We start from the raw sequence: 72,089 nt of genomic DNA, 5'->3' as shown, positions 1-72,089 counted from the left end.
AGAATTGTGCAATCCTTTCTCCCAACCTAGACCTAACTACGTATTGTGCAATCACAAGCCACAAGATCATTCCTTGAGGCTCTAAACTACACATTTGTGCAATATCCTAGCCTCCCTTGTCTCCCAAAATTGTGCAATGTGTTCATCTCATGCCCATCCCCTCAACCTATCTCATTGGCTTCCAGAACTACGCAGTTTTCTCCCTCAATCTTGCATGAACTATGCACTGCGCAATATCAAGGCTCAAGCCTCAACCCTAATCTCTTGAACTACACAATTTTGCATTCACCTGGGCTCATCTCTCCTCCAGAATTGCGCAATAGGCCAATCCAGTGCCTATCACCCTGAGCTCCCACACTGCGCAATTTTCTTCCTCATACCAACTTGAACTGCACACTACGTAGTCTCAAGGCTCAAGATTCACCCCTTGACTGTCTGGGCTACACAATTGCACAGTTACTAAGCCTCTTTCCGACTTGTCACCCAATTTTGGATCAGTCAGTGGATTAATGTGCACCATCTTAGATTAGGGGTTTATCGAACTGATGTCTTGTCATGAATGAATTGTATATGCAAGAACTTTATCATGTTGTGGCAAGATGATGGAGAAGGAGAACATGCTAGAAGACACATATGGAGCTAAAGAGATAAGATGATCAAGAGGAGAGATGACAAAGGAACATCAAACTCTAACAAAATATCAAGATCAAGATCACATGGAAGACTCCTCATCTTCAAGTCACAAGGAGGAGGAAGAAGAATAACATGTACTATATGTTCAAGAAGACACAAAGAAAGAAGCAACAAGAAGGATAGCTTGGCACTGCAACATCATCATGTAGTCCATGTCATCAGTATCAATTCATGTCGTGTCATAAGTCATCATATGCCACATCATTATTGTGGATTATGTAATTACCTATTCAAAATGTGTTTTTAAGTGGAAGTCCAAAGGACACATTCAGAATATGAAGAGTCATGTAAGGTCAAAAATTCATAGAAGTCAAACAGTCATGAGGGTAGTCAAGGAGTCACAAGGAAGGTGAAGCATCACCTCCTTATTATATATACACCCTCGTTGTATTAGCAAATGGCTTTTCACCTTGGCTCCTCCTGCAAGGCATCAAAGAGATAAGCTAGTTCTCTTGAGGAGTAAGGAGTGGCTCCAACGCTTCATTATTGGAGCTAGTGGTGTTCATTGTATACATGTGTCTTGGAAATTTTACTTAATATGAGAATACCTATGGGCCAACACATTCTTCGTGCATGGATTATGGATATTTGTAAGACTATTCTATGAATGTTTGTAATTAATGTTTGCTTTCATTTGTGCTAAAGTAGTTGAATTATTTCGGTTATTTTGGTAATTATCATATTGAGAATGTGTTTTAATTGCTATTATCATTGTCGCATCCTTGTGGACTATTCCGTTGGATATTAGACAGATTCTTCCTCATTATATTGGTTTCAATGATCGTCGCATCTTTGTAGACTATTCCGCTTGATGTTGTACGAACCCTTGTTGTTCATATGTGTCTCTACTAGGGTGGTACTACTACCTCTCTCTTAGAGGCTCATGTTTCCTCCCCTCCGAAGTGAAGAAATTTGACACACACATGATTGAACACTCACTAGGCACACCCCGCTTGCTTTTTGAAGGCACCATGCATTTTGCTTTCTTGCTGACAGTCCAATGCAAATCTATAAGAATACATGGAAACCATGTTGATATTCTGGATGGGGATCCTACTCTAAATGGTGTGAGGTCTAATTGGTACTTCACATCGTGGATACCCCTTGGTTGACGGATTTCTAGCACCGTCAACAGACCTCTTGGAATGAAACACATGTTTTTAACCATATTTTTTTGTTCACCACTATTATTATGATGTCCTTCACTTGTAGAATGGTATCTGTGTACGAGGGCATGTTTTATATTTAACAAACTGATTGTAAATATTATAAAACATCATAACATTGAATCATTACTTAAATAAAATCCTTTAAAGAAAGTCAATTCCATCCCTTTGATTTTTTTACCCTTGCAAATAAAATCTTTAAGAAAGGGAAACCATTTCGACGCATTTATTATCTAACGTTCACAAGAGTTAGAGTGTATTTGATTCATATCACTATTTTCACTCAAAGATTGATTTGAGTGACTATCACACACACACATACACACACATAAAATAAAGTTAGGCAACCACTTTATATTAATTTACAAAAAAGTGATACATAATTGATGCCCAAAAGCTATTAGTTTTCCACATGGGAAACAAGACCAATATCAGTCTCAAATATCTACATTACATATTGCCAAAGCTACAAGCCTATCCTTTAAAGTAAAACTATAACTAACAAAAATGGATTTCCAAATATTAACAGTCAAAATTTCAATAGAGTACTATAGAAAATTGTAACAAAAATGCAGGCTTGCCTAATCATGCCATCCTGAGGGAGATTCCACCTAGATTGGTGGTTGTGAGTCATTGTCTTCATCCTATGGGGATAAAGGTGATGCCTGCCATTTTCTTAGGCAAAAAAGGTACTTTGCTATCAAATTTCTCCAATTTTTCCAAAAACTTTGCAATGCATACCCCTGCCTCTTTTCTGAGTATCAGATCTCTCAATGAGAACTCTTCCCATAATCAATTTTATATGCCAATAAATATTGACTTCTTGCATGTATGTAGTTTGTTGAAATTGAGTAGAAGTGCCAATATCAGGAATCAAGATCCTAGTATCGTTGACAACCTAGTGAACATGAATGAATTTGTGTCCATATCGAGCTTCCTCTTCCACCTTAGATATGGGCAATCTAACCATCTCAGGAATCATATCTATATAACGATCCCTTGAGCGATGACCTACATTCTAGGTGCAGAGATGAGGAATATGGATGAGGGGCATCTGTACTTTTAGAAGGAGTAGCTCTACTCCCTCTCCCTCTTATACCCTTTGAGGAAATTATGTGTCAAGCCATAGGAAAGGGAGTGTGAAAACTAGAAGTTGTGGAATCTAGAGGGGTGGGGTCAAATTGAAATAAAGGGTAAATAGAAAAAAGTATTGGGGGAAGAGTTATTGCAAGGAAAAGAAAGACCCGGGACAATAAAGAGGAGACATACAGACTTCTAAGAGTTCACAAACCCTTGGAGATGCTTTCATTTAAAGACCACGAAGGACAAGTAGGAACATGGAAAACCAAGAGTAGAGTTAGGAGTAAGAGTGTTAGAGTAGAACAATTCCCAGTATTATAAAATGACCAAAGAACTTACAGTAAAACCAACAATGTTATGCAACCACCTCACAAAATAGAATAAAATATAGATCAACGACTTAAAAATTATCCTCTTCAAGGGGGAAACCTCCTTTACATTACATAAATGAACAATTCTTGGATGATACAAATGATAGACCTCCTTGGTATATATAGGGGTATAAGGGGTCACAATATAATCAGAGTCTAGATATCAATAATAATGTAAGGGCATGACAATAACAATAGTGGGCTTTTATGGGGCACGATAATAACAACATGGGGGATACATGGGCACAACAATAACAATAGGGGGATACACTAAAAATAACAATAAGGGTAATATATTAGTATTATAGGGACCTAACATGCCCCTCTCCTTCAAAAAAGTGTTGTCCTCAACACTTGAGTAGTTTTGGATGCTTTTGTATAAAATTCTCATTCTCCCATGTGGAATCTTCAGCAAGTAAGTTCTTCCACTTAATGAGATACTCTAAAAATAATCAATTTTGTAGTTGTCAGGTTCTTGTTTCCGTGATTAATTCAGGCTCAAATATGATTTTTCCTTCTTCGTCAAGTTTTGGAAACACTGTTTGAACTAGGAGCTTGTCACCGATAACCTTCTTTAAGCATGAAACATGGAAAATTGGGTGTATTCGGGAAGATGCAGGTAACTCCAATTTGTATGCCATAGTACCAATATTTTTCAACACCTTGTAAGGACCATAGTACTTGGGTGATAATTTATTATCCTTCTTAGCTTGCTTGAAGGACATTTGTTTGTATGGTTGTAGCCATAAAAATACCCAGTCGACTACATCAAAAATTCTTTCATTGTGATGTTGTTCTGCATGTTGTTTCATTCGATTTTTCACTGCATTGAGGTTATCCTTTAAGAGTTGTAGAACTTGTTGTTTATGCTCAATCTGATCTTCCACGACTTGAACCTTAGAATTTTCTCTTAAAGATGATGTGATGGATGGTGGATGATATCCATAAAGTACCATAAATGGGGTCATTTTTGCTGCATTATGGAAGGAAGTGTTATACCACCATTCAACTAGAGGTAACCACCTGACCCATTGTGTTTGTTTATCAAATACAAAGCAACGAAGATATCCTTCCAAATATTTGTTCACTATATCAATTTTCCTGTCAGATTGAGGATGATAAGATGAGCTATGAGCTAATTGAGTACCAAGGAAAGAAAATAATTTTGTCCAAAAAAATCTAGTGAAACTAGGATCTCTGTCACTTACAATAATCTTTGGGCTTCCATGTAGATTTTGAATTGTTTCCACAAATGCAATAGCAACTGTACTAGATTTAAAAGGATGAGATAATGCACAAAAATGTGCATACTTGGTAAGTCTATCAACTACCACCATAATGACACTCTTTCCTTTAAACTTGGGTAAACGTGTGATAAAATCCATTGAGACCTCCTCCCAATATTGACTTGGAATGGCTAAAGGTTGTAATAGATCTAGGGTCTTAATTGTCTCAACTTTATTTTGTGTGCAAACCAAACATTTTGCCACAAACTTTTGAATATCATATTTAAGGCCATCCCGAAAGAAATTCCTTCTTGACCCTGTGATAAGTTTTTAAAAATCCTAAGTGCCCTCCTATGAGGTAGGTGTGCAATTCCAAAAGAATATTTTGCTTGAGTTAGGAATTCTTACTGAGATATAAGTGATATTTATACCATATGAATCATTATTCCAGCTAATGTATCAGATGTACTGGGATCTTTCTACAACTTTTTAATTGTGTCCACACCTCTTCGTTATTCTTCCATTCATCCCTTGCTTTCGTTATACAATCGGGTTGGATAATAGAAATGTCACAAAGCAATGCTTCCACAACCTCATCCTTTCTTGAGAGTGCATCTGCAACAAAATTTTGCTTCCCTTTTTTGTAGATGATTTCAAAGTCATACCCCAACATCTTTATTACACATTTTTGTTGCTCTTATGAAGATAATCTTTGTTCCAAAAAGTATTTAAGACTATCATGATCTGTTTTTACCTTCAAGTGTCTTCCCATTAGGTAAGGTCTCCATTGCTTTAGTACATGCAATATTTCTAGCATTTCCTTCTCATAAATAGGTTTGTGTAAATACTTTCCTTTGATTGGACAAATTTCAAAAGCAATGGGTCTTCCTTCTTGCATTAAACCAACACCAATTCCATTTCCTGAGGCATCACATTCCATAATAAATGTTTTTGTGAAGTCTGGCGTAGCTAAGACCGGTGCTTGGCACATTGCCTCTTTAAGATGTTCAAATGCCTTTGTTGCTTCTGGAGTCCAATAAAATGCATCTTTCTTCAGCAATGTTGTTAGAGGTGTTGCTATTCTCCCATAGTTCTTAACAAACTTGCAATAATACCTTGTCAACCCGAGAATCCTCAAAGATGCTTTATGGTTGTGGGGATTTTCCATTCCTTAATGGATTTAATTTTGTTAGGGTCTACCTTAACACCATCATGAGATACAATATGACCCAAATGTTCCACCTCCTATACTCTAAAAAAACATCTAAGGTTTTTCATATAATTTTTTCTCCTCCAATAGTTTGAGCACCCTGTCAACATGTTGAACATTATCCTTCCAAGACTTGCTATAGATTAGTTTATCATCAAAAAATACTAACACAAATTTTCTAAGGAAGGGTTTGAAAATGGAATTCATCAAACCTTGAAATGTGGAAGGTGCATTAGTAACTCCAAAAGGCATGACCAAAAATTCATAATTACCCTCATGAGTATTGAATGTTTTTTTCGAAATGTGTTCAATCTTCATTCTAATTTGATGATATCCTAGATGAAGATCCAGCTTGGCAAAGTAAATTGTTCCATGTAATTCATCCAACAATTCATCAATGACAGGAATGGAAAATGTATCTTTAATAGATATTTGTAAGATCTGATGTTTGGAGGAACACTTCCTGGAAGAAAATGAATAGCATGATCATGATCCTGAATAAGTGGGAGGCCTTTGGGAGTCTAAAATACCTTGGAATGATTTTCCAAGGATATTTGGAGATATGGAGAAATAAATGATTTCGATGTTTGAACCTCTAGTGAGCATAATTGTGCAATGATGCCCTGTTGGTCTTTCTTTAGAAGCTTTGTCATGCCATTAGAGCTAATTATATTACCCGGTTTCCCTGCGATACCCCTTAATTCAACCTCCTTTCCTTCCCAAAAAAAATTCAAGAAAAGTTCTTGAAAATTTAAAGCTGTCGTCCCCAAAGATTGTAACCATTGGACTCCTAATACAACATCAACACCACCCATTGGAATGGAAATCATTGGACTATTCAATACATATTCCCCCATGGTTAGCTTGATATTATGGCACTTTCCAGAGTAATTTATAGTTCCTCCATTTGCAACCATCACATGACAGTCTGGTGATGGATATAGGAAGCAATTCAATTCCTTGGCTATCTTACAGTGAATAAAATTATGGGTACTACCCGAATCAATTAGAACTATTACATTTTTATTCTTGATATATCCTTCTATCTTGACAGTTTAAGGACTAGTAATTCTTACCAATTCATTACAAGATATGGTCAGATTCATTTCTTCCTTCTCTGGGGTTGGTTCCTGGTGTATATCATCCTCTTTTGATGTTTCTTATTCCTTTTCTTCCTCTTCACAATCTCTGTAAAATAATTTATTCTCAACACATTTATGGCCTTTAGTGTATTTTCTATCACAACTGTAACAAATTCCTTTTGCTCTTTTTTCCTCGAATTGTTGTGGTATCAACCTTGTAGGTTGTGGAAGACTAGGAGAAAAAACACTTCCATCTTTATAGTTGTGAGTGGTAGACTTCCTTGGTGCCATAATTTTGCTTTCAACTTTTCTTGCCACCCTGAATGCCTTCTCCAATGAATTAGGTTCCCAAAGTCAAACCTCATGTTGGATGTTACCTTTTAAAGTCCCTGTGAATACATCAATCCTATGCTCCTCTGGAATATCGGTTACCCTAATATTCAATTTTTGAAAGTATTCAATGCGCTCCGCCATTAAACCTTTTTGTTTGAGATTTATCAGTTGGCTAAAGAAGGTGCTGCTCTTTGTATCTTCACAATGTGCTATAATTTCCTCCATAAAAATTGACCAGGTGACAAGTGTTTTACAATAAAAAATCCATCTATACCATACAAACTAATTGGGTTCTAAATATAAAGATGCAATACATATCTTTTGTGAGGGTTGCACATCCTGTAGATCAAAATATTGCTCCATTTGTAGTATCCATGTTACCGAATCCTTGCCATTAAAATTCCTCATATCTATATTTGGAATGTAGTGGTTTTTAAACCCCACATTGGAGTCTCTAAAATCATAATTCATATTCCTTTTGTCCTCATCATGTTTTTCATGGATTACCTTGTCACCACCGGGAAGCCTTTCCTTTAACAACTTTGTCAACCCTTACAATTTGACATTCATCACATCCATGTCTACTTTAAAAACCTCCATGTTGCCTTTTATACCATCCATGTCCCCTTTTAATCCATCCTTGCCATCTTTGGTTGCTCTTTGTGAGAGAAAAATTCGTTCCACTTGGTCCTGTAACTTTTATATATCATGTTGAAATTCTTCCTCTTCATGCGTCATAGTAGAGATTTCTGAGGGCTTAATGGGTGTAGAATTCTTTTGTTTGGGAGGAATTTTAGAAATAAATGCTTATATCTATGCTTAAATATTTCCTTTGAATCACTTCAAACTACTTTTTCAAACAAAAGTTATGCAAAATTAAAAATTACACACCTTTCTCTTGCTTTTCAGTAGCTCGACATTGAAACTATTGTATCTCTGTAATTTTGAATCTCCAAGGTCTGAACTTTCGTCCTATGGTATCTCTCTAAGTCTTCTTTCCAACCCAACAAGTCAAACCAATACTGGATTCCTCAATAAAGAGTTATGCTAAATATCCCACAATGGCCTTATTATTGACTGGTTCAATAGATCGAATTTATACAGAGTGTCACGTGTCACTATTTTTAAACTTCAGCTCTGAAAATGATAAATGAATAGCTACAGCCTATGCACTTTCAGCCTCCTTTTACGAAATTCAAATTTTATGCTCAGAGAGAAATTTATGATGATTTTTCGTAGGTCACCTGATTGAGATTAAATTCTAGAGCCTGCAAAAATCTTAACTTCCGCAGATCATATCTCCGAAAATGTAGTGAATCAAGATCTAAAATTCGTACACAACGTTCACCAATATTTCAACTCTACTTGGTTGCAATTTCATCTTCTTAAGCCTTGTATAAAAAAATATATATATAGTGAAAAATCCAAGATGGCCCGTTTGAAGAAGCGAAACCCTAGAATCCAAAGCTCTGAAACCAAATGTTATGCAACCAACTTACAAAATAGAAGAGAAGATAGATCAACGACTTAAAAATTATCCTCTTCGAGGAAGAAACCTCCTTTACATTACATAAATGAATAATTCTTGGATGATACAAATGATAATACCTCCTTGGTATATATAGGGGTCTAAGGGGTCACAATATAATCAAAGTCTGCATATCAATAATAATATAAGGGCACAACAATAACAATAGTGGGCTTCTATGGAACAAAATAATAACAACATGGGGGATACATGGGCAAAAATAACAATAGGGGGCTACACTAACAATAACAATAACAATAAGGGGAGTATACTAGTATTATAGGGACCTAACAAACAACCAACGAAGTGAACCCTGAATAGAGAAACCAGTGTTGAAAAGCAAAGGAAGAATGAACTAGAAGATACAGAGATTAGTAGGAATCCAAAGTGTAAATGCAATTGAAGCCCAAGCCTAGAGTTAATGACCTCACACCCACAAATTTTCAACTTTATATTGAACGCCACAATTAAGCCTACATGTAGGGACATTCCTTTGAGTAAACATATGTCAAGCTAACCACAAATAATTAAGGAGATTCCCAAGCTTAATTGGAAGGAAACCAAGAAAATCTCCCTAAACCCAAGGGAGGAAATGATTTTAGGAGGTTGCAATAGAAATGAACTCACTACCTAGTAGCTATGAAATTTCTCCCAACAAAAATCTAACCAATTTAAACAAACAACCCAATAGCTCACATTCCCCATCCTTTTCAAGTAATGATTCTCGAGCCTCTCAATAATTAAACTGGTAATTAAGTTGCATGTGGCTAGTAGTTTGTATTGTCCTTCTTGGTCCTCTTACACACTAATCTCTGTGATGAACCATAATTCCCATGCCTTCACCTCCATTTTCACCATCTACATTCGATTAGTATTGCATGTGAGTGGCCAACTAGGGGGCATACAACTGCCTACACTTAGATTTGGCTTACTCATATTAACTTAGGGGCACATATCCCATGCTTAGGCGCCCACTGTGGGGGAAGTTCCTCTCCACAAATTACGTGTGTGTGTACATGTCGATAAGGTCCTTTATCGGCTTGCCTTGCATTCTTGAAAATTGTAATTGGAGAGCTCGTAGTTTGAGCTAAGAGGACCAAGATTGCATAGCAACCTAATCACTTAGAGGATTGAAATATAATAAGTCAATATGTGTGACAAATGTGTATATGTAAATTTGGATGCTAGAATAAGTGGGGACAACATGAGGCAAGATTGGGTTCGACCTGTGTAAAATATTAATAATTTGGATGTGAATCAAGTTGTCCTTTCTTTGATAAAATGCAGTAAATATGTTGCTTAAATGGGACCCCTTAGGGATTGATTAAAGTTGAGTGTTTGTCCACTTAGTAACATAACATGAGAATTTGGGGTATGAATTTCACCCTTGGTAATGAAGCAAACACTTAGAGGAATAATTGGAGTTTGGATGTGACTTGGAAAATTCCATTCTTGGACGATAATATGGCGTTGATAATGTATTGCAAAATCTTTTTGCACTCACCTTGTAGATCATGTGGTGGGCTTGTGTGTTGACATTGGATAATGGTTATGCCTTTGAAGAGCTTTATTGTAATTCAATTGGGTAGTTTTGAAGTCACCTTGCAGATGAAGTATTACCACTTGGGGCCTGTGCACCCACATTTGGGGTAGTTTACAAGAGTTTGATGGATGTTTTGGAGACTTGTAGAAGAAGAGTATGTTTGCATTGAAGGGCCTTTGGAGGTTGGACACTTCTCCAAAAAACCTTCATTTGTGAAGAAGGGTCATATTTTGAGGGCTTGAACCCTTGTTTTTTGTATATGTGGCATCAGACCCATTTAACACTAATTTAGACTAATGAATTTGAAGAGAGGGTGTTTTCTATGGATTTTAGCTTAGAAAACTATTAATTTATTAATATGATAAATCATTTAAATATTTTTTTGTTATTTTAAATTAAAAAAAATTATATGTAAAAGAATTGCATCTCACATAATTTGATTCCATTATGTTTTGAATATATATATTTCATTTATTTTACATTTATATTGAATAATTTTAAGAATATGTAAATTATTAATAAGTAATAATAATATTCTCATTTTAAGTTCACTGCCAAGAAATTCACCCAATTGGTGTATAAGACCTCATTGTTTGTGGTGGAAAAAGGACTTTGCATAATGATTTGACTACTCAAGTCCATAGAGGTGTGCATACTCTACGCCCCTCAAACTCCACCTCCCTCTAGATTTCAACCTATGACCTCTTAGGAGGAAACACATGTTCTTAACCATATTTTATTGTTCACCACTATTATCATGATTTTCTTCAATGGTACAACTGTATTTGTGTACAATGGCATGTGTCTTATTTAACAAAGTGATTTGTTGTAGCGGCTACAACAACCCTCCAAAATTTTGGCTCGCATACAAATTTTGGAAACTACCTTGGATCCTGTGATCGATCATTCCTTGGTCACAGGTTGGTAAGGTGATGATATCAAGCCTCCTCCTTGATCTTAAGAGTTGTTCACGTTCTCATCTTTATGCAGTATGTGTCATTTTTGGGCATAGGGATTGTTGTTTTTCACGCAAAGGGAATGTTGTTTTTCTTCAAGGGAAATCTTGTGTGTATGATTTATTTTCATTACATAGACATGTTTCACACTCTTGTCACGAAGGTTTGTACCTCAAGAAAAGTATGTTTTATACATTATGGGTGGTCTACGTTGTATCATTAAGTGTTCCTGTGTGATCATAGCCGAGTCATATCATTGTTTACATTTGTTTCATTGATATCACACTTAGCCAATTTCCCAAGAAACCTAGCCTCATCTAGCTTCCCAGAACTGTGCACTTGCTTCTACAACCCTTAAGCTCTTTCCTCGCATGTTGGAATTGCACAGTGCGTAAAGACCCTAGCCTCCCTTGGCGTCCAAAACTGTGCAGTGGTTTCCTCCAGTGTCCTTCCCAAGCCAGAAGCCACTGTCTTCAGAAACTGCGAACTGTTGTCCCTCAGCTGCCCAACCAGCACCGCTCTCCAGAAACGCATATAGTAGTCAGGAAATTAGCATTGCTCTCTAGAAATGTGCAGAGTAGTCAGGAAGCCAACACTTCTCTCCAGAAATGTGCGGAGCAGTCCGGCTGCTCTGCATTAAGAAACTTAGCAGAGGTGTCCTCCCAAGACCCCATCCCGCAGTAGTGCCCTATCATTAGAAAATGCACAGTATTGTCCCTCAGTTGCTCAAGATAAATTACACTCAGAAATTGCGCAGAGAAGCCCAGACTTGCTCCGGAAAACTATGCAGAGCAGGCCAGCAGCCTTGCTCTCAAAAATTGCGTAGAGCAGGCAGCGCATCCTTGCTCTGGAAACTGAGCAGATCATCCCGGCAGCAGTCACTATCCGCTGAAATTGCGCAAATATATCTCTCAGTGACTACAGGAAAAGGTGACATGCTACATCACTCTCAAGGAGTAGCGGAGAAGGAACAAGAAACCAGGTTATGATCGGGACCTCACGCAAACTTCGTCGGATGCATGATCATCTCGAGGGTAAGTAGGGTAAGTAAAGAATATCTTTTGAAATACATCTCTTAGTGAATCTTGAAGGACTACTTGTCATTTTCATATCATTATGTCTTCGATAACATGCATGTTTGCAAGCACAAAATCATTTCATGTGTTTCCTCTACGTGTCTTGCTTCCTTTTCGCTTGTTTAACCAACTGTCTTCTTTGGCATGTTGATTTCTATTTCATTCTTGCAAGTTTGTTCTGGCAATTTTGAAGGTTTGTCCTTGTGTATATGAGTGTTTTTCGCTCTGTCGACATCGGTTGCACTCACACACAAAGTTGTAAACATTGTCACTCAAGTGTCGTCATGGTTGTTCAAAGACATATTTCAACTGTCACACTTGTCGCTCTTAACCTTCAAGTCAGTCTCACTAAGCACATGTTGTCTTATTTGTTGGAGGTGGCTTGTCATTGATTTGTGCTAAATGTGTGATCACATTGTCATGTATGCACGAGTACACTTGCTTTCACACTTAGTCAATTTTCCTGAAAATCTATCGACCGGACAACCCTCCGTCAACCGGACCCGATCTCAGTGACCTTGCATTGCTGCCCAAAACTGCGCAAAGCTTGAGGCTTGTTAATCAAGGTTGTCATTGATGTCAATATGGAGTTATTGAATATGTTTAACCCTTAATTGTTTGGAAGCCTTAGCCTAGATTAGCAAACCTTAACCCCAGCATTATTAATGATATCAAAACCTAACCATGTGCTCTAATCTTTTGATAAAACCCTAAACTTTAATCCTAAGAAACCCTTTGCCCTAAAATTTTGATGACATCCTAACCCTAGTCCTTTAAAAACCTAAATCTTGACACTAAAGCCTATAACAAATTTATCAATTTAATAAAACCTTACATTTTAGTATAAAGTTAATATTAAAATTTTAACTTTATATTATACTAAAGTTAAAAACTTTATTTTAATATAAAGTTAAAATTAACTTTATGTTAAAATTTACATGCCACATTTTTGGACAGCTACACTAATTTGCAAGTCGACTGCATTATAAATTATATTTACAAAAGACAAGCCCCTTCAATTTCATGTCGTCTCATCTAAACGATGATTAAAGTTATAAATAAGCCACGTTCCCTCTCATTAGAGTATCTTCTGAAGCTCGGATCTTGGATACAACAATATAAACGGAGCTCAGACCAGAGAACAAGATGCAGAGAGGACCAGAGAACAACTGCAAAGGAGAAATAGATTGGCAAGAAAAAGCGAGGATCACTTTACCGTAGTTCACATCTCATGAACCCTTGAAGGATACGAAAATACATTTGAAACCACTTTACAATCTTTGTGAAAATATGTGTGAACCTGTGGTGGATATCGTGACCCCTTTTTATGGTGTGGAATCTGCGTCCCTGTAGAAGCTTCAATTACAAACTTCTTATTTACCATTTGCGGATTAGAATTAACATTGCAGTCTAGAACCAGGCGTATAGCTACAGGATTTTGACATAATTTTCTCTGATAAACATCTCTTAAAATCTCGAATCATTCAATACTTTGATACCTCGGACCTGTGCGTAGAAGGACCAGAGCTTACAAGTTTGAAACAACACTCAGATCTCAGATTGAAGGCTCGGACTACAGTTTTGTAGCTGCTTCTCTCATCTTCGGACCTGTGGAAACCAGATTAGTAAACAACCGTTATCTCCTCAACTCATATTTGATTGCAGTGGGCAGAGATCAGTTCTTTGAAGGCTCGGACAACTTGAAGACAACATTGTAAAGCTCGGTCAGACCTTTTTGTCTTTGCAGCAAGACACCTACAGGACCGCGTTGTATTCTTTGGTGATGAATTTCTAAACTGTGGTGACAAAAGCAGTTCAGACCCTCTTCTATGATGCAACAGTGAATAATACACTTTGGATCCTTAACTACAGTGAGCTCAAATAGGACACTCTTGTGGTTTGACACACCAAATCTGTGAAGGCTCAGTGAAATCTTGCATTTCTGTGAAAGCAGCAACAATCAAGGCTTGAAGCCTTGAATAGTTGAACATACACATATTTGGAAACATTACAGTTAGTTGAACAATTACACTTCAAGGAGTTGGACAATCACATATTTGGGAGCATTTGGAACCTTGAACAAAGGAGTATTTGGAGTTTGGGCTTGAAGCTTTGAAGACTGTTTATTGTACATTCTTGTAGCAACTTATTTTTTTTTTCTCGGTAAAAACTAATTCTATTAAGAGAAAATATGGTACAAAATGACATTACAGCCAAGAGAAGCAAGAGAACGGGCAGCCGGAAAGGAATGACGATCCACCTCGGCCCCTGAGAGAAACTGGGAAGAGAACATTGCTAAACAAGAAGTAACAAGAGGAACAGAGAAACAGGCGCAGAAACACAGGATTCTACCCAACGTGGGTAGGATCAACTATTCGGCATTTTTTCCCTTTCTTTTTACCAACTTTGACCCAATCAAGATGACTCTGCTGAACTGGCATGATTTGCAAACTAAGCTGGGCTGACGGAGAGGACTCCTTGTCTGAATCCGAGGGAGAGGACTCATGAGTTCTTTTCTGTGAGTTTGGAGGGACCAAAGAATCCTCACAATCAGTCGAAGGCAGATCCTGTGCCTGCTTTGTTTCCATTCCTTCTGCATCCCCTGCCTCTTCATCTGAGCTGGAATCCAAATCATCCATAGGAGGAGGATCATGAGGCTTCCAACTTTTGGATTTCGGCTTAGGATTGGCTTTCTTCTTCTGGGCAGGCCGCGAGGGACAAGAGTTCTGAAGGTGCCCTGTGTTATGGCAATTTCGGCAGCGAAAGGTTGTGTTCTCATAGTCTAGGGACTGGGTCCAATGGAAGTCTCCAATTTTGAGATTAATCTGATCCGGAAGACCTTTGCTCATGTCTATTTCTGCACAAATTCTGGCGAAGGTGTATATGCCTTTTTCCCCCCTAGAGGTGTCTGTTGTTAGAAAGCGGCCTAGAGAGTCGCCGATTCCTTGGAATACAGCAAAGTGCCATAGATGCGCCGGGAGGTTAGGAAGTCTGACCCAGATGGGGAGCTTTGTGATGATCGCTGAAGAAGGATCGAAATCTGGGAACCAAGGGGTGAGGAATAGTCCTGCTGAGCCCCAAAACCATGGGCCTTCAGTTAATGCTTTTTGGTAATCTTCGTTGAAAGCAAAAACTACAATGAAGAAACCCTTTGAGCAAAGAAGAACCTTGCAGTTGTTGGTCCAATGTGAGTGGATCCATTGGTAGAGATCCGCTGTGCGAGGCCATAGTCCATTGAACCTGCAAATAATGCCATGCTCTGCATATTTTTGGATTTGATCATCCAGCGAAGGATGCGTTATTTCAATGGAGGGGGTTTCCTCCAGCTTGTCCACCAAGAACGGTTTAGGAGCCTGAGCTGGTGGAGCAGCTTTCTTGGGCTTCTGAGCATGGACTGCATCCTTGTAAGAAAAAGCCGCAGCTGAAGATGACTGTCCCACAGCTCCCCCTCTCAAACGGAGGGTAAGAATGATGGAGGCATTTCTTCTAATGCTGTAAAAAGAAAGGGGATACAGATCCTCAAGATGTTTACCTTCGTAGAGGAGTCGTTGAGAAGCGGAGGGAATCCCCAGCCTAAATTCCAGAGATTGCTTGAGGTTCTGCACTAGATCTGAAGCGCTTACCCATTGTAGCAGAGTTTTTCCAGAAAGGAGCCTGATCTGGATCTGGAACGAGGCTGAGAGATCCGGCTGCTGCTTTCCATCGCTTATCTTCTCCATAGAAAAGCGGGTTGTCTCGATTTCTTGCTCCGGAGCTGCTGAGTTGGCATAGGCCGGGAGCATACTGGGGTATGTCTTCGTGACTGGCTTCCTTCCAGCTGCCTGCATTTGGATAAAGATCTTCATTGCCTCCGCAGCTTGCCCAGTCTGTGCAGATCCTGAAATCACTGCCTCCTCGCCATGCCCATTCTGCATGAACCCCGAAATCATTGCGTTCCACGAAGCCATTTTCTTGACATCTCGTTCAGGCATTTCGTCAAGCAGTTCGCATGCAATCTTAACCCTTCCACATTTTATGTACAAATCCAGAAGGGCATTCGCCACAGCCTCAATGCGACCTTTGGGGAAGGAAGCGAGGAGACGGGGTCCGTGGCCAAGCCTGGAAATGAAATCAAACGCCCGAATCTCATATTCCGGATCGAAAACCACATTCGCGCTTTCTTCTTCGTGGATTCGAACGAGTACCTTCCTGGGCTTCTCGTCCTCTCTGTTCTTCCAACTGTACCGGAAAATCTCATTCTTCATGCCCCCGCTGAGAGGCGCGGTTTCCATCTCGTTTGCGCCGAGGGATTGCAGAGCCATGTATCGCCTTTGAACTCGGGTCCTTGTAGCAACTTATTGAATACTCTTGAAGAGTGTATTAGGGTAGACTATTGAAGACTGTTTGGGCTTTGCACACATCACCAAAGCATTATTTAAAGATCCTTGAAGTCTTATGAGCATTGATGACTTAAGAATGTTGGAGCATCTCTAGTATTGTTGGAGGTCTCTTAAAATCCAGTGTATAGATTTTGGGAAGACTTTTTGATAGATGCAAACTTGAGCAAACTATTGAAGACATTTCTTGGGACAACTAATTGAAGACATCTTAAGGCATCACTAAGCATTAATTATAGCCTTGTAGATACCTTTGGAGATCATGATCCATTGAATCCATCATGAAGTGACTTGAAGAAATTGCTTGGGTACCATGAAGGACAGTGGAGACACCTTCATGTGAAGAGAAAGGTTGTCATTGATGACGTGACGAGAAGACGCTCGTTGAAGAAGACATTGGAATCTGTGAAGAATAACCAAATACATCTTGACTAAGTAAAGTTGAGGGTTGGAGCCTCAAAAAAGGCAAGGTTAGTGCCTTGGAGGATAGGGTTGGAGCCCTAGAGGATTGGAGTCCTCAAGAAACTAGGTCGGAGCCTATACTAGAGATAGTATTGGAGCCCAAGAGGTTGGTGCCTTGGAAAGTCCAAGTTGGTGCTTGTCCAATATAGGTTGGAGCCTGGGAGATTGAAGATAGATGTTTTCATCTAGGGTTGGAGCCCTACATATATTGTACTTGATTTATTGAAGAAATTATTAAAAGCATTTATTCCTATTGTTCATTTTGTGTTCTAAATATAAGTGATCTAATTGGTAAAAGTAACAATTGAAAAGAAATATTGATTCACCACCCCACCCCTCTTAGTATTCCTAACAATTGGTATCATAGCCAATACCTTCACTCAAAGCCTAACATCTTGAAGGTTGATCCTTAGAACACAAATGGCAAAGTTGAGGAAGAAAGTCTCCAATACTCCTAAAGATGTCTCTTCCTCAACCATGAAAACTGAAGACAATCAAATTGAGAAAGTTGTAGTGTTCAATGGAAACTTTGATGTATGGAAGGTAAGAATAAGAAATTTCTTAATGACTCAAGGCGTTGGAGTATGGGAATCAGTGATTACTGATAATATGATGAACATAGAATCAAAGGAGTACAATGCAAAAGAGATGAAGGCAATCTTGAATGGGCTACCGGATTCTATAAAGGCTAATTTGGAAAAATGTTCGTCAGCAAAGGGTATATGGGACAAACTTCATGACCTTCACTCAAAAGGAGCATTGACCATGACTACTATTCAAGAAGATGATGGAAAGCAAGAAGGAAATCCAGAACACATCAAGGAAGTTGAAAATAAGAATGATGACATCAAGGCCAAAGAAGACCCAGAAGAAGAAGAAAGAAAAGAATACTTTGAAGAAGATCTCCTGACTAAACTTATAACTACCATGGAAGAGATTAACAGTTTGAAAAAGGAAAATGAGGAACTTAAGAAGAAAGTGCAAGTTGGTGACCAAGACAAAACAAGGAAGGAAGTTGACATTTTCAAGCTTCAAGTACAAGAAAGAGATGAGGAGCTCAACAAACTTAAGGAGTAATTTCATCAAAACAAAAGAAAGCATCATGGAGAAGTCATATCCTTGACAAATCAATTAGATATGGAAAATAAAGGGAAGAAACTTTGTAAAGCCACCTTGAACAAACACTCAAGATTTTAAACAAACTTGAAGCAGAGATTGGTCAATACAAGGAAGAGGTCTCCTCCCTTAGATCTCAACCAGAAAAATCAATTAAACAAGCACAAGGAGCTAAGAAGGTGAGGGAAGCTTTGGCATTCATAGAAGGACAAACACCATGACATGCCAACTATAAGAAAAAGATGATGACATCACCAAGTTAAGATTATAAATCACTTCTTTTAAGGCCCAATCATGTGAAGCAACCAAGATGAAGGAACAAGTGGAGATCATACTATCAATGAAGGATGAAGAATGCAAGAAAATGAATGAATAAATTGTCTTTCTTAAAAGGGAAGTTGACTTGCTGAATAAGAACTTGAAAAGTTCTCAAACCCTAGATGGCATCCTAAGTCATCAAAGGTCTCCCCTTGATAAATCAGGTCATGGCTATGCAAGTGAATCCTTAAGAAAGAATGATGCAAACCTTAATGCATCAGACAAAAAGGATGTGAGGAAGCCTGTAAGAAATGTTGATGCTCTCAGTTCTAGCAAAGGTAAGGAGAAGAGTTAAGACAACTATGGAAGAAATCCTACTCCAATGAGACTTGCAAATGGTGTCAAGAATACAAAAGGCAATGGATATCATCAAAGAATCCCAAGGAAAAAAAAGTTCAGAAGTACATCAAGGAAATCTTCATCTCCCAGGTACCAAAGTATATTTCTTGGTTATTGTTATTCTTGTACAAAATTTGGGAATATGGCAAAATATTGTAGGGCATATCACAAAGACAAATATAATGGTCCCCGTCAATCTCCTAGAAGAAATTTTGCAAGAAAAAATCATGATTACTCATTAAGAAATAAGATGGAGTGCTTCAATTGCCATAACATTGGACATGTGGCGCGTTATTGTAACTTGACTTGGGTCCTTACAAAAGCTAGAAACATGACAACCAAGCCAGAAAAGAAAGTCACTCAAGTATGGAGAAGGAAGAAAATTGAATCTGAAAGTTTCTTGAACAGTCAAGCCAACAACGCGTGTTGTTAATTTGATAAAAACATATTTGGCAGATATGATATTCAAAAATTTGATAATGAAATTTTGCCAAAAAGGATACCATGCATACTGTTAGGGGGAGCTTAGGGTTCATAACAATTCTTGCAGAAGCTATCCAAGAAGAGCCCTATAAAACCCTTGATGAGTCACACATGGACAATTTTGATAGATCATCTCTTGGAAGCAACTCCATAGAATAACGTGATTCCTTACTCATCCGATGGACTATTGTTGATGATTTCTTCCTTTTGATCACTAAGCAAGTAATATTTCTTGAGGTAGACGTGTTCATGTAGACAGCGAAGTTTGTTCATCACAAGAAGAAATGTAGACACATCTATAATGGACCACATTGCCAGAAGGAAGAGCACCATGATAGGGGGAGTAACATACCCATGAAGAAATATTATTCATGAAGAAAAGAATCAGCTTGACAGGGGGAGTACTTGGGCACCCCATTTACCATTGATGTCAAAGGGGGAGAGAATGTTGGAAGGGCAAGAATATTGCCATCAATAACAAAAGGGAGATTGTTAATCAAGGTTTTCATTGATGTTAATATGGAATTATTAAAGATGGTTAACCCCTAATTGTTTGGAAGTCTTACCCTAGACTGGAAAACCTTAACCCCAACATTATTAATGATGTCAAAACCTAACCCTTTGCTCTAATATTTTGATGAAACCCTAAACTCTAATCCTAAGAAATACGTTACCCTAATATTTTGATGAAACATTAACCCTAATCCTTTAATGACTTAAATCCTAACACGGAAGCCTTTAAAAAAAAATTATAAATTTAATAAAACCTTACTTTTTAATATAAAGTTAATATTAAAATTTTAACTTTATATTATACTAAAGTTAAAAACTTTAATTTTAATATAAAGTTAAAATTTACATGCCACATTTTTGGACGGCTACACTAGTTTTCAAGTTGGCTACATTATAAATTATATTTATAAAAAGACATGCCCCTTCAATTTCGTGTCGGCTCGTTTAAATGGTGACTAAAGCTATAAATAAGCCACGTCCCCTCTCATTTGAGTATCTTTTGAAGCTCAGATCTTGGATGTAGCAATATAAATGGAGCAGACCAGAGAACAACCGCAGAGGGGAAATAGATTGACAAGAAAAAAACGCGTATCACTTTTTCGTAGTTCACATCTCGTGAACCCTTGAAGGATACGAAAATACGTTTGAAACTACTATACAATCTTTGTAAAAATACGTGTGAACCTGTGGTGGATATCATGGGTATTTGGAGTTTGGGCTTGAATCTTTGAAGACTATTTATTGTACATTATTGTAGCAGCTTATTGAATACTCTTGAAGAGTGTATTGGGTAGACTATTGAAGGTTGTTTGGGCTTTGCACACATTACCAAAGCATTATTTAAAGATACTCGGAGCCTTAGGAGAATTGATGATTTAATAATGTTGGAGGTCTCTTGAAATCCAATGTATAGATTTTGGGAAGACTTTTTGATAGATGCAAACTGAGCAAACTATTGAAGACATCTTAAGGCATCACTAAGCATTAATTGTGGTCTTGGAGACACCTTTGGAGATCATGATGCATTGAAGCCATCATGAAGTGACTTGCAGAAATTGATTGGGTACCATGAAGGATAGCGAAGACACCTTCATGTGAAGAGAAAGGTTGTCATCGATGACATGACGAGAAGACTAAGTAAAGCTGATAACCAAATATATCTTGACTATGTAAAGTTGAGGGTTGGAGCGCAAGAGGTTGGTGTCTAAAAAGGACAAGGTTGGTGCCTTGGAGGATAGGGTTGGAGCCCTAGAGGATTGGGGTCCTCAAAAAACCAGGTCGGAGCTTGTACAAGAGATAGGGTTGGATCCCTAGAGGTTGGTGCCTCAAATGGACAAGGTTGGTGCCTTGGAAATTCCAAGTTGTTGCTTGGAAAATATAGGTTGGAGCCTGGAAGATTGAAGATCAGTGTCTTCATCTAGGGTTGGAGCCCTACATATATTGTACTTGATTTATTGAAGAAATTAATAAAAGCATTTATTCTTATTATTCATTTTGTGTTCTAAATATAAGTGATCTAACTGGGAAAAATAACAATTGAAAAGAAATATTGATTCACCCCCCCCCCCCTCTAAGTATTTCCAACAAGGTTGTCCTCCCAGGCAACTTGCACTGCGCAACTATGGAAATGTTCTAGTTGATTGTCTCATAGAACTGCGCAGAAGATGTCTAAGAATCCATTCCAGTCTGTGCTTCCCACAAGACCACCCACCAAGCCTCCCTCTGGTCAACGGGAAGATCTAACTTGAGTTGTGACCGAAGGCTGCACTCATCCCCAAAATTGTGCAATAGTTGTCCATCCTACCTGCCTATAATGCCTGCAGAAATTGCGCAGACATGAGGGACAGGCTTCTACTGCCTATCACTACATTGTCCTAGGAAATTGCGTAGTTTTGCTAGGCAGTCCCCCTACTGGCTTGCTCTACTCTCATGTTGAAAACTTCACAGTTTTCACTAACAGTCCTCATGTTGCCCGTCACTCCACTCAGCCTAGAAACTGCGCAGTCCTGTCCTTCCTTGACTGTCTCCCAAAACTGCGCAGTTCTGACCAACAGCTCCTGAAACTTGATCCCAACCTCCTCTGGAAAACTAAGTAGTTTTCACTACCAGTGCTTCCTGTTGCCCACACTGCCTCCCTGGAAAAACTATGCAATTATGCCTCCTAGTTGAGCCCTCTCCCGAGGGTGTCACTGTTGTCCCTAACTACTCAAATCAGCCTCCTAGTGACCTCTGCATAGTTTTTCCTGATAGTGCCCCAGAGTCCCATATCTCGGCCTGAGTTGTGCTCTACGCAGTCTCAGTACCTTGTCCTCCCTCCTAGTCACCCAGACTCATCACAAAAAACAATGCATCATGGTAGATTAGGATATTTTTGGATTCGTCATGAGTGATTGCAGAAGTAGGTACATGAATGGAACATGACGCGACTGTAGAAAATCTATGATAGGTTAACCCGATAATGCAATATAAATCAAAGCATAATACTATAACTTACTTCTACTATCAATTTACGGAAGCTTAAAGATCGAGCTGAACAATATAACTAGAGGAAGAAGAACCAATGGCACAATACACATGAAAATACTTTGGGGAAAGCCTTAGCTAAAAACCCCACACTATTGTATTATCATACATGATGGAAATACATAAGAACTATACAAAGCCTTAGCTCCCACAGGTAGCCAGCTCTCAGTACAATCCTCACAAATGCTCACAGGAAATCTTGGCTTCTCTCCAGCCTTCCTCTCTGCCCTCCAAGCTCCTATTTCCTTGCATTGTTCCTTGTGGATGATTTTCCTATTACCAAGTGAAAACCCAAGCCTTCAAAACTGCGCAATCCTCAAGGATGAATCCTTGACTGCATGCATGAGTTTTCTCCATGAGAAAACACATGAAACTGATAGTACATTGTCCTTGAACATTAATCTCAATTGGGTCTTTCTCAGAATAGACATGCATGAGTTTCTGATGAGGGAATCTTCAGTTAACTGGAGTAGCACTAGTTGAGTGCATTAATGCATCAACTGACTATTAACTCACTATTAGTTCCTCAAATAGTTTGGAACTAATTTAACTGGACTTAACTCAGTAAACTGAGTTAACTAATTACAACTCAAATATAACTCAATCTTATCTCCTTAATTTAAGGGATAACTCTTGCATGACTTCAGAAAGACTTCTAACTTGAATTTCTCCAACTAATTAATTTAAAATAAATTAATTAATTATTTCCAAGTAACTGTTAAGACTAAATTCGATTTTAATTCACAATTTAATTCAAGGACAAATTAAATTGGAATATTCTTGTTGCCATATTTCAACACTCCCTCTCAACAAGAAAGGGATTATCTGCCACCCCGATCCTATCTCTATAGAACTCGAATTTACACTTTGACAATGCTTTTGTCAAAATGTCAGCATCTTGATCCTCTGTCGAAATCTACTACAACGACATGATCCTCCTCGCTACCTGTGAAAAGCCACGGGAAACAAATATTGCCTTATGCTTCTCCACACTACGATTAGTAGCTTGCTTTACCTTGTAAAGCCAACGGCAACTCACAACTAGCTTGTTCTCCGGTCTCAGAACCACGTCCCAAACATTGTTATGAACTATGGAGTCATAGTCCTCCACCATAGCATCAACCCAAATCGTCTGCTGCACTGCTTCCTCAAAGGAAGATGGCTCGGTCTCAACACATTCCCCAGCAAGGGCCATGTATCCAGTGTACCTCTCAGGTGACCTCCTCTGTCTGCGCTGAGAAGATGGTGCTCCCACATTTTCTCTCGCATCCTCCAACAATCTGTCAGCTTCTCTTGTGCGCTTTCGTCCATCTCTAGAAGACTCTACTTGAGTGGATGTCTCCACTCCTAACCTCTACATGCAGCTACTTAACGTCAGTCTGAGGTTCCTCTTCCTTAGGAACCAATAGTTCTTCCACAGCCTATAGTTGGAGCTCCCTCTCAAGGGAAACTTGCATGGCCTTCTACTCATCAAACTTGAGATCTCTGTGAACCATTGTCCTCCGACTGGTAGGCAAGTACACCCGATAGTTGTGAGGTGTATCAGTGTACCCCACAAATATCCCCAACTCTGTTGTCGGCTCAAGCTTCTTCTATGCACCATTTGTCACATGGCAATATACCGATGAGCCAAAGATCCTGAAGTGACCCACATCCGGTCTCTTACCGGAGAAAGCTTCCTCTAGTGTCTTCATCCCAAATATGCGATCCAAGCTTCTATTCTGCAAATAGATTGCTATGTTGCATGCCTCAGCCCACAAGTGAAGTGGTATGCCTTGGTCATGCAGCATTGCCCGTGTTGCCCCTACAATAGTTATGTTCTTCCTCTCGGCCACCCCATTCTGCTATGGGTTATGAGGTGCCGTCAGCTCTCATTTAATTCTTTCCGCTGCACAAAAGTCCTTAAACTCTTGAGAGACATATTCTCCACCGTTGTCGCTTCTCAAGGCCTTGATCTTCTTCCTTGACTCTTTCTCGACCAAAGCTTTGAACTCACAAAAATTTGTGAAGGTTTGGTCCTTCTTTTGCATGAAATAAATCCAACATTTATGAGAATAGTCATCAATGAAAATCACATAATACCTTTGCTTCACTGTGGATGCTGTCAAGAATGGTCCACACAAATCAGTATGAACTCACTCTAAGCTAGCCTTTGCTCGATTGTCTCGATCATGAAAGGAAGACTTGGTGTACTTTCCCAAGGTACAACCTTTCCATGTGTCAACTTGCTCAAGTTTACCTTTGGAAAGTCCTGTAGATATCTGCTACATTATCTTCAAAGCCCCATGATGCAAATGACCCAACTGCTTGTGCCACAACTCGCCAATGTCTTGGCTTTGAACCAATTCTGCTTTCGAACTCAATGTTGCAAAATCATCTACCTCTAGTTTATAGAGATTCTTCACCCAAATCCCTATCCTCTTGGTCTGACCCGTGGCTATGTGTCTTAGGAATGCCTTTCCTTTATTGAAGACAACATCGTAGCCTTTATCCTCCAGCATCATGACTAATACCAAGTTCTTCTTCAATCCAAGCAGATACATCACATCTGTTAAGGTGAGAGGAGCTCCATGCTCCCTCTGAAAAGCAACCGTTCCCACTCCTGAAACATTATACCTTCCGTTGTCACCCATCTCTATGCGCATCTTGAGGTCTTTCTCCTCCAAGGCACTGAATAAATTTTTATCACCGGTCATGTGGAATGAGGCTCCACTGTCAAGATACCAGACACAACCCATCATCGATGACACCATGCATGCGATGAGGATAAATTCCATTTTGAACTAAGAGGCTAATGCCTCACCTTCTGATCCTTCCGAGGATCCCTTCTTGGACTTCTTCGATGGGAAATTAGTCGCATAATGTCCCATCTTGTGACAATTAAAGCATCTTACTTTAGACATGTCACCCTTCTTCCCTCCATGAGAAGAATTCGATTTGAAATGGGAAGCCTTCCCCTTCCCTTTCCTTGTCTTACTTGCTAAGGCCAGATTTTCTTCATCATCATTCTTGGATGAAGAACCATCTCGTGTGCTCCTCCTGATCTCCTCCTGCATAAGATCTGACCACAGTCATTCCCAATCCGACAGTTTCTCCCTTCCATTCACAGAGTCCTGGTAGCTATTCCAACTCTTTGGAAGGCCAAGGAGAGTGAGGCTCACCATATCATCATCGGCAGTAGTTATTCCCACACTGCCAAGCTCATCTCTGCAGGTGGTGAGCTTGTTCAAATATGTGGAAATAGTATCGCCCTTCTCCATCTTGATTCTTCGAAGCTTATCCTTGAGCACCAATTTCCTCTGGTCGCTACTGTTCTAGTAGAGGTCCTTCAATGTCTTCCACATTGAAAATGGAGTATCCTTCCCATGGAGACTCGAGACAATATGGTCTCAAACTCCCTCAATATGGTCTCGAACTCCCTCAAGGATGATCTGTCTCGCCTTCGCGACCCACTTCTTCCACTCAGCCAACTCTTGTGCATTAGTTGATGTTGGCTTTGGGATTTCTTAATCAATGAATCCCTTCAAGACATTGTCTTTTAATACAGCCTCCATTTTATCGTTCCATGTTATGTAATTCGAGCTACCTTCCAAGGCATACTCGATTCTCAAGCCATAGAATGCCATTGGCCAACCTTGAAGTATGATATGAATTTAATTTGCACCTGCAACCCCGAACTTCAAACTTCGAAATCTCTTCTCAGTATATTGTTCACAGCTCTGATACCATGTAGAAAATTTGTGATAGGTTAACCCGATAATGCAATATAAATCAAAGCAGAAAACTATAACCTACTTCTACTATCAATTTGAGGAAGCTTAAAGATCGAGCTGAACAATATAAATAGAAGAAGAAGAATCAATGTCACAATACACATGAAAATACTTTGGGGAAAGCCTCAGCTAAAAACCCCACACTATTGTATTATCATACATGGTGGAAATACATAGGAATTATACAAAGTCTTAGCTCTAATAGCTAGCCAGCTCTCAGTACAATCCTCACAGATGCTCACAGGCAATCTTGGCTTCTCTCCAGCCTTCCTCTCTACCCTCCAAGATCCTATTTCCTTGCATTGTTCCTTGTAGATGATTTTCCTATTACCAAGTGAAAAACGAAGCCTTCAAAACTGCACAATCCTCAAGGATGAATCCTTGACTGCATGCATGAGTTTTCTTTATGATAAAATACATGCAACTGATAGTACACTATCCTTGAACATTAATCTCAACTGGGCCTTTCTCAGAATAGACATGCATGAGTTTCTGATGAGAAAATCTTCAGTCAACTGGAGTAGCACTAGTTGAGTGCATTAATGCATCAACTGACTGTTAACTCACTATTAGTTCCTCAAACAGTTTGGAACTAATTTAACTGGACTTAACTCAGTAAACTGAGTTAACTAATTACAACTCAAATATAACTCAATATTATCTCCTTAATTTAAGGGATAACTCTTGCATGACTTCAGAAAGACTTCTAACTTGAATTTCTCCAACTAATTAATTTAAAATAAATTCCTTAATTATTTCCAAGTAGCTGTTAAGACTAAATTCGATTTTAATTCACAATTTAATTTAAGGACAAATTAAATTGGAATATTCTTGTTGCCATATTTAAACAGCGACGATGAACGGGATGAAGAAGGAGCGCATGCTAAAAGACTTGCTCGCGGTTGGATGAACACACGAAGCATACTAAGTAGAAAGCAAAGGAGATACATACACATGCATAAACCATCAAGTGAATACCAAGACCATCAAAGACCTCGCACACTTCGTCATGTGAAGGTGAAGATATGATACACCAAGAGCATACTCATCGCCCAGCAGCATAGCAGCTCAACACGGACACCATAGTCAGCCAGTACATGTCAGCAGTGTCATGTCGAGTTGTGTCATGAGTCGTCTCAGCCACATCACTACTATGGGCCATACTTGTTGTAATCAATGTAATGTAACGTGGAAGTCCAAGAGACCAATGGATGAAGTTAAAGAGTCATGTAAGTCGAACAGTCATGAGGGAAGTCAAAGAGTCACAAGGGTCAATTCACCCTTGGCTATATATACTGCCTCATTGTACTTGCAAAGGACTTTTCACCTTGACTCCTCCCACATAGCCTTGAGAGTCTGTAATATTTTCTTTGAGGAGCAAGCAGTAGCTCCAACGCTCCACTACTATGGCTAGTGATGTATGGTGTACGAAAGTGTCTTTGAACTTTCGCTTAATTCAGAAGATTGTCACAGGCCAACACGTTTTCATGCATGCATTGTATTTGTTTGTAAGACTATTCTTTAAACCTTGTAATGCATGTTTGCTTAACTTGGACTATGATAGTTTAACTAAATCGGTTATTCTAGTGCATATATTGTTGAATATGTGTTGTAATGGTTTCTATTGTTGTCTCATCCGTGTGGACTACTCTGCATGACACTAGATAGATTCATTCTTGTATATTTTTTATAACGACCATCACATCCGTGTGGACTACTCCGCTGGGTGTTTTACGTGTTATTCATTTACCTTAGTGTTTGTGATTATCGCATCCATGTGGACTACTATGTCAGAGGCTGTGTAGATCATGTTGTGTTGTGTGTGTATCTACCTAAGTTGGGACTACTCCCTCTCGACCAGAGACCCACTTTCACCCTCCCCCTCTACAGTGAAGGAACTTAGACACAAGTTACACTAAGCACTCACCAGGCACACGTACCTCGCTTTTTGAAGACCAAGTATATCACTCTCATGTGCTGACAAGCAGGGACTAAGCCATATCTTTAAGATAATGGAAATTGGGCCATCGTACCGGATGGGACTCTTACACCAAACGGTGTGAGGTCTAGTTGGGACTTCATACCAGGGAGATCCCATGAATGTTTGCGGGTCCAACACTATCAACATGATTGTAAATATTATAAAGCATCATAACATTCAAACATTACTTAAAGAAAATCCTTTAAAGAATCTCAATATTCCATCCCTTTTGATTTTGTGACCCTTGCAAATAAAATCTTTAAGAAAGGGATAGTGTTTCGATGCATTTATTATCTAATGATCACAAAAGTTATAGTGTATTTGATTAATATCACCATTGTCATTTGAAGGTTGAATTGAGAAACTATCCACATTTTTTTTCCTTTTTGTAAAGTTGGGCAAGCACTTTATATTAACTAGCAAAAAAAGAGATACATAGTTGATGTCCAAAAGCTATTGGTCTGCCACATGGGAAACAAAACCAGTAGCAGAGTCTCAAAAACTTCACATTACATATTGTGAAATCTATAATCCTATCATTTAAAGTAAACATATAACTAACAAAAATGGATTGTAAGATATTAACAGTTGAAACTACACCAATGCCACTCAAGAAAATTGTAATAGAAATACAGGGTTTCCTAATCATGTCATTCTAAGGGAGAGTCCACCTGGTTTGGTGATTGTGAATCATTATCTTTATCAGATGGGGGTAAAGGTGATGTCTGCGACTTTCTTAGCCAAAAGAAAGACTTTGTTGTCTAATTTCCCCAATTTGTCCATAATTTTTGCAATGCATATTGGTGTCACTTTCTGAGTATCAAATCTCTTAATGAGAACTCTTCCGTTATAATTTTTATATGCCAATGGATATTGGCTGCCTAAACATATGCAATTTGTCGGGATCGAGGAGAAGTTCCAATCTCAGGAATCCAACTCCTTGTATCCTTGACGACCTATTTATCAAGAATGAATATGCATTCATATGGAACTTCCTATTCCACCTCAGAGATGGTCCATCTAAAAATCTTAGGAATCATATCCATATAATGATCCCTTTAGTATTGAGTTGCAGTCTAAACATGAGGATGGAAGGAAGAAGGAAAAAGGGCATCAGTACTTGTAAAGGGAGTAGTGTTTGGTAATTTAATTGATGTTAAATTACATGAATGAATTATCAACCAAGGCTAGTAAACTGATGAAATGTATGTGCACTGTATGTGTTAGGAGTCTTTGTCACTCATTTAATTCCTAAGTTAATTTGAGTTATCAAAATGCACATCTTTCCCTATAGATATGTAAGTAAATAAAACACTCATACAAAATTAAATCAAATCTTCTTTACTTGCTTGAATAATGATCACACTCACACTTGCTTTAAAATAAAATCACTCTTTCTCTTAAATTCACACTTGCTTAAATGAAAAATCACTCTTGAAAATGACACTTGCTTGAATGTATATCACTCTTCAAAACCACACTTGCTTAAATGTAAATCACACTTATACTTGAATGAAAATCACTCTTTAAAACCACACTGGATTAAATGGAAATCACACTTGTACTTGAATCAAATCACTCTCTGCAATAAAAACACACTTACAAATGAATCTGTTTTAATTTAAAGAAGGATTAGTTCTGTAATTAAAAATCACTACAATGTAAATCTTATACTTCTACTGCTATGTTAGATTATACTCTATCCATGTGCATCTGAAATCTCTCTTCACCTGAACAATAAAATGATTAGCAAAAACAATCTCAAACTTGTATCTAAGAATCAAAACTCAAATACTCAAATGAAGTGACAAAAATCTACAGGAAATATGAACTAAAATACTAATTGTTGATAAAGGAAGACCTTACCATTTTGAGTGGGCCCTCCTACGAGAAGCAAGTAATACTATCAAGCTTTCACAAGTTGATTATCCACGCATTGAGATTGCACAGTGGGATGGAATCGAAACAAAGTTTTTATATATCAAAACAGAGTGCTCACAAATAAAATTCAAGTCCCTTTTAGCTATGCCGAGAGGCATATTTATAAAACCTTTACGCAATAAATGTTTTCAAAGATTTACGCCTATGTTAATTGACATTGGCTATAATTAACTTAAGAGATAAGATATCGTAATGTTGCTCATGATTTTCTATCAATGCAGCAAATCATGAGGCAAAAAATATGCATCTCGCTCACTTGATTTTCCTTCCACGGTCGTTGACTTATCCTTTGACCGAACAGATAGAGTGCCTTCTTCATCGATCTAGATTTTGCAAATAGGAACAAATCATTTTCCCAACTAATTTTCAACTACCCATGTGCCCTGTTTCTCGTTTGAGCCTCCGCAACCTATCAAACCTTGGACTTAGTTGCAGAAACACTCATCAACTGCAAAATCACTGTAATTCGGTAGCTCAAGTAGATATTAAGTTAAATAATAAAGACAAATGACATTTATGAAATATGAGATGATTATGTACCTGTTATGCTTTCAACCTTGTAAATTGATACCCAAATTATAGTTATGAAGGTCAAAAAGGAAGGATTAGAGTGAAAAAGGGTTGTTAAAAAGGAGCAATTTTGGGGCTCAACATTCCCCCACATGGAAGACATTGCATGTCCTCATGCAAAATTTCAAAATTTGTGAGCCCTTCTTGTTACTGAACCTTCTCAGATACTTAAGCAAGGACATCCAAGTTACTCCTCCTTGATTTCTTGGCAATGATTGTCATCCTCGACTTTTTCATTAGAATTTTGTGTTGTAGGCCTATAATATTTGATCCGGATTTAAATAGAAACGCAACAAATTACAAAGATAACCATAAACACAGAGATGCAGTGGAAATAATACTTCATTTCATTAATGTAAAATACTGAAATATGCTTACAAACAGCAATGGAAATAAACCAGCTAGGGCGATGGTAGCTTATCTCTGAGAAAAGATGTGGCAGCTACATGCCTATGAGTTGTGTTACAATGAGGCTCGAAGGCCTATTTATTGTTGAGAAACAATGGAAAACCCTAAGCATCCAAAAACCTAATCCTAGAAGATGAAACGCCAAACTGTGGGCCTTGTCTGGGTAAATTGGTACATCAACTTTCCGGGGTCGTAAGTTTGGCATACAATCTATGTTTGACACACACAGTATCTCGTTAAAAAGATCTATCTGAGAACTACAAATTTGGGAAGAGTTACATTAGTCAATTTCCCCATGTTGCTCCCAGTTTTCCCAAAAAATGTCGTTTAGGGCCTCAAAACGGCTCCAGAAGTTCAGGACCCGAAAAAAACTGCTAAAAATAGTAAACTGTGCTACAATTAAGGAAACTGAAAAGCTGAAACAAACAATGGTGGGGGTCCAAGTGGACTTGGTGGGTGGCCACCAATATACACCTGGATCATTCCTCCACCCTTAGGAAGCAATGGTCCCCATTGCGTTGAGCTCCTCCATGAGATGAGGAAACTTTTGCTGAACTTGGTCCCTGGTGAGCCACTTACCCTAGTGAAGGAGTTGGCTTGCTTTGACAACTCGATACAGTTGGATATTCTACTGGTGAGTGTGCTTGATTTGTGTGTCCATGATCCGATCAGTTGCAGCTTGTTCCATGCAATCTGGATTTAACTCTGTGGGTGTGAGTTGTTATGCAATATCGGATGTGTCTAGTAATGGTGGAAAGTATAGCCGAAGGCGGTCCACATTGAACACTAGGTGCAAGCCAAGGAATGGGGGAATGCTGAGCTCAAATGCATTGTCTCCCATAGTCTGGGTAATGATGTAAGGACCATATCGGAGTGGTCTGAGTTTCCAATAGGCTCTGGTAAGGCGTTCCTTTTGCAAATGCAACCAGACTTTGTCGCCCACCTGAAACTTGTGTGGCACCCGATGTTGATCATGTCGCTGCTTGTAATTGGAATTTGATTTCTCTAGAATGTCATGGACCTACTGGCGAATATGTTGGATGTGTTCAATGAAGCTATTTGCCTTATTTGTTTTGGACTACACATGAGCCGAATCTGCGTGAGTAGCTGCAAATGGCATGGCAACATCAATGGGACATAGTGGCTGGAATCCCAAGCCCACCTGAAAAGGGTTGTGGCCAATCAAGCTGTGGAGAGCCCGGTTGTAGCTGTGTTGAACATAGGGGAGGCTCTCATCCCATGTGCGTGGATGCTTTGAGTTTTACATGTGCATAATGTGTACGATCATCCCGTTGACAACCTCTGTCTGGCCATCAGTTTGAGGATGGAAGGCTGTGGACTTAGTGAGTTTGGTGTCGAGCATCGACCAGAGACTGGACCAAAATGTACTAAGGAACATGTTTTCCTGATCTGAGATGATAGACTGTGGGATCCCAAAGTGTACCCACACTCGTTCAAGGAAGAGTTTAGTAGTGGCTTCTGTCGTGATATTCTTCTTGCAGGCAGCCATAACGACCATCTTCGAGAACCTGTCAACAACCACAAAAACACAGTCATTTCCATGCTTGGTGGAAGGAAGGTCTGACATGTAATCCATGGAGATGGATTCCCAAGGTCGACTAGGGGTAGGTAGTAGGGTATAGAGGCCTTGCTTCTTGATGGTCAGTTTGGAAATGGCGTAAGCAGTGCATGATCTGATGTACTTGCCGACATCATGTCGAAGATTTGGCCAACAGAAATACTTCTACAGCACTGCCACCGTTTTCTCAGCCCCGAAATGTCCAACAACCCGGCTGTAGTGTGCTTCCCAAATCATCTTGGCATGCTCTCTTGAAGGAACACAAAGGTGACCCAGGTGGCATAACAAGGCATCCTGGAGGTGAAAATCTGGAACATGTTGACCCTCCAAGAGTGTCTGGTATGTGTGGCCAATTTTTGGGTCGCTTTTGTAGAGAAGTGGCCAATCAGAAGTCTCGTGCCCACAAGAGTTGAGCACAGTGGTTAACGCCACGATCGGTGGTCGACTGAGGCAATCTACAACATTATTGGTGCCACCCTTCTTATACTTGATATTCAAATGGAACTATTGCAGGTATGTGGACCACTTATGATGGCGATCATTCTCCAATTTCCCTTGGGTCTGTATGAACTACAGGGGTCGGTGGTCTGTGTGGATGACCGTTTCCTTCCCCAAAATGTAATGCTTCCATTGTCGATAGGCCTGCACAATGGAATACATCTCTTTGTCATAAGTGGGATACTTTTGGACTGTGTCTGAAAGTGTCTCACTGCGATATGCCACTGGATGCCCGTGTTGAGTAAGAACTACCCCAATAGCATAGTCAGAGGCATTTTTCTCGACCTCAAATGGTTGTTGCAAGTCTGGTAATGTGAGCACTAGTGCTGTGCAGAGGCGATATTTCAACTCTGTGAATGTCTTCTATTGAGATTCAAACCAAAAGAATTTTTCTTTCGCTCCTCCCTTGGTGACTTGACTCAAGGGCCAAGTGATATGAGAAAATCCCAACAAGAACCTGCGGTAGAAGTTGGCAAGACCTAGAAAGCTGCAAAGCTCTGTCAAAGTGGTTAGAGATGGCCAATCTCAAATGACTTGGATCTTGGCTGGATCCACATGCACCCTCTGTTCATCAATAATGTATCCCAGATACTGAACCTGGGTCATGCCAAAAGTGCATTTCTCCAAATTGGCACATAACTTGTGTTGCCACAGTGTTCGGAGAACTTGTCGAATGTGGTAGAGGTGCTCCTCCCAACTCTGGCTGAAGATCAGGATGTCATCTAAGTATACCACTACAAATGAGTTCGTGAATGGTCACAAGATGTCATCCATTAGCCTCATGAAGGTTGCAAGATCATTCATCAATCCGAAAGGCATAACCAACCATTCAAAAATTCCCTCCTTGGCTTTGAAGGCAGTCTTCCACACATCGGAGGGTTCGATTGGCACCTAGTGATATCCTGACTTTAAATCGATCTTGCTGAAATATTTTGCCCCCTTCATTTGGTCCAAGTGGTCATCAATCTGTGGGATCGGGTACCTATTACAAACAATGATCTTGTTCAACGTCCAATAGTCAATACAAAGTCTCCAAGTCCCATCCTTCTTCTGTACCAACATGATCTGGCTTCCACAGGGCGATGAACTCGGACGATGTGACCTTTCTGCAGCAGTTCCTGAATTTGCCTCTTGATTTCATCATTCTCCATAACAGAGCGATAGATTGGTCCATTGGGCAGCAGCGCACCTGGCATCAGATCGATGGAGTGCTTGACCTGATAGTGCAAAGGAACCCCTACGGGGGAGGTGAAGATGTCCTCGTACTCCTCCACGACCTTGTCCATCTGTAGTTGTCGTGTGGAGGGGCCGTGTCTAGAGGTCGTGGCCACCATCTTCTTCTTTTCTTGAGGGCGTATCATCAGGAAAACAAATTTCCCGGTTTTGGAAACGAGCTTACTGCATTGTTTTGCAGTAATCAAAGAGATGGCGGTAGGCGGTGCTACCTCCGGTATCTTGTAAAACTTATTTCCCAAAGTAACAATAATAGCATGGAGCCTTGATTCATACACAGCATGTCACTTCCACAAGTATGGTTTTCCTAATAATACATCACAAACTTCAAGGGGAGAAATGTCACACAATACCTCATCCGTGAAGGGTTTGATGTTGTATGGAAGGTGATACTACTGGCTCGCGCGAAGATCCCATCCTTGGTGAAGCCACCCGATGGTGTATGGTTATGGATGTGTTGTGGTCGGTAAGCCCAGCCACTTCACGATCTCTACCGAAATGAGGTTCTTTTGGCTCCCACTGTTGACAATGAACTGTAGCGGGGAGCCCTTTACCCACATCTGGGAGTGGAAGAGACGCTCCTCCTCCTCTGGATCTTCGGGTTCCTCCTTCTGGATCTTCGTGGTGGCAACGGTAGCGTTGGGCTCAGCATCGATAATCTGCTTCCCTTTGTCATTCTGCTTGTCAGGTTCTGACTCAGAGTCGAAACATGCATCTAATTCTGAAACCTTTAGCTCAGCCACCAGTGACTGCTTGGCCCAACACTCACTTATGTTGTGAGTGGAGCTCTTATGGAACTCACACCACTTTCATGTGTCCTTTTTTGGCTTCACGGCGCTATTCTTTGCTTGCAGCTTTGGCGGGTTGTCTTGAGCCGACCCGCCTTGGCTTTGTCCTTTGTTTTTCAGTTTGGGGCACCTTTCCCTTGCTTCAGATTCACAGATCCAAAGTCTCACTTCTTCTATTTAAACTTTTGCTCGACCTTGACAGCGTATCGGTATGCCGTGCTGAGCGAGGGGATGTTAAGGAATTCTATTTCTTCCTGGATGTAGTTGTGCAGGCAGCCACGGTATTTGAGAACCAAATGCTGCTTTGAATCCTTGATACCCAACTTTGTGCAAAGGGTATGGAAAATATTGGTAAACTCTGGCACGTCTTGGTCCCTTCCCTATCGCAACGTGGTCCACTTTATGTATTGATCCTCATAGCTTCCGACAGGGTAGTACTGCTCCTTGATGGCATCCCGGAATGAATCCCAAGTGGGTGCGGCTGAAAATAGTGAGCCTGTACTTTCATCCTTCTACTCACAATAGGTTTCCCACCAGTCCTTGACGTAGGGGGCTGCTTTGAGAAGAGCAAAAATAATCTTTTCCCAACTGGAAAAATCATGAACAGAAAAATAACCCTCCAGCAGATTTAACCATTTATCGACGGCATCTACGTCTATCTAACCCTCGAATATGGGGATTTCAAAATTAACTTGTACCTTAAACAGTGTGGCATTTCCAGAGTAGTTGTTGGAAGCCGATGCGTCGCCCCCAGGTAGCCGCTGAAGGATCTGGGCAAAGCTATCCATCATCGCGTTCCTTTGTTTCTTGAGGGCTTCTTCGAGCAAGATTTTTATAGGATCTATTGCCCCCTCGTCTTTCTTTTCATCCGCCATGGGAGGCTGTCGGGATTTGCAAGGCTAGTCTTACAAAGGTTCGACCATTTCAAGCCCTAACTTCTTATATCCTGACCTCGTTAGGGACATGCAAAGAAAAACAGAGAAAAAGTAGACCACTCTAATACCACTGATCCGGATTTAAACAAGAACGCAACAAATTACAGAGATAACCATAAACACAGAGATGCAGCGGAAATAATACTTCATTTCATTAATGTAAAATACTGAAATATGCTTACAAACAGCAATGGAAATAAACCAGCTAGGGCGATGGTAGCTTATCTCTGAGAAGAGATGTGGCGGCTACATGCCTCTGAACCATGTTACAATGAGGCTCAAAGGCCTATTTATTGTTTAGAAACAATGGAAAACCATAAAAATTCAAAAACCTAACCCTAGAAGATGAAACGCCAAACTGTGGGCCCCATTTGGGTAAATTGGTACATCAACTTCCCAGGATCGTAACTTTGGCATACGATCTCTGTTTGACGCGCACAATATCTCGTTAGAAATGTTTATCCAAGAACTACAACTTTGGGAAGAGCAACATCGGTCCATGGACCCATGTTGCACCCAGTTTTCCCAAGAAAACATCATTTAGGGCCTCAAAACGGCTCCGGAAGTTCAGGACCAGAAAAAAACTGCTAAAAATAGTAAACTGTGCTACAATTAAGGACACTGAAAAGCTGAAACAAGCAACGGTGGGGTCCAAGTGGACTTGTCAGGTGGCCACCAATATCCACCTGGATCAATATTCCTCTTAAGAAATTTGTTCTAAGATGTCAATTTCTTGTTTTTCTTATACAACAAACCAAGGTCTAGCATGATGTTGCCATTATGAGTTCTGTGGATTTCATTATGTGCCTTTACTGCTTCATTCTCCTGCTTTAGATGTCTATTCAGTATTTCTAATTCATAAATTTCTTGTTTGAGGGTTTCTTCAACTTGATGTTCTTCTGAGATATTAGAATGGACTGCTTCATTTTCTCCTTGGTTTGAGGATGATGCAATGATTTTACATGTATATTTTCTTTCCAAAGACTCTATATAGTCATAAATTTCTTGTTGCACAGGATCAATCTCTGGAGTTCTTCTAACTGGACTGGAAATTGTGGGTGATGGCATTGGTGATGATGGAACTCTAGGTTCCATTTCTTCTTTCTCTAAATCAACAAATTATGGGGACTATCGAGGCAGTTCATGCATTGTTTTATTAAGCCTTGCACTTCTTCTTATGGAAGATGATGGTTTTGATGATGATTTAGTAATAATGGGTTACTTCTTAACCTTTCCTTGCTTTGTTTTTTCTTTAAATGAACTTCCTTCCTTAGTGCTAGTTACCTTTCTCTTAAGATTTGTATTTTTAAGATTTACTAACATATATGCGAGAGGAATCTCATCCTTTGAATGTCTCTTTTATTCTGGAGGTGAATTATCTTTTATGGGCATCTTCCTTCTATTTCTCTTTGTTTTACCACTAGGCTCTTCTATTTTTGCTTCCTTGAAATGATTTCTAACTAAGAAATATTTCCAATTGTCTCCAATGTTTCTAAGATGTGCTTTAATCAATATTTTTACTAGACCATGATGGTATAGAGCACTATCGATAGATTGAAAAAAAAAAAATGCTGCGAGCCATTTTTCTTAAGCTTTGAAGTAGAAAATATGCTAGGTTAATTTCATTTCCATCCAGAAAATTCATCATTAATATTGCATGATAAAAGAACATATTACCGAATCTTCCTTCACAAGTTATAAACTTTTGAATGATTAGCAGTAAGATTCTCCATTTATTCTTCAAATTCATGACTGGTATTCCCTTTTTAAACTCAGAAATATTCATACCTAGATTCTTGAGAAAAACCCTCCACTCTCTTTCTTCAATTCATCTTTTCTTAAATCAAATTTCTCCAATTCTTGGCAATCCTATGGCTTCTGCTATGAAGGATTCTATCAACACCAGCTTCACGTCCCCAATTTCTGCTTCAATGTTGTCATATGCCCTAGCAAAATATTTTGTTACCTCCTTCTCATGGCCATCAAATTTCTCCACAAATTCTAGCCACTGAGCTTGTTGCAACATTTGTTTGACCTGTGGGTGTCCCTTCATAAACCTAATTCCATTTGGCTCTGACCTTACAATGACCCCCATGCCAGAGGAAATTTAACCCACAATTTCTGTTTTGACGGGTTTAAGGAATGGGAAGAAATTTGAGTATGAAATGAGCTAGGAAAACAGAGTTTAGGAAAAGGTGGTCTCGGCACTAAAACAAGGTTGAGTGAAATCGAAATGTTCAGCATGCAAAGGAATGATGAATGGAGAGGCGATGGTGATTTTTGAATTATATCATGGTTAAACCCCGACTTGGTTGACAATACATTGACATTTTCATTAAAGCAAAGTCGTGTGAAAACAATTAAGGGTAATCATTATTAATTATGGTTGTAGCAATGGTTACTCATCTATTTATTTCATAATTCAAATGTTTTACCTTTATTATATAACTCAATATTTACATATCTTTGCTCCTTTATCTTACTACTTTTGATTTGTCTTTTGTGGGTTGTCTAGTTGCTTTAGCTGCATTTTTCATTGGATTTGATTTTATCATAATTTCCATTTGCTCTAGTCACAATCTTCCAATTCAGCTGGAGAATTTTGTTAGAGCTGCAAATTGTTGACAATTTTGTAGTTGCATTATTTCAAAGGAGAAAAAAGAAGAATAAAAATAAATTGGGATTAGAATAGGGAAAAGAAAATATAAGCTGCCAATAACTCTTGGTTTTCAACTTGGATTTTTTTGTGTAAACATGGCAACAATGTTAGTTTTCATGTCTATACAAAAAAAAAAAAAAAAAATAAGATAAAAGACTAAGTTGGAGAGGAAGAAGAGTCTATCTTAACCAAATTCAAATCAAGATTGTCTTGCAAATTTCTTATGAATTCCTCCCTTATTAATGGTTTATGATATATTCGTAATCTATGACTATTTACAAGGAAGGAAACCTTCTCTTCATGAATAGTACTAATTTTGACTACTCCATTATCAACGACGGTTTCAATCTCATATGGACCAAGCCAATGAGTTTGAAATTTTCCTTCAAAATATTTAAATTTTGAATAAAAAATAAATTCCCAATCACAAGGTTGAAATTTTCTTTCTTTGATAAACTTATCATGCCACCTAGATATTTGTTGCAAGACTATATTGGTTCTTTGAATAGCATCTTGTGTCATCTCACCAAGTTCATTCAATTGCTCCATTCTTTGTCTTTGGGCTTCTAATAAATCAAAACCCAATTTGGTTTTTGTTTTAAAAGTATTTATCTGGAACTCAATAGCAAACAGAACTTGTTTTCCATAAACGAGTTCATAAGGAGTGTGTCCAGTTGTATTTATCCATATGGTACGATATACCCACAAAACCTCTGGAAGCTTTTTTGCCCTATCCCTTCTATGCAAATCCAAATTTTTGATAAGAATTGCTTCGATTACTTTTTTTGTAAATTCAACTTGTCTGTTGGCTTGTGGATGATATGGAGTTGACCTTTTGTGTTTCATTTTGTAGTCCTCCATTATCTTTTGTACCATATTAGATGTGAATTGAGTGCCTTGATCTATCACAATTTCCCTTGGGATACCAAAAAGAGTGAAAATATCCTCAAAAAGAAATGAAATTACAACATTTTCAGTAGCAAAAGAAAGTGCTTTAGCTTCTACCCATTTTGTGACACAATATGTACAATCAAGAATATACCTTTCTTTTCTTGATGGCGGATTGATTGGACCAACAAAATCCAGAGCCCATTTTTCAAAAGGTTCAATAAGTACCTGAGATTTTAAATGGATTTCATCTGAAGGAATAGGTTTTCCCATTCTCTGACAATTGTCACATCTCTTAACATATTCCTTGGCATCCTTAAAAAGAGAAGGCCAATAATATCCTAAGAGAAGGATTTTATAAGCAGTTCTTTTATCAGTGAAATGTCCTCCACATGGTTCATCATGACAAGCCTTCAATATCTCTGGTACTTCATCTTCTCTAACACATCTTCGAATGATTAAGTCAGGTCCTGTCTTGTACAATTCTTCATTTATCCATGAATAGGTTGCACTAGTTTGAATAACCTTCTTTTTCTCTCGAGGAGACAAGTATGATGGTAACTTCCCTGTAGCCAAATAATTAGAAATATCTGCAAACCAAAGAGATTTAATAGATACTGCAAAAAGATATTCATCGGGAAAATTATCCTATACAAGAACATCATTATTATCATTTTGGACTCTAGATAGAAAATCAGCAACTGTGTTTTGTTTTCCAGGTCTATCTAAAACAGTAATATTGAATTTTTGTAATAACAATATCCATCTTGTAATTCTGCCATTAGTATTTGGTTTATTCATTAAATATCTAATTGCAAAATTATCTGTGTGTATGAAGGTTTCATAACCATTGATGTAATGTCTGAATTTATTGATGGCATGTACAACAGCTAAAAACTCCTTTTCTTCTATAATGTAATTTAACTCTGCAAAAGCCAAATTTTTACTGGTGTAGTAAATGGCATAAGGAGTTAAATCCTTCTATCCTAATACAACTCCTAAATTTGTATCTAAGGCATCATTTGAAATGTTAAAAGGTAGTTTATAATTTGATCCTCTTAAAATGGGTGCTTTAGAGATCTTTCCTTTCAATGTTTCAAAATATTTTTGGAAGTCGGAATTCCCAATCAAGTCACAATCGTTTGTGAGCAATTTGAAAAGTGGAGAGGCTATTGTTGTAAAGTTTTCTATGAATCTTCTATAATAACCAGTAAAACCAAGAAAACTTATAACATCTCTTTGACAAGTTGGAACTGATAATTTAAAAATAACTTCCACTTTAGATGTATCCACTCTAATTCCATTTCCTAATATATGGTGTCCTAAAACAATTCCCTTAGTGAACATCATAAAACATTTTTCAGGGAATTAATGAGAGATTTGCTTCTTTACATCTAATGAGAAATTTTTCGAAATTTTTAAGAGATTCTTCAAACGAATTTCCATAGATAGTAAAATCATCCATGTAAACTTCTATACAATCATGAATTAGATCAGAGAAAATGCCTAAAACTACCCTTTGGAATGTTGCAGGTTCATTACATAACCTAAAAAGAAGTACTCGATAAGCATAGGTTCCCCATGGACAGATAAAAGTAGTTTTATCTTGATCTTCTGGAGCTACTTGGATTTGGTTATATCCACTAAAACCATCCAAGAATGAAAAATATTTTTTTCCTACCAATGTATCTAAAACTTGATCTATAAAAGGAAGTGGAAAATGATATTTTAAGTGGCTTTATTCAATTCCCTATAATCAATCCATACTCTCCATTTTCCATTCTTTTTCGGCACAATTACCAGTGGTGAAACCCACTGGCTATCTGATACTGGATAAATGAAATTCACATTTAACAATTTTTGTAATTCCTCTTTAACAATTTCCCTTAAATTTGGATTCATTCTTCTTTGGGGTTGTCATATCAGTGTATTTCCATGCATAAGCAGAGGAATGTTCTTGTAACATCTTTATTAATTCTTTCTTTTGAGATTCTTCGAGATTATCATTGATATTTGAAGTTTTCCCTAGAAATATTTTTATTAAAGAATTGCCAAAATTTTCCATAGAATGTAAAGACATTTGATGAGATGATAGATATTCAATATTACATTGTTCTTGAAAACTTTGACTAGATTCACATTATGAAGAAGATTCATTATTTTCCATTAGATTTAAAATATGATCTTCTTCATATATTTGTGAAGTAGAAAAGATTTGTCGTATATCAATATCATCATCAATCCATTCTTCACTTTCTACCTCTATTGTTGTTTTACAATGTGAATTTATTTTTTTAACTTCCATGAGAGATAAACATATCACTGGATCTACAACTTATAAAAGCATCAGTTGTAGCTAACCATGGTCTTTCTAGAATCAATGGGTGTCCTCCTAAATTATTCTTGGGTGTCAAGATCATAAAGTCAATGGGATATTCCCAAGAATCTAAGGATAAAAATATATCTTCTAACACACCATTAGGTTCGATAACAGATCTATCTGCTAATTGCAATAAAGTAGGTGTATATTGAAGATTAGGAAGTTTCAATTGATTCATAGTTTGTTTATTCATGATGTTTATAGATGCTCCTAAATCAATCAATGTGTTTGGAATTACAATACCATTGATGTGTGTTTTCACAATGGGACTTCCTAGATCAAGATATTTTGAATTATTGTTTTTCCCATCATGATATCTGCAATTTTCTTGACTAACTGAATTCTTTTAACTACTTTTTTTCTTCCAGGCTTTGTAATACTTAACTCCCTAATTATCTTCGTAAATATTGGTATTTCTTTGATAGCTTGTAAAAAAGGAACTTTTATGCAAACATTCTTCAGTTCATCTATCACATCATAATCAGGTAACATCAATTTTCAATATTTCAGGAAAAAGTGGTTTTTGAACAGAAATTGAAGGTTGTTCTATGATGGGAGTTGAGTTTATTCGAAAATCATTAAGATGTGTAGGGGTGGTTTGTTTTTAAGAATTTTCCTCTTGATGAGGAGATGTCTCTTCCTCAGAGAGGTTTTCTTTTTCAGATTCCTAAATAACAATAGATGGTGACTTCTTTTCCAATACTCTCCTAGATCTAAGTTGAACATTGTTTAGATCTAATGGAGTTCTCATGTAAGTTTGGAAATTTTGTCCCTCCATATTGTAAACAGGCTGCGAATTTTTATTATTATTTCGATTTGGAAGTGGATTGGAAAGAAGTTGATTTGGTCTTCGTAGAAATGGTAATGAAAGTTGTGGATTTGAATTTTGAGGTTGAGGTGGTTGAACAGGTTAAGGAAAATATTGTGGTGGAAAAACAGGATAAGGTTGTTGAAATTGAGGATATTGAGGATACTTCCCATAAGGATTTTTCCATCCTTGTGCCCAAATTTGAGGCCAAGGTTTCCAAGGCATGGATGTAGTCCAATTACTTTGTGATTGTTGTGCATGTGTTTGAGTGTTGAAACCCTGAGTCATATTTGATTGTGGATTTTTCCATGGTCTCTTAGCAATAAAACAGAGGGGTTCTACTTGATTTGGTATTACTTCCTCTTGATAGACAACTTTAAGACCTGGTATTGAAGGACATTTCTTTGTATCATAATTTTCTGCACATATAACATAGGTTTCTACACTTTTTAAGTCAAGAAGGCATTCTCTCAAGGCATGCGTATTTCTACATTTTGGACAAAAGATAGATAATGCAACATTTTTAGCCTTTTGCTTGTTTTGTACTTTAATGGTATATATTTGTTCACTAAGACTCCCCAAAATATCTATATTAAAGTTGTTAAAGAGAGAATCCATACAGGCTGGTAGAATTTTTTTTATTAATGGAAAAACCTGTGAGCAATTTAAGAAACCGACGTTTCGGACTAGCTAGGTGAGTCCATCATCAGGGCAATGAGATCTGAATTATGAGAAGAGAGAGTTGAGAAACTAAGCTATTAATAGAAGAATCGAAGGTTATCTCTTAGCTTGTACTGTCGGCTGGAAGATTTACATTTATAAATTAATTAATTCAATTTAATTTCAATAATATATATATATATATATATATATATATATATATATATATATTTTTTTTTTTTTTTTTTTTATTAATTAATTTATTAATTTATTTTTATTTGTTTATATATATTTATATATCTCTTTTATTTTAAATTTCAAAAATGAGATAAGTTAATAAAACTTATTTATTAACTTATCTCATTTTTGAAATTTAAAATAAAAGAGATATATAAATATATATAAACAAATAAAAATTAATTAATAAAAAAAAAAAAAAAAAAAAAAATATTATTGAAATTAAATTGAATTAATTAATTTATAAATGTAAATCTTCCAGCCGACAGTACAAGCTAAGAGATAACCTTCGATTCTTCTATTAATAGCTTAGTTTCTCAACTCTCTCTTCTCATAATTCAGATCTCATTGCCCTGATGATGGACTCACCTAGCTAGTCCGAAACGTCGGTTTCTTAAATTGCTCACAGGTTTTTCCATTAATAAAAAATATTTTAAAGTTGTCAAGCAAATTGCCTATTTCAGCCCTACTTACTGTCCCAACTGCATATTTATTAATCCTAGACATAGCAGAATCTCTTGGATTTTTTGTAACAGCCCTGGTGAAAATTCCATGTAATAAAATTAAAAAAAAAAACAATAACCATGGATGACTCAGACACTTATTCCAAGTTGAATGTTGGGCAAGACATCCTAGGGGGTGTTCATTTGGTTGTTTATGGCTAAGGAAATTGGCAAAGGCAATGGTTAAGGCATTAAAAGGCATTTTGGCACATTTATTTATGAAAATAATGGAAATTAGGAGAAAAAGGAGGTGAAAGGTCACATGTTGCATGTGAGGAGGAAAATGAAGGAAAATAATGGAAAATGAAGAAAATAGAGGCCTCATTCATAAAAAGGATTCTGAGGATCAGTTGGTAACCTTTTGTCAGTTCAGTGTTGGAGCTCTCTCTCATTATTCTCTCTCTCATACTCTTGGACACTTAGAGTTTTCTTGGAGCACTCTTGGAGGGTGTGGCATACTTGGATTCTTGGAGCAAGAAGGCAAAGGAAAGAGCAGGAAAGTGCAAGAAGGCATCAGCATCAACAGCTACATCAAATTTGCTTGCAGATACCAAGTTGCATGTATGGTTCCTTCACTAGCTTTGGCATGCATGGCACATGCATGTGGTTTGTTGGTTGTGATATGTCACTAGGCATGGATTATGGCCAGGATTGATAGTGGATTTCCTAGCAAAGATGTGGAAGGCCTGTAGGAATTAATAAACAAATGCGCCAGTAAAGAGAAGATCCTTGATGGACACGAGGCGGTTAGAAAAATTAGCAAACATAAGGCACAAACAGGGCGTGAGATGACGCTCACCGCGCAGATAGGCGATTATGAGATGGACTAGGTCATCTTGGACTTGGGGTCCAATGCGAACGTTTTTCCAAAACAAACATGGGAAAGAAAGGGAAGACCTGCGCTGCAGTGGTCTCCATTTCAGCTCAGAATGGTGAACGAGCAGAAAATCATCCCCATAGGATGATTATATGGAGTAACCGTTGATATATAAGGGGCGAGCGTGATGGCCGATTTTGAGGTCATAGAGATCGTTGATGACAGTAATCCATACCCTGCGCTCCTAGGAATTGACTGGTCCATTGATATGTATGGGGTCATCAATCTAAAGAAGAGGACAATGTTGTTTTAAAGGAAATCACTTCGGGTTGTAGAACTGTTGGACCCTGTAGAAGGGGCGCATTATTTTGAACCAGTCCGCAATTATGAAGAAATTTAGGATGAACTGGATCAAATCTACAAAATAATAGCACGAGACTGAGATTGGATCAATCCGACAGAAGATGGACAGATTGCATGGGACCAGGAGAGTTCATGCGCCTTTGATTCAGACGAAGAATTAGAGCATTAGCAGAATCAGTTGCATGAAGTATCCACACTTCGATGCAATATGATGACGAAATTGTTGCGCTGTGTCTCATCGAAGGTAAGGAAATTACCTTATCATGATCGTTTAACTGACATAGATAAGTTTTTGGATGAATTTGAGCGTGAATTCCCTAAGGATCACCGCTTCCAAGAATTAGACTTGGCCTTGCGTGCTACGCATGCACGATGGTTGGGTACGCATAAGGATAGTTTTAATGAATGGTGAGACTACAGAAGAATTATGAGATTACGATTTAGGCGTCCTAATACTAGATTGACTGAGAAATATAATAGAAGGGACGATCTGCGCGACCACCTAGCAAAATGGACTAAATAATGGGGAATAGAACCGAAGCCATAATGGGTACACATATTTTATACTTTGGATACCATTTCCATGAACTAGTATCTGGAAATGGAGCTCTGCCATGGCACCACAGAGTGGGATATATTGCAGGAAGGGTTCTTATTGACCTTTAGCTTTGAGGATGGCTTCGCAAGAATCGATGAAGTGCTACAAGAGATTAAGGCAGTTATCTTCAGGACACCGCAAGATTTGAAGGGTATAGTTGGAGATTTGGACGTTATGAAGATCACTCTAAAGCCGGATGCGAAGCCTATTAAATAGATGTTGTATCATCTTAATCCTAAATACAAGGAAATGGTTCGCCTAGAGTTGGATAAGATGTTGGAGGCAGGCATCATAGAACCGGTTGAAGAATCTGATCGGGTGAGAACGATGGTGGTTCAGGAGAAGAAGTAGAAGGGTGAGATAACGATTTGCGTAGACCTGCGGAATCTTAGTGATGCATGTGTCCATGACCCATTCCCAACGTCGTTTACCGATGAAGTGCCAGATAATGTTGGAGGGCAGGAGGCCTACTCTTTTACTAACGGTTTCTCTTGATATCATCAGATTGAGATTGTGCCCAAGGATAGGAGAAAAATGACCTTCACGATGAAATGGGGTTGCTTTCAGTACACTGTGATGCGGTTTGGACTCAAGAATGTGCGCGCATTCAAGGATTTCATTCATAAGTTCTTGGAAGTATACTTTGATGACTGGATGGTGTTCAGATTAGTAAAGCGCCATGTAGCGTGTTTGTGCCTGATGTTGGATACGTGTCGCAAATACCAGATCATGTTGAATTTGAAGAAATGAATATTTTGTGTTCCCTTTGAGATCTTGCTAGGTCACGTGGTGTGCAAGAAAGGATTGATGGTGAACCCTGCAAAGATCACAGTAATTGTGAATCTGGAGGCCCTGAGGAACGTTAATAAGTTGCGCGCGATGCTAGGACATACAAGATATTATAGAAAAATTATCAAATCATATGCTCAAATTACCGTGCCTATGGAGAAACTGTTGAAGAAGGACGCAACATTTTGTTGGGACAAAGAGTGTCAACACAGCTTAGATGTATTGAAAGAAAATATGGTCACCACACCGATCTTGGTATTCCCTGATTGGAAAAAAGAGTTTCGCGTACATGTGGATGCCTCTTGCATTGCGTTGGGTGCAGTTTTAACGCAGGCTGGCCAAGGAGAAATGGACCATCCTATCACCTTCGCAAGTAGGAAATTATCGAAGGCTGAGAAGAATTATTCAACGACTAAGCACAAAGGATTGGCCATGGTGTACGCGCTATAGAAGTTCAGGCATTATCTGTTAGGAGGGCATTTCAAAATGTACACAGATCATTTTGCCTTGAAATACCTAGTCAATAAGCCTGTGTTGGGGGGAAAGATCTGCAGATGGTTCCTATTATTCCAGGAGTATGACTTTGAAGTAATTGTGAAGCTAGGGAGGTTAAATGCAGGACCTAGTCATCTGTCATGGATCGAAATAGGAGAGGAGCCCAATAATCTGGAGGAAGGGTTGCCAGATGTGCAACTCTTTGCGGTGCGTGTAGTGGATAACCATTTTGCATATATTATTCACTTCTTGACTACGGGGATGGCACTGGAAGGGTATACAAGTCAGCAAAAGAAGGAACTAGTAGTGTGCATGACAGATTTTTTAGTTATTTGGGGACATTTGTATAAGATGGGTGTTGATGAAATATTGCGAAGATATGTGTCGGATTTTGAGAGGGATAGCATTCTCACTAAAACTCATGGGGGGGTTGCAGGAGGTCATTATGCAGGAAAGGCAACTGCACAGAAGATTTTGCACAGAGTTCTATGGTGGCCAACGTTGCACAAGGATTCCAAGGCGTATTGTAAGGCGTGCGATGCATGTCAGAGAATGGGTAGACCATCGCAAAGGGATTAGTTGCCATTACAGACTCAAGTATCTTTCCAGCCACTTGAAAAATGGGCAATTGATTTCGTTGGGCCAATTCAGCCCCCAAGAAAGAAAACTAGTGTGTGTTATATCATCACCACGACGAAATATCTAACCAAATGGGCGGAAGCGCAACCGGTTAAGGATTGTACAGGGGCTACGGCAGCAAGGTTTTTAGTTGAATATGTCTTAACCAAGTTTGGCTACCCGAAGGTGTTAATGGGTGATAAAGGTACGCACTTTCTAAACGAAACAATCAGTAGGTTGACTAAAGAATTCCAGGTCTACCATTAGAAGAGCACACCGTATCACCCACAGTCCAATGGGATGGTTGAAGCCTTCAACAAGATTTTGGAGAACGCGCTGATGAAGATCTACAATGCACAGTGAAATGACTAGGATGTGCACGTATCTGTAGTACTATGGGCTTACAAGACTACTTGCAAGAAGCTGACAGGGCAAACACCGTTCAAATTGGTATATGGTGTAGAAGATGTAATTCTGATAGAGTATATTATGCCTAGTCTGCGCATAGAAACTCTCACAGGTATGGAGGATCATGAGGCCTTGGAGGAACGGCTCGCGTAGTCGACGGAGCTTGAAGAGAATTAATTTTTGGCATCAACAAGTACAAAAGGAACATGAAAAATCATGGCATGATTGCCACATCAAGCTTCGCACATTTAAGGTAAATGATCTTGTCATGTTATATGATAGTAAATTCATTGAGTTTCTAGGGAAATTCCTGATGCATTGGCTAGGGCCATACATTATCAAACAAATTACAGATGGAGGCGCAGTTCAGCTCGCAAAGCTGAACGTGGAACCTTTTCCAGGAAGAGTGAATGGGAGCAGATTGAAGTTGTATACAGGGGATCCTTCACAATGACTATATGGCGAAAGGATAGTCTTAGTGATCCAGGAAGTTGCAAGTGAGCGTAGGACTATAAACTACACTACCCAATTTTGGAGGAAACTGCAGCACAATATGAAAGTGACCATTGGAGTCATTGTTCATGACTTGACGACCAGAAGATGGTTAGGAGGAGCGGGATGGCGGCATTTAAGGCAAAAAAACTTTGAAGATGTGCCGCCAAAACAACATTAATTGTTAGAAATTGGGGCAAACGGTCAAATTTGAATTCATAAACCCTTATAAATTATGCGTGCCAGTCCAACAAAGAACACTTTGCGCTCTCAGACTTGTTAATGAAATTTGTTGTCTGTTGCCTATGAACCAATCGTATTGGAAAGATTTAGTCGCGAGCCCCATGCTTGCTAAGTTGTCTGATCTGAACCAAAAATTTATCCTAGAGAAAATGCTTGGCCCAAGTCCTACTGAAACTATGAGTACATACGATGTTGCCTCTGAGGGAGCTGCCCTGGAAGTTTTAAGTATGGAAGCTCCAGCTCCTGTGCCTACGGCACCGAGGTCACCTAGGCCGAAGCCAATCCCTAACAAAGAAACCCAAACAGCCAAACCGAAGAAGGGCAAGCATAAGAAGTTTGTGCTAGTCTGCGCTTCCCCTTGCAAGCATACCAAAACCCAGAAACAAAATAAAGATAAGCAATCGGAGAAGGTAGTTGACCTGGAGGCGAAAGAAGGCCAAGGAACATAAGACATTGATGCTGAAGGAGTAGAACCCATAACCAGGCTACCCGAGTATATCCCTCTAAGGAAGGGAATGACGAAGGTTAAGAAGGACCCAGATTCCGAGAAATTCACCATTTCCATGCCCTTGCTACCTAAGCAGGTTCCTTTTGAAGGTTCACGGCTCGCGTGGATCCCACTATTAAAAATAGATGATTGGTACCTCACGGATCACGCCAGGTTTCCCCACTTGGTGACAAATAAGTATATGAGAAGGGTTTATTATGTTGAATCGGGTGTGACAACATTAGAGACGGAGGAATGGATCCGCGATGTGGAGCACTCGAGGTTACTCAATCTGTTGTGGGTACCCCATTACCATCGCACCCCCATTAACACAATTTGTGTGCGCCAGCTGCTCACATTGGTGCACGATGGGTGTCTATGGCTAGGAGGGCCTATACCCATCACTGGTATGCTTATTCACAAAATCACGCACCTGCCTTATAAGGGTGCAAACCTGGCCCAGGAGTTTGGTGGAAAGACGGGGAAAATGACCTTGCAAAAATAATGAAGAAAGATTACGAACTCGTGAAGAAGTCGCAAGGGTATTCAATTCTATCTATAATAGACCCCGCAGTTCAAGTAGCCACCTAGATCTTAGCAGGGAAGGTGATGAGGAAATGTCGCGCGGATGAAGTTCCGACACCAGTAGTTTCCCTGGCTGCATAGTGTGTGAAAGGCGTACAGTTCAATTGGGAAAGATACCTCTACCAGGAGTTCCTAGCGAATTGTTGTGAAGCCCAGGACGAGACCAAGTCATTTCATTACGCTTGGTTATTGATGTCCATTGTGTTAGTTCCCTAGGAATTGCCAAAGGATAGCCAATTTCCTCCACTCGAGGAAGGATTGCTGGAGGCAGTGCAATTCGCTTCCTTATGGGCTACAAAGGATCCCGCGTGAATTACAGAAACAAAGATATTTTGGTTCCTTATGGAATCAAGTCTCTACATGGCCATTAACTAGTGTTTAAGGTTGTCCCCAACCTTGTTCATGCAGCTGTTAGCCTATGTGACATTCAAGGCTGACTTCCATAGCATGTACATTCAAGCATGGAAGGATCCAGAGCAGAAATCGCATGACTTGCCATATTTTGTCACATAAACAGATGTGCAGGAGGTCATCGTGAAGTGGCCTGCATAATGGCATGCCATGTCAGACTTAGTTGTGGGACCAAGCATGGGTGCGGAGAGTTCTGCCACACAAAAAAGAAAGGAGGCAGTTAAGCAGGTTGTGCGTGACCTCGCAATGCAGAAAAAGAAGGAAGTCATTGAAAAGGCTCGTGTGGAGGAAGAACGCACTGCCAAGGAGCAAGTGGAATAAGAACAACGTGAGTCAAAAAAGGGTGACAAGTCCCCTTCGCCGGAAACAGAGGAGGAATAAATTTCAAGGCAAGGCGTCAGAGGTGATGAGGGGCAGAGCACCCCATTTATTTTGAAGAAACGCGACAAGGAGCAGCAGGAAGGTCCAAGGAAAAAGAAGAAATCAGATAAGTCACAGGTGGATCCCATGATCTTAACAGAAGGCGATCTCGATGAGATCGGGGATAAAATCAGGGATAACACAATCGAGGTGCTGCAGAAGTTTTAGCAGTGGTACATACAGACATTAGGGAGCATCCAAAAGGATCTGCACAAGTTGCAAATCTAGGAAATCAGAATCCAAGTGGGTACTAGACAAGTGAGCAAAGAGCAAGCGAGCCTGGCACCTGGGACAAGCCAAGCAGTGGAATTAGTAAGGACCCTAGACCTCAGGACTATAGCATTTCCAGATGGGTCCCTTCGTGTGGATTTAGTCGACGATCGCATTAACCTGAGCACAATCAAGAAAATCGGGCTGAATATAGTGGCACTTTCCAATGAGACCCTCCACGCGCTGCATGCAGGGGTGGTAGATGAGTTAAGAACCACAGAGCAGCGCACCTTCAACCTTATCAGCGAGTACAGAGTGAAAAATGAGCAGATGTTCATTTAAAAGACACAGGCTCTGAAGGAAAAGGAGACTCTACAAGTGCATAGTTCATGACTAGAGTCAGTAGTAGCAGAGGCATGAAAAAAAGTGCCTAAGCTTCACATCTCGGAGGATGCATAGCCAGAAGCAAAGATCAGAAAACTAGTCGTTGGTGTGCGTGAAGCTAAATCCAAGGTTGGCCAATTTCAGTTTGAGCTCAATATGAAGATCATAGAGCTGCAGTTAAATTTGCATCCAATGACTCTACCTGAGGTCTGTGAGTAGCACAGAGCCGTGATAAAGGAAGGAATGGCGACCCTGGATCCCACAGTCACTGATTGTACGACATTGTTTGAGTAAGAAATGGAGTTAGTCACCAATCTGTAAGAGGATCTGAACCTGAAAACATTGAACACTTAGGTTAGGGAGATGCAGCGATAGTATGATGAAGTCAAGGTGACCACGTGCTCCATAGCACTAGCGCGGCACCTTGCTAAACTGTAGGAAGGAAAGCAACTCCTAGCACAGGTGGAGGAAGTGCAGAAAAAGGAGGCCTTGCTAAAGGTCAGGTTGCAGCCATGATTAGAGGAAGCTTATCAAGTCATGACTACCATCCAAGATAAACTTAAAGGGTTGTAGCACACACAACAAATGATGAGGTTGGCCATAAGAGGACCAGATACAGAAAAACTGGTTGAGAAATTCAAGTAGGCAGCAACGCAGAGCGCTGCCGAAGTTGCAGTTATCTAGGTGGAGCTAGGGGGTCTTCGCAGTAAAATCGCAGCACAAGCCGAGTGACTCGAGGGCGAGTCACAATCTTTGTGTTGGGGGCCTGTTGGGATGGGTTCCCCTGGGTCAATTTTGGGGTTAAGATAACCCAAGTTTTGATACAATTTTGTAATTAATGTAAAGTCTCCATGATTTGTGGATGCGGAGCGCATAGAGGATTAGGAGTCAAAGGGGTTTAGCCCCTTGTTTTATGTAAAGTATGAGTCGGTTTTGAGATCCACCCATGGTCCGCAGACCATGGAATTGTATGCTAAAGGCTATAAATAGGTATGTCTTAGAGAGTCTAAGGAAGAATTGATAAGCAATGGCTCAATAGAAGAAAAGTGACAGCGAAGAGAAGTGGGTCAGATAAGAGAAGAAAGGCTCTATAGTTGAGTGCACAGAGGCCAAGGTAGAGTCCGCAGCTGAGTGTGCGAACCCCTGCAGCTGAGTGCGTAGGGTAATTTTGAGTCTGTAATCCTGAATTGAAGATCAATAAAGACATTTACTAAAGAATTCTTGCGTATATCTAATTTATCTCTATTTCCGTTAATAATATATGTTGTCTATGAATAATGTGTTTTATGGATTATTGATTGAATGTTGTGCGATTCTATCGAATAACTGTTAATGATGTACGCAGAGCATGTTTATGTATTTTCATGAAGACTCTGATGAATTCTCTGATGTTTACTAATAACTTAAGTAAATCTGCACGAGCCCTAATTTAGGACTACTTTCTTATGTGCGTAAGTGGATAGATTGACTGTTGAAGACCCGCAAAGACTAATCGTAGACCTTCGCAAAGGTCTAAAGACCATTTTGACATAGTTGCAGCAGTGTGCCCTAGGAGTATATAAATTTACGCAAAGGCATAGATGAGTCACCAAAGGACATCACACTAGTCTCTGGATGCAAAAACTTGGTTCTTGCATCCCCCCATACTGCTTCGGGTGAGACTGCATCCTACGCTACGCGTGTTGTTGCAGAAAGGGCCAGTAATGTAGGGATTTGTTGGTTGGAGCAACTAACTCTGAACCTAGGTCAGGACCCCCTAAGCGAACATGGTTCTCATGTTTCCTTAGCTTGAGTTGAGTTAGTAGTCTCGTATCCTTGGTTGGACAAATGCTCTACAACCCTGGAACGGCTTGGGTTGAGTTACTAGTCTCATAGCCTAGGTTGGAAAAATGCTCCAGAGCCCTTGGTGGGTTGAGTTACTAGTATCATAGCCTTGGTTGGACAAATGCTCTGGAGCCTTGTAACGGCTTGGGTTGAGTTACTAGTCTCATAGCCTAGGTTGGAAAAATGCTCTAGAGCCCTTGGTGGGTTGAGTTACTAGTCTTGTAGCCTTGGTTGGATAAACACTCTAGAGCCCGATAAAAGTTGTGGGTTTAGTTACTAGTCTGGTATCTAGGTTGGAAAAATGCTCTAGAGCCCTGGATGGCTAGGATAGAGACCGATCTGATGATTGTTTTGGTGATGTGCTTCTGTGAGGTGGAATCATTGCTTGATGGGTTGAGGTGGATGGCCTTTAGAAGGCCTCGATGAGTTTTGATTGATGTGTTCTATGATATCCCAAATTCATGCTTGGAATATGACATGGGGGTGAATGGTTGAAGAGAGATTTGGCTCAGCCATTCTATGATGGGGTGGAACGTGGTAGTCCCATCTCTGGTTGGTTCATTGTATTCATTAATGAGAAATCCATTCCCTTCATTTTCATGTGTAAAGGTACTGATGTATTTATGGATTTGATGGTTGATATGTTTTATTTATGTTCCTATTATGTTGGTCATATGCACATTTTATTATAACAGTTATCTATGGCTCTAAGCATGTTTTTACTTGTACATGAATGGATAATGTGTCTATGACTTAATAGATGATAATGCAAAAAATGGCATGAGGAAACAATGGTTCATAGAAATTCTCAGATAAGTATGAGATCCCTACGCTTTACTCTATTATTTACACCTATAGGTTACATGTCAAGGATATGTTTGATGAAATGTTCGTCATAGCTAGTAGGGATCTAGTCAAGGTCTTGAAGAGGTATATGCTTTGATGTTGTCATTTCCATGTTAATTTATCGATCTGAAGAGATGGTTCAGTTCTGGGCAGTGACTTGGGCTCTGAGACTGAAAAAGTGGCTCAAATCTAACACTGACAATTTTCGTCCATAGTCGTTGGCATGCAAACCTGTGAAAGTGACTTTAGGTTGTTGGTCGCTCCCTTTCCCATAGCATGAGAGCGACTATGGCCCAAGAGACCTAAAACAACAGTGGTACCCAGGGACAGGTTGCCTGAGTGGTTGACTTGTCTTTTGAGTGTTTTGTTGATGATGTCAGATGTTTGTATGGTGTGTTTCCATCGGTTCCACTTCCTTAAGGTGACTTAGGAGGTCAAATCATATCATAGTAGCCTCTCATCGCATGTTTACCTCGGTTGCTTGAGTAGATGTGGGAGGAGGGTGTTACAGAGTGGTATCAGAGCATGGTTCACCCCTCGGACTGGATGGGCTATGTGTTGATCATGCATGCATGTCAATTGCATGTGTGTCTCTTACATTTATATACTTATTGCAATTGTTTGATGTCGGATTAGGGTTGTAGTATGGTTATCATAGAGAATTTGTTATTGATTTCATGAAATAAATTTGAAATGAGTATGTGACTGACTATGTATGGATTATATGTCGCTTACATGTTGATTTCATGATACCTACTTACATCCTTGTATGTTAGGTTACATTTTTGAATATTTTTATTACATGCATCAATCTTGTAGGTTGATTACAAGAACTGATCAATTATGTTCGACTACATGGAGTTATGCATATTTATAGTTCGTTTGGCATTGCTTATGCATATTGTTGGTTGCATGTGGCAATGGGTAAAATGGGGTAATGGTTTTTTTCATGCATGAGGTCATAACATGCATTGTTGATATGGCCTCGCGTTGATGACTAGATCCTAGTTAGAGTAACGTTTATGAGTTGGCATATTTATTTGTGTATGTCTATATGATTTTATGATTATGTTATATGTGTATCATGCTCATTTGGTAATCTTGCAAACAAGTATCCTCCCCAAGCTATACTAAGGTACGTTGGTTATTTGTGATTGGTTTATCTGACATATTATGCCTTGCAGAAGAAATATCAAATGGCTAGCAATATGGTTGACTACAGAGACTCTCCCTACGAATCCGAAGAGTAGTATGGTGTTGGGAACTCTTCCGACTTGGCAGTGACACTGAGAAGTTTAAAGGAAGAGATCAGGAGTTGTAAGGCAGATAATGATAGAATCATGCAGTCACAGGAAAAGTTAGTAGAGGTAAATGTAGTCATACTTCAGAGCTTGTCGAATTTGCAGTGACAAGGACCACTACAGATCAGTCATGCGTAGGAAGATAAAACTAATGGGGCATACGGTAGTAGATTGTATGGTGTTCGTCAATCAGATAGAGATGATATAGTTAGAGATGTCATATTGTTGGACACTCCGGAGAGGAGAAGGGATAGACATAGGTATGATTCTAGTTTTGATTCAGATAGGCACTATGATCATCATCGATATCATCCTTACAGGAGGAATGATAGGGGATACTTGCCGCATGAATTTAAGAAGGAAAATCCACCTACTTTTGATGAAGAGATAAAGATATCACAAGATGTAGAGGCATGGAAGCTTGGTATGAATAAATTATTCAGGTTGCATGATTACTCAAAGAACATGAAAGCCAGAGTGGCTACTTTCAGTCTTAAAGGTAAAGCATACATTTGATGGGAAGATGTGAAGAATGTTAGAGATATAGATGAGGAAGATCTGACTTGGAGTGAATTTGAGTGGCTATTCAAGAAGAAGTATTTGTCAGAGAGATACTCCGATGACAGGGAAAAAGAATTCTATGAACTAAAAATGGGATCCATGACAGATGATGAGTACACCAGTAAGTTCTTGGAACTGTTGAATTTTGTGCCTTACCTCAAGGAGAAGAAGGCTAAGATTTAGAGATTTATTACTGGGTTACTGGTTACATTCAAAGATATGATTGAGTTCGACAAGCCTAGATCATTGGAGGAGGCTATCCGAAAACTGAAGCATTGCTATGAACAATCGAAGCACTGAACTGAGATGAACCTAGATTAGAGAGGTAAAACAAAGAAAAAAGGAAAATGGGACAAGAAGAGAGTAAGACCACGAGATTCGGGTAATAAGGAGAATGTTGAACCACTTAAGAGGTTCAATGCATCAGATAGAGGACAGGGACATAGATATGAGGAGCAGAATAAGGAGCCTGTGCAATGTTGGACTTGTGGAGGAGATCATTGCAGGAGGGATTGTCCATAGTACAAGAGTGGTATGCCTAAGATATACAGTGCGTAGGAGGCACAGACTGTTGGAGACATTGGTCAGAGTATTCCACGTATCTATGCAACCTTGGATAACAAACGACCAAAGCATCAGTCATCTATCATCAGCCTTCATATTGTGACAACTATGCAAGCAAAGTGTAGTTGCAGGAATGGGTGCAAGCTATTTGCAATACATATTTCTAGTGATATGGGTGAGGTTGAGGATGCAGATGTGTTGAATAGGTATCCAGTTTTGTAGTAGTTCAAGGATGTATTTCCTGAGGACATCACAGAGTTGCCACCGCATAAGGAGGTAGACTTTTCTATTGAGTTAATGCCAAGAGTATCTCCATCATTGAAAGCACCTTACATGATGAGCACACCTGAGTTGGTTGAGTTAAAGTTGCAGCTCAAGGAAATGTTGGACAAGGGATACGTTAGGCCAAGTGTATCACCTTGGGGCACATTGGTCTTGTTTGTGAAGAAGAAAGATGGTAGCCTTAGATTATGTATTGATTACAAGAAGTTGAACAAAGTGGTTATCAAGAACAGATACCCTTTGTCGAGGATTGATGACTTGTTTGATCAGTTGAAGGGAGTAGCAATGTTCTCGAAGATTGACTTGAGATCCGAATACCATCAGGTACACATCAAAGAGGAGGACATATACAAGACTACGTTCAGGACCAGGTATGGGCATTATGAGTTTGTTGTTGTTCCATTTGGCTTGACGAATGCTTCAGCTACATTCATGTTTTTGATGAATAGTGTGTTGTATCCATATTTGGATAAGTTTGTTATTGTGTTCATTAATGATATACTGGTATATTCTAAAAATGAGGAAGATCATGTCGAGCACTTAGCAACAATATTGAGGTTGTTGAGAGAGCATCAGTTGTATGCTAAGCTCAACAAATGTAGCTTCTTTGAGACTGAGGTACACTACTTTGGACATGTTGTCTCCAAGGAGGGCATTGCAGTAGATCTAGAGAAGATAAGGGTCATCATGAAGTGGGTATATTCTAAGAGTGTGGATGAGGTGAGATATTTCATGGGTCTGGCAGGCTATTATAGGAGGTTCATCAGGAACTTCTCGCAGATTGCTTATCCCATTATATCATTGCAAATAAAAGGTAAGAAGTTCAAATGGACTGAAGAGTGTGAGACTAGCTTTAGGTAACTTAAAAAGTTGTTGACACATGCACCAGTACTACAGATTGCAGATCCAGACAAAGAGTTTGTGGTATACATAGATGCTTGCAAGAGAGGGATTGGTGGAGTCCTTGTGCAGGATGGACAGGTGGTATGTTATGAGTCCTAGAAACTAAACAAGCACGAGCAGAACTATCCCACACATGATCTCGAGTTGGTAGTGATTATGCATGCCTTGAAGATGTGGAGACATTATCTTCTTGGTAGGTGATTTGTGCTTATGAGTTATCTAATTGGGTTGAGGTATTTGTTTGACCAGCCAAATCTAAATGTCAGATAGGCTAGATGGTTGGCCATGATCAGCGAATTTGATTTCAAGATCAGGTACATCAAAGGCAAGGAGAACAGAGTGGCGGATTCACTTAGCAAGCTGGTACAGGTGAATCACTTAGCAACTATGAGCTCTTATGGGATAGATTTATAGGACAGGATCTTGCTGGTAGGATAGCAAGATGTCAAATATATGGAGGTTGTGCACAGGTTGCAGCCCAACACAAGGACAAGTGATAGTACAGGTACATGTACATGTAGTGGTGCAGGTAAAGGTGATGGCACAGGTACAGGTAGTGGTGCAGGTGCACAAGGCATGGATTATTGTCTTACGGTAAATAGATTGGTCAGGTTCTGAGATAGGATATATGTGTCATATGACAGCGATCTCAAGAAGGTGATTTTGAGGGAGTTTCATGCAAAACCATATTTAGGTCACTCGGGCTATCAGAAGACACTCACAGCAGTGAAGTGGTATTACTATTGGTCGAATTTAAATCGGGATATAGCAGAGTTTATGGCGATATGTTTCCATTTTCAGTGAGTGAAGGTAGAGTGTAAACATCTAGGTGGACTGCTACAGCCAATCGCGAGTCCGAAGTGGAAATGGGAGTTCATTTCCATGGATTTCATCACAGGGTTGCCGAAGACAGTGAAGCAGCATGATTCTGTCATGGTCATTATGGACAGGTTAAAAAAGGTTACACACTTTGTTCCAGTAAAGTCTACATTCTCAGCTAGTGATGTGGCATAGGTATTCATCTGAAGCATGGTTAGACTACATGGTGTTCCTACGAAGATTGTATCAAACAAGGATGTGAAGTTCACTTCCAAGTCTTGGAAGGAGTTATTTGCAAGTTTGGGCACAAAGTTGGCCTTATGTGATGCATCAACAGAGGAAGTGGGAAGTGTTTCTCCCTTTAGTCGAGTTTACATACAACAACAGTTATCAGGAGTCGCTGAGGATGAGTCCTTTTAAGGCATTATATGGGCGGAGTTGTAACACTCCCATTCGTTGGAGTGATCTAGTTAGTAGGGTATTGATTGGACCAGATATGTTGGTAGACATGGAACAGGAGATGCAGGTGATCAAGAAGAATCTCAAGGCAGAAGAGTTATGCAGACACGAACAGGTTGTTCAAGGAGTTCCAGGTTGGGGAACAGGTGTACTTGCACATCAAACCGAAGAAGAGCTCCTTGCTAATTAGATCATGTGCCAAGCTGGCACCACAATTTTTTGGAACCTTTAGTATCATTGAGAGGATTGGGCCAGTATCCTATCAAGTTTCATTTCCTCCGACTGTGAAATTCCATGATGTTTTCCATGTCTAATTGCTTAAGAAGTATGTTAAATATGTTTATCATGTGATTGACTAGTCTGTATTGTAGGTGGAACCAGATGGAGAATTCCAGTCGGAGCCTCAGTGTATATTGCAGAAAAAGGTGCTCATGCTCCAGAACTGAGGAATAGAGCAAGTTAAAGTGAAAAGGAAGCACTTTGGGCCTGATGAAGCTACATAGGAGATGGCGGATCAGACGCGGGCCGTGTATCCTTCCTTGTTTATCAGTTGAAGCAAAGCAACTTTGATATGGTGGGTTGGTGATTGCTTATGGTGGTTTCTATTTTCTTTATGGTGGTTTAGTATTTGCTTATGATGGCTTGGTATATGCTTCATGGTGGTTTAGTATTTGTTTTATGTTGGTTTAGTATATGCTTTATGGTGATCAATATATGCTTTATGATGGTTGATATATGCTATATTATGTTTTGATATATATGCTTAGATATGATGTTAGTATATGTTTCATATATGTTTTTGTATATGATTTGGCATACGAGTTTGGTATATATAATTTTGCTGATGTTTCTATATGTACACTCGAGTATGGATGTAAATATTGTAACGAGTTGTGTTGTAAAGCTCCACTATGTGGTATGGGTGTTATGTCATTATGTTATCATGTGGTTATGTTATCATGATGTTATGATGTCATATGAGTTTGTCTTGAGCAGGACTTTCATTGTAAATACCATAATGAGTTGTGTTCTAAAGCTCCATTATGCGCCATGTTGTCATGATGTTATGTCTTGAGTAGATATTTAATTATAAATACCACATCGAGTTATGTTATAAAGCTCCATAAGAAATATGTCTTCTTTCAGCAGGTTGCTGAGGTATATGTGTGATTGAACACCGAGGACAGTGTCCCCCAAGGGGGAGGATTCTATAACAGCCTTGGTGAAAATTCGATGTAATAAAAGTAAAAGAAAAAAACAATAACCATGGATGACTAGGACACTTATTCCAAGCTGAATGTTGGGCAAGACATCCCAGGGGTGTTCATTTGGTTGTTTATGGCTAAGGAAATGGCTAAGGCATTAAAAGGCATTTTGGCACATTTATTTATGAAAATAATGGAAATTAGGAGAAAAAGGAGGTGAAAAGTCACAAGTTGCATGTGAGGAGGAAAATGAAGGAAAATAATGAAAAATGAAGAAAATAGAGGCCTCATTCATAAAAAGGCTTATGAGGATCCGCTAGCAACCTTTGGTCAATTCAGTGTTGGAGCTCTCTCTCATTATTCTCTCTCTCTCATACTCTTGTACATTTAGAGTTTTCTTGGAGCCCTCTTAGAGGGTGTGGCATACATGGATTCTTGGAGCAAGAAGGCAAAGTAAAGAGTAGGAAAATGCAAGAAGGCATCGGCATCAGAAGCTACATCAGATTTTCTTGCAGGTACCGAGTTGCATGTATGGTTTCTTCACTAGTTTTGACATGCATGGCATATGCATGTGGTTTGTTGGTTGTGATCTGTCATTAGGCATGGAGGATGGTAGGGATTGAAAGTGGATTTCCTAACCTTGCCATTTCTTAGATAGCCATGGTGATTGTGGGTTTATTTTCCTTGTTGTGTTTTTTATTGGTTCTCATGTTTATTTATCTTGGGTTGAGTTACTAGTCCCGTAGCTTTGCTTGGAAAAATGCTATGGAGCCTTGTAACAACTTGGGTTGAGTTACTAGTCCTGTAGCCTGGGTTAGACAAATGCTTTGGATCCCTTGGAGGGTTGAGTTACTAGTCTTGTAGCCTTGGATGGACAAACGCTCTAGAGCTCGGTAAAATTTTTAGATTGAGTTACTTGTCCCGTAGCCGGGTTGGAAAAACGCTCTGGAGACCTAGATGGTTGGGATAGAGACCGATATAGTGATGGTTTTGGTGATGTCTGACCATGAGGTGGAATCACTCTTTGATGGGTTAAGGTGGATGGCCTTTGGAAGACCTGGATGAGTTTTGATTGATGTGTTCTATGACATCCTACATTCATTCTTGGAATATGGCATAGAGGTGAATGGCTGAAGAGAGATTCGGCTTGTCCATTCTATGGTTGGGTAGAACGTGGTAGTTCCATCTCTAGTTGGTTGATTGCATTCATTAATGAGAAGTTCATTCCCTTGATTTTCGTGTGTAAAGGTATTGATGTATTTACCGATTTGATGGTTGATATGTTTATTGTATTTATGTTCGTATTATGTTGAATATGTGCACATTTTATGACAATAGCTATGTATGGATCTCAACATGTTTTTACTTGTACATGAATGGATAATGTGTATATGACCTAATAGATGATAATGCAGCAAATGGCACGAGGAAACAATGGTTAATAGCGATTCTCAAATAAGTATGAGATCCCTACGCTTTACTCTGTTATTTACACCTATAGATTACATGTCAAGGATATGTTTAATGAAATGTCTGTCATGGATAATAGGGATCCAGTCAAGGTCTTGAACAAGTATTTTCTTTGATGTTGTCATTTCCATGTTAATTAACCTATCTAAAGAGATGATTCAGTTATGGGCAGTAACCTGGGCTCTGGGCCTAAAAAAGTGGCTTAAATCCAGGAGTCGTTGGCATAGCACTGACAATTTTCAGCCACAATCGTTGGCAGGAAGGCCTGTGAGAGAGACTTTAGGTTGTTGGTCACTCCCTTGCCCATAGCATGAGAGTGACTATCGCCCAAGAGACCTAAAACAACAGTGGGACCCAAGGACATGATTCCTGAGTGGCTGACTTGTCTTCTGAGGGTTCTGTTGATGATGTTGGATGTCTATATGGTGTGTTTTTGTCGGTTCCACTTCCTTAAGGTTACTTAGGAGGTCGACTCATATCATAGTGGCCTCTTGTCGCATGTTTACCTCGACTAGTTGGTTGCTTGGGTAGATGTGGGAGGAGGGTGTTACATTTTTCCTAGTTCTTGCTTTACCTCTTGAAATGTGCATGCATAATTCACAAATATCTCCAAATGATAACTGAGAAATATCTCCTTTGCCCATAAAATTGAGAAGATCAATCCATTCATCCCTTATATATTTTAGTAAGAGAGATTTCAAAGATTTTTCATCTAGATTATGAATTTTATCCCTTTAACATTATAAGCAAATATTCCAATGAAATCTTCAAGATTTTCATCTTCTTTTTGCATCATTTTAAAGACTTCATCTTTAAGATAATGGGCATACAGTAATCCTTGTATTTCTCTAAGAATGTATTTTTCATTTGTTCACAAGTTCTTATAAAATGTACTCCTAAGCCCATAAACCATTTTAATGTTGCATCCTTAAAAGTGGCTGGAAACAATTTCAACTTTTGAGTATCAAACAAGTAGCCATAGGATCTACACAAGACATCAAATTCAAATAGAAATCTTTCAGGATCCTCATTCCTTAACCCATGAAAATAAGGAAGGATGGAGGGTGAGATATTTTTCATTGTGGTTGTGGTATCTTCGTCAAGGATGGGAAATCCAAATTTTTTTGGATATCCTCCACCTCTTTCACCTCCTCTATTTCATCCTCTTCCACCTCCAATCCTAGGTTGTTCACAATTCACATTATGTACTTCTCCTTCCCCTTCTCTTGCCATTGTAGATTCCTTAGAACTAATGTAAGGTTCCAAAATTGGATTTTCTAGTTCCTTTGGTTCTTCTATCAATGGAATATTAAAATAGGTTTCTTCTTCTTCCTCTTCACTGGGGATTTCTAGTTCTTGTCCTAAAAGTTGTTCTCCAATTGAAGATAGAAAAATTACTCCTTCTGTTGGGAATGTAGGATCCTCTTCTTCTATTATGGCTTAAGTTGATGAAGTTGGTGAATCTCTAAGTTGGATTTCAGATCTAAGTACCTCATAAAGTTTGTGTTTGCATGCAATGGATGGAATATGAGTTTGGGTGGATAGTGTGGCAATACAAGGTCATGGTGGGGTGAGTGCTGATGTTGGAATCAAACTTCCCCTATACCTACAAATCTACATCTAGAATCTCTTTCCCTATGCATATCATTTTTATTTTTATTTTTTATAATGAAAAGAAAAAAATAAAAAGACTCCTATATACACTTCCCCAACAAAAACGCCGAAATGTTTGGTAATTTAATTGATGTTAAATTACTTGCATGAATTATAAACCAAGGCTAGTAAACTGATGAAATGCATGTGCATTGTATGTGTTAGGAGTATTTGTCACTTATTTAATTCCTAAGTTAATTTGAGTTATTGAAATGCACATGTTTCTCTACAGCTATGTAAGTAAATAAAACACACATACAAAATGAAATCAATTCTACTTTACTTGCTTGAATAATGATTACACTCACACTTGATTTAAAATAAAATCACACTTGCTTAAATTTATATCACTCTTCAAAACCACACTTTCTTAAATGTAAATCACACTTATACTTGAATGAAAATAACTCTTGAAAACCACACTTGCTTAAATGGAAATCACACTTGTACTCGAATCAAATCACTCTCTGCAATAAAATCACACTTGTTCTCGAATCAAATCATTCTCTACAATAAAATCACACTTACAAATGAATATTTTTTAATTTAAAGAAGGATTAGGTCTGTAATTAAACATCACTACAATGTAAATCTTATACTTCTACCGCTATGTTAGATTATATTCTATCCATGTGCATCTGAAATCTCTCTTCACCTAAACAATAAAATGATTAGCAAAAACAATCTCAAACTTGTATCTAAGAATCAAAACTCAAATACTCAAATGAATTGACAAAAGTCTACAGGAAATATGAACTGAAATATTAACTGTTAATAAACTAAGACCTTACTATCTCTAGGGGGGCCTCCTACGAGAAGCAGGTAACACTTTCAATCTTTCACAAGTTAATTATCCACACATTGAGATCGCACAACAGGATGGAATCGAAACAGAGTTTTTATATATCAAAACAGAGTGCTTACAAATAAAATTCAAGTCCCTTTTAGCTATGTCGAGAGGCATATTTATAAAACCCTTACGCAATAAATGTTTGCAAAGTGTTATGCCTATGATAATTGACATTTTCTATAATTAACTTAAGAGATAAGATATCATAATCTTGCTCATGGTTTACTATCAACGCAACAAATCATGAGGCGGAAAATATGCATCTCACTACCTTGATTCGCCTTCCACAATGGTTAACTTTTCCTTTGACCAAACTGATAGAGTGCCTTCTTCATCGATCCAACTTTTTGCAAATAGGAACAAATCGTTGTCCCAACTAATTGTCAAATACCAATGTGCCCTATTCTCGGCTGAGGCTCCACAATCTATCGAACCTTGGACTTAATTGCAGAAACATTCATCATTTGCAGAGTCGTTGTAATTCAGTAGCTCAAGTAGATATTAAGTTGACTAATAATGACAAATGACATTTATGAAATATAAGATGATTATGTACCTGCTATGCTTTCAACCTTGTAAATTGATACCCAAATTGTAGTTATGAAGGTCAAAAAGGAAGGATTAGGGTGAAAAAGAGTTGTCAAAAAGAAGAAATTCTTGGGTTCAACAAGTAGCTTTATGCCTCTCCATCTTCTACCTCAGGAAGAAATTATGCATCAAGCATAGGAAGGGGAGAGCAAAAAATATAAGTTCTAGAATCTAGGGTGGAAGGGTCAAATTCAAGGAAAGGGTAAACGAAAAACAATATTGGAGGAAGAGTTATCGTAGGAAAATGAAATACCCGGGACAATAATGAGGAGAGATGCAAACTTCCACGATTTCACAGGCCTTTAGAGATACTTTCATTTTTCAACTATGAAGGACATGGAGTAAATGGGAAAACCAAAAGAAAAGAGAGGAGTAAGAGTATTACAGTAGAACAATCCCCAATATTAGAAATTAACCAAAGAAATAATAGTAAAACTAGTAGCCAATGAAGAAAACCTTGAATAGAGAATGCAGTACTGAAAAATCAAGGAAGAATTAACCAGAAGATATAGAGATTAGCACCAAGCCAAAGTGGAAATGTACCTAAAGCCCAAGCCTGGAGTCAATGAGATCAAATCCAAAAAAATCACCTTTAGATCAAATGTCGCAATGAAGCATACAAGTAGAGACATGTATTTTTGTAAACACACATCGAGCTAGCTATAGAGAATCTAGGAGCTTCCCAAGCTTAATTGGAAGGAAACTCTAAGAAAATCTCCCTAAAACCAGGTGAGGAAATAATTTTATGAGGTTGCAATAGACTAATGAACTCATTGCTAACTGGTTATATTGTTGCTCCCACGAGACATCTAACCATTTTAAATAAAAAAACCAAAGACCTTGCATTCCTCCTCCATTCAGGTAATGATTCCTAAGCCTCTCCATAATTAAAATGGTAATTAAGTTGCAAGTGGTCAATAGGTTGGATTTTCCTTCTCGGGACTCCCGCACATTAATATACATGATGAAGCATAACTCCCATACCTTCACCTCCATTTTTTTCATCCACATTCGATTAGTGTTGCATGTGAATCGCTAGTTGTGGGGTGTACAACAACCTACACTTAAATTTGGATTACTCATAATAACTTAGTGGCACAAATCCCATGCTCAGGCACCCATTGTGGGGGAAGTGGCTATCAACAAATTATAAATTATAAAAATACACACACATACACACGTTGATAAAATCCTTTGTCGACTTAACTTGCATTCTTGAAAATAGTATTTGGAGAGCTCCTAATTTGAGCATTTTTTAGGACTTGGGTATTTTTCCTAAATCTTGTGTTGCTAATATCATATCCCTTGCAAAAGAATTTAAGTTTGAGCCAAAGCTAAAAAATCCCAAGGATGCCCCATATCTTAGAATTGGATTATGACATTCCATGGGGGTTTTTCGAAGGGGCCGGTCAAGACCATCCCCCTTAGCATGGTGTAGGTTTTGTATTGTAATTTGCCTACTCTCATTTTATATACAGAAGTTTAGCACTTGGAAGAGGATCCAACAAAAAGGTTGAGTTCATAACCCTTTGTTTTCTATTGGAACTAGCTCGCAAAAAAGATATAAAAAATATTCAAATAATGGGTGATTCAAAATTGGTCAATGATTGGGAAAACCACAATGCTTTGGTTATCCATGTTAGTTTAGAGCCTATTAAGCACGACATACAACAGGTATCTCAATTTTTTGAGTGTATTTCTTACAGCCATATCCTTCGAGAACTAAACAAGGAAGCAAATGTTTTGTCCAAGAAGCTCTTTCTTTGCCTATTGGATTTGTTGGACTTTATGAATTTAGTGATGGGGTTGAGGTGGAGTCCAAAGAGACCATTTTTTGATTCATGGTGATAACATTAGTCTTCTTTTGAAGTTAAAGGGGATTTTTTTTTTGGTTTAAAGGGAAGTATGAGATGGACATAGACAAAGATAGCGAAAGCCAATCATTTTTTTGTGATTTTGTTAGACATTGTATAGTATGTTGATTGTCAACAACATATATATATATATATATTTTTGTGTGTGTGGAATACAAACATACATACATAGATACATATGCATGTGTGTGTGATATAGTTGATTTCACAGTTATAGTCTCAATGACAAAAGAAGTAGTAGTAGAAGGAATGATAGAGACAAAGGAATAGAAGATCAAAATAGATTATTTCAAGATCTCACAAGGCACCCCACATCATATTAAAAACCATACAACCATAAGGAGATGCTTTACTTAGTCGTGGCACACCACATGTAGTCTCAATAACTTAGTCAATTGTTATAAATGTGAGGTAGAAAGTGACCCCAAATTTGTGAAATCGTGTTTATCTTAGCCCACGAGAGCAACAACAATAGGGTATAAATCATTTGCATATTTTTGTTATTTTATTTTAATTAAAAAAATTATACATAAATAAAAAATGCATCTCAAAGAATATAACTCCCTAAACGCTTAGCCATAACAAATTGATTTTAAGCTATATCATAGGGTTTTCAAATTCAAACCTTAACGTTGGAAATTCGGCAAATCTGAAGGACAAATTAAATTTTGAGTTTCAACAATGAAAATTATTAATTAAAGAATAAAATCCCTTTTTAATTCTAGGTCATTGAAAAATCCAAAACAAAATACCACCAATTTCATTTAGCTACGATTTGGATTGAATAAAATACATAAAATTAGGTCATCTAACGTTGATTGAGACATATGGGATATGGAAAAAAGCGTTAAGTGAATAAGACACTTAAGTAATCAATCCTTTGAATAGAACCAATTTTTGATAATATGGATGCCCTAATTATGAATCAGCCTTGTTGTTCCTCATCTCAACCACACCAAGTGATCTTTGGTTTAGAATGTGATTGTAACTATGCCTATGAGTATTCCTATGATTGTGCAACTATAGTGATTAATATTCCAATAAGTAGTGAGTGCGTCATGACTTGATAGTCTAATTTTTAAAATGAAATCTTTTTTTATAGCCGGTACACCATGTAAGCTTAAAGTGTACTATGTACTATGTATTTAATTAGGTTGATATTTTATATTATCTATTTATCTATATAATAATAATAAGAATAAAATATTTTATAGACTATATATGTTTTATAAAATATTATATATAAATATAGTAAATATTTTCTTTTGTAAATTAAGAGATTCTATTAGCAACACAAAGTTACATATGTTTTCAATAACTATCTATCAGTGGCCTGCTAGATGGGAAACTAGACCACTAATAAAACAAAAGTTTATCAATTTGCAAGGAGAGAGTGTTCATCAGTTTAAGAATGACATACAAAATACAGTGCCAAAACTGATGAGCTTCGTAAGAGACCTTAGACAAAATATATTTTAAATGCATATGATAACTATCTACACTAGTCCTACAACCTTATTAGGCCCATTTCTAAGCACCAAGATTGACAGAAAATAGCAAATCATAAGAAAACTAGTTGTAATAAGATGCATTGACCTTAATGGGCATTGGAGCTTCAGGGGCGGGGAAACATGGTCCAAGGTAGAGAGCAACCATCTTCTTAATATGTTGCAACCTATCATTCATTTCCTTCAACTACATCATGACATCATCCAAAACTAGTGGAATTTTGCCTTTGGCATTGTTCCTATCAAGCACGACTCAACCAAGGAGAGATTTCCTATGAAAAGAGACATTGAAGGTATAAATTTATTGATTTTGAAACCATGGGCATGCCTTACATTCGACACTCACTCAACCACATATGTCATAACCTCGGAGTCAGAAAGGCAATTGTCCAATTCCATCTCACCCAATTGGTCTTGAACATTTAAAGGAATTTTCTCTCGCATGCATGCCCTAGAACCCCCCTGATGAGCCATGAACCCCACCTCCCCGATGATAGTGAGCTCTCTGGTGAACCATGACTTTCAAACCAATAAAGTGCAGCAAGACTCAAGAATCAGATAGAACAACAGGATGGATAACAACAGGCATGGAAGAGAAGGGAAGGAGAATGGGGGGAATTCCAAATATATCTTGCAATGAAAAAACAAAGGAAGAGGATGGAAACTGATAAAAAAATCTTGTGTACCATTGAGAGGCACAATCATTGATGATAAGAAAAAATAACTAAAATGGAAGTTCTTCGCCATGATAACTACCTTTGAAACCCAACTAACTACTAGGATAATGAAATTGCATGCCAATGTAATCGAGGGGTCAAATGCCATGTTCATAATGAGCTTGATTGCATGTAGGAGTAATGTGGTTTATGAGTGATTTTCTCAATCATACGACATGTCACTTCGGCAACTACAACCCACTTGGTATTATAAATTCCCAAACTACAAATTAAAACTACATCTCAACTCATAATGTGGGAGGGTGGCATGTCAACCTCTCACTATAAGGGAGGTAATGACATACTCACTCTCCCCTCCATTATACACATCCATACACATTATGACATCCTCACCCTCCCTTCCATTATACACATCCCTACTCACCCAATTTAAGAATACATACATTAAATGTTTATTTATTTATTATTTTTTAAGGTGGAGGAACCGGTAACACAATGGTTCTCAAACTTGTTTGACACAGGTCCATACCTATTGGTTGCCACTATAACTCTCAGGTGAAACTAGACACCCCCAAGCATATCACACAGGTAAAGTAAGGATTGAACCTATGACCTGTACAACGACATGAATGCCTTAACATGTTTGTTGTTTGTTTTCCAATAGGCTTCACCCTTGGGGGCATAAATACATTAATTACTAAGTCACCTAACACAGGTATACGGGGCACACAAGACACAAGTTCGAGTGTCCGGCAAGAGGAATGCAAACCCCTCAAAACAAGCCACGTAGGACGTGTTATATATTATTATATTTCTTATTAGGAAAATTCTCCTCTGCAGATAGAGGAAAACACCCTAGACCTTCTGGCTAGCCTAGTAACAACAAGGGGGCAAACAAAACTTGTATTCCTTTGGAAAAATTAACATGGAAAAGAAGGAGGACTTAATTGGATTTCGAAGTCTCTTTCTCCTCGCTTAAACTATTTTTCTCCCAATCCAAGTGCTTTGATTCACACCAGCAAGACAAGCAAACATGTAACAACCCTAGTGAAAATTCATGTTAAAATATATATAAGACCATGGATGATGGGGCATGTATTCCAAGCTAAATGGTGGGGGGAACATCCTAGTGGGTGTTGATTCAAAGTATTATGGCTAAGGAAATTGGAAAAGGCATTGGTTAAGGCTTTGGAAAGGCAAAATGGCATTTTTGACACATTTATTTATGAAAATAATGGAAATTAGGAGAAAACAAAGGTCAAAGGTAACAAGTTGCATGTGACGAGAAAAATGAAGGAAAATAATAGAAAATGAAGAAAATAGAGGCCTCATTAATAAAAAGGCTTATGAGGATCAGTTGGTGAGCTCTTGGCTCAGGTTTGGTCAGTGTAACCTTTTGTCAGTTCAGTTTTGGAGGTCTGTCATTATTCTCTCTCTCTCTCATACACTTGGAGACTTAGAGTTTTCTTGGAGCACCCTTGGTGGGTGTGACATACTTGGATTCTTAGAGCAAGAAAGCAAAGGAAGAGAAGGAAAGCGCAAGAGGGCATCGGGATCAGCAGCTATATCACATTTTCTTGCAGGTACCAAGTTGCATGTATGATTTCTTCACTAGTTTTGGCATGTGTGGCATATACATGTCATTTCTTGGTTATGATTTGTCATTGGCATGGAGGATTGCATGGATTGACAGTGGATTTGCCTAGCCTTTCCATTTCCTAGATAGTCATGGTGACTATGGGTTTATTTACTTATTTTGTTTTGGTTGGGTCTCATGTTTCCTTAGCTTGGGCTGATTTATTAGTTCTTGGAGCCTTGGTTAGACAAACACTCTGGAATTCTTGTAACAGCTTGGGTTGAGTTACTAGTCCCGTAGCCTTGGTTGGAAAAATTCTTTGGAAGCCCTGTAACAGCTTGGGTTGAGTTACTAGTCCTAGAAGCCTTGGTTGGACAAACGCTCTGGAAGCCCTTGGTCGGTTGAGTTACTAGTCCTCAAATCCCTGGTTGGAAAAATGCTCTAGAAGCCTGGAAAATGTTGTGGGTTGAGTTACTAGTCCTGGAGCCTTGGTTGGAAAATGCTCTGGAGCCCTGCGGAAGCCATGCGTTGAGTTACTAGTCCTGGAAATCGGGTTGGAACAAACGCTCTGGAAATCTTGGATGGAAACCAATCTGATGATGGTTTTTTGATATTCAGTTGTGAGGTGGAATCACTATTTGATGGATTGAGGTGGATGGCCTCTGGAAGCCCTGGATGAGTTTTGATTCATGTGTTCTATGAGATCCCACATTCATTCTTGGAATATGGCATAGGGGTGAATGGCTGAAGAGAGATTTGGCTCAGCCATTCTACGGTCGAGTGGAACGTGGAAGTCTCATCCCGGGTTGGATTTTGCATCATATAAGAGGTTATTTCTTCTTGTATTTCTATGAGTATTATACTGGATTATATCTGGTTTATATGGTTGTGATTTCATGGGTATTTATGTCCCTATTATGTTGGTTGTGTATGTGCTTTATGACAGCAACTATGTATTGCTCTCATCATATTTTTACTTGTATATGAATGAATAGTGTATCTATGGTCTAATGGATGGAATGTAAGTTAATGTGTTGAGGCATCAATGCTTCATGGTGAATCTCATATAAGTATGAGACCCCTATGCTCAGATATATTATTTGCACCTGTAGTTTACATATTCGTAATCTGTTTGACGAAATTCCTATCATGGCTCGTAGGGGTCCAGTCAAGGTATTAAACAAGTATTTTCTTTAGTATTGTCATTTCCATGTTAGTTATTGTTATGAAGGTATCACAACATTATGGGCATTGACTTGGGCTATGGGCCTGAAAAAGTGGCTCAAATCCCTGGGACACTCACATAACGCTGGAAAATTGGGTCTCTAGGCACTAGCAGGAAAGACCATGAGAGCGACTATGGGTTTATGGATGTTGTCATGCCTATAACATGACAGTGGCTGAGGCTTAAGTTGTCTAAAAGCTCAGTGGGAGCCAACAACAAGTTGTCTGAAGTGTTGGATTGGTTCATGAGGGTCCTGAAGCTGATGTTGAATGTCTGTATGGTGTGTTTCCGTCGATTCCAATTCCTTAATGTGATTTAGGAGGTCGAATCATATCATAGTGGCCTCTCA

Source organism: Pinus tabuliformis, chromosome 5_1 (assembly GCF_031772625.1).
Source record: "Pinus tabuliformis cultivar Carrire ecotype Pingquan chromosome 5_1, CPIR1, whole genome shotgun sequence".
NCBI classification, from domain to species: Eukaryota; Viridiplantae; Streptophyta; class Pinopsida; order Pinales; family Pinaceae; genus Pinus; species Pinus tabuliformis.
The sequence above is the reverse complement of the archived record's forward strand: the minus strand, read 5'-3'. Positions refer to the sequence as shown.